At 42.6% G+C, this 58068-nt stretch overlaps 1 protein-coding gene across 1 annotated transcript; it reads right to left on the bottom strand.

The window, feature by feature from the left end:
* Positions 1-22558: 22558 nt before the first annotated feature.
* LOC143962333 (extracellular calcium-sensing receptor-like) lies at positions 22559-56285 on the bottom strand. The gene is made up of 8 exons (XM_077471632.1): positions 56220-56285; positions 53383-53473; positions 40856-41018; positions 38161-38452; positions 34653-35471; positions 26940-27167; positions 24224-24347; positions 22559-23466 (listed from the first exon to the last, which is right to left on the bottom strand). The coding sequence occupies exons 1-8, from the start codon at positions 56283-56285 to the stop codon at positions 22559-22561; spliced, it is 2691 nt and encodes an 896-aa protein (XP_077327758.1).
* Positions 56286-58068: the final 1783 nt, after the last annotated feature.

Here is a 58068-nt window from a genome sequence, read left to right as displayed (position 1 = left end):
TTAAGTGATCACATTCCCTCTGTTCTCAGCTGCATAAGAGCTGGGGGATGGAAATGGCGTCAATCAGCGATTTTTATCGTGACTGCGAATTATAGCCAACACATTGGACAATTTTGACACATTTTTGGGACCACTGTCATTTTTATAGCGATCAGAGCTATATAAATTGCACTGATTACTGTAAAAATGACACTGGCAGTGAAGGGGTTAACCACTAGGGGGCTAGGGAGGGGTTAAGTGTGTCCTGGGAACTGTTTCTAACTGTTAGGGGGATGGGCTATGAATGACACTTCACTGATCATAGCTCCCAATCACAGGGAGCGCTGATCAGTGACAGTGTCACTAGGTAGAATGGGGAGATGCTTGTTTACAAGGATCTGTGCCTTCCACTAGTACAAGCACCTCCCCCACAGTAGTAAACCACCAGCTAGGCACACAGTTAAACCCTTTGCCAGCAAGTGTCATTAGTACAGTGACAGTACTTATTTTTTTAGCACTGATCACTGTATTAGTGTTACTGGTCCCCAAAAAAGTGTCAAAAGTGTCAGTTAGTGTCCAATTTGTCTGCTGCAATATCACAGTCCCGCTGATTGCCGCGATTACTAGCAAATAATAGAAGAAATGGCTGCACTCCGTACTGGATCAAATTTCTTTTTTATTCAGAACATCCCAAATGTTGACAAAAGAGCACTTGGCGTGTGTGAAATGCATCTACCAGCTTTCTGTCTTTTGTCAACACTTGGGATGTTCTGATTAAAAAGAATTTTGCTCCAGTACGGAGTGCGGCCATTTCTTCCATTAATGACTGCATGCGGAGGCGAGCCGAGACGGGCACCTGTCTAGATCATTAGGCATCTAATCTTTTTCTTGTTGGACGCCATTACTCGTAGAAAAAGAAAAAATCCATAAATATATCCCATAGTTTGTAGACATTATAACTTTTGCACAAACAAATCAATATATGCTTATTAGGATTTTTTACATATTGGCCTAAATTGATAATGAAATTGGACATTTTTGGTTTGGATACGTTTTATAGCAGAAAGTAAAAAATATTGTTTTTTTTTCAAAATTTTAGTTTTTTATGCTTATAGCACAGTAAATCAGTTAAAGTAACGCAGTGCCGTATCGCATAAAATGGCATGGTCGGGAGGGTTGGGGGGGGTAAATCTTCCGGGGCTGAAGTGGTTAAGGCATCCCACCAGTATTTTATTTAAAGGATTTGTGTTTTTCCCTCAAAATCACATGGCCGTCTCATTGCTATATGGTATTTATCGGCGTATAACACACACCTTCATTTTAGGAGGGAAGTTTCAGGAAAAAAATATAATTTTGAATTAAAGAACTTTGAAGCAAAATAAGGGTCAGTGCCCATCAATGAAGCCACGCCATTGCCCATCTGCAGCCTGATCCATGCTATCTGCAGCCTCTCAATTGCCCATCAATGCAGCTTGATCAATGCCCACCTGTAGATTGATCAATGACCATATGTAGCCTCTCCATTGCCATGAATGCAGCCTGATCAATGCCCATCTGCAGCCTCACCATTGCCCATCTGCAGCCTGGTCAATGCCATCTGCAGCCTCACAATAGCCCATCAATACAGTTTGATCAATGCCCATCTGCAGCCTCACAATTGCCCATCAATGCAGCTTGATCAATGCCCACTTGCAGCCTGGTCAATGCCCATATGCAGCCTCACCATTGCCATGAATGCAGCCTGATCAATGCCCATCTGCAGCCTCACCTCAGATTACTGGTGACTTGGAGGGGACAAGGAGGGGGGGGCGGGATGACTTTAAACCTGGGCACTCATTGCTTGTTTGGCTTACCGGTGGTGCGGTTTGTAGTGTCAAGCCTGATCGACGCCCATGTATTCATTCACCTAGCTTCTCCTATTATGCTAAAGAGACAGGTCACACAATGTCCAGTCTATCAATGTCCAATCTTTTCCTTTGCCATTTCCTTTGTGTTGTATCACAAATTGCTCTGCCTGCTTGTGTCTTTATCAGATCTAATTACTGTGCAGCTTTTACATGTAGAATAGGAGACTGAAAGACCCAGGGATTGTGGGATACTTGGTTTTTCAAAGGGAATGTCAGTTCTACAGACAGAGGTCATGCATTAACCTGTGCAGCGCCATGCCACATATCTCATGTTTGAATACAAACAGAATCGTCTGATGAAGGAATGTGAAGATGTATTCTACTATAGGCTGTGGGTACTGCCAACAAATGACACCATCAAACTACATGATCAATACACTTCTTATGCAGGTGAAAAACACAAGGTGCAGTTTGGAAGGTTTATAATGATTTTAAGTGAAAAGCTCTCATTTCCAGAGCCGCTTTCCTAACTGTTTCACTTAACCCTGTCCCTGCCTGAAAACCCAGTTAGCCACTGGATTAACCCAGTTAACTGCAAAAATCACATACAGTATCCGTTTATCATTTTGCTTAAGTGGTTGTACCGGAGTGATGTTTGCAGCTGTAGGTTTTTAGAGCAGATGGTCAGATTTCTTGTAATGACAACCGATGCAGCTAAGCAGCCACTCAGCTGTTACTACAAGCACCAAGAAGGGATGCCCCCCTCCTGCCACTCTGCCCGGGTCTTTAATCCCACCAAGAGACCCGAGCCACCAGCTGACACATCCTCTGGCTGGCCGGAGACCAAAACAAAGCCAGGTCTCTGATGTAGAAACCTGGAAGCGATGTCACAGCGTCACTTCCGGTTTACTTGGAAGCCAATTTTTTTACAAATTTCAATATTGAAAAATGCAGATCTTGGCATTTTGAACAAATATCCCTCTATAAAGAGTACCCGTCACTGTCTATTACTATCACAAGGGATGTTTACATTCCTTGTGACAGCAATAAAAGTGATCAGATATTTTTTTTAAAGGGACAGCGTAAAAAAAAAAAAAAAAATGTAAGTAAGAAAAAAAAACATTTTTAAAGCACCCCATCCCTTCATGCTCGCACGCCAAAGAAAGCATATACGTAAGTCGCGTTCGTAAATGTAAACAGTATTCAAATCACACATATGAGGTAGCACCATGATTATTAGAGTAAGAACAATAATTATAGCACAAAAGAGCATAATTCTAGCACAAGACCACCTCTGTAATGCCTTGTACACACGGTCGGACATTCCGACCACAAAATCCATCTGATTTTTTCAGAGGGATTTTGTCCTAAACTTGTGTTGCATACACACAGTCAGAAAATCCGATCGTTCGGAACGTGATGACGTTCGTTTTTTCGATGGGACTACGTTAGCCAATAGCTTTGGTCTCGTAATTTGATCTGAGCATGCGTGGCACTTTGTCCAATCGGAATTATCTACAAACGATCGGAAAAAGTCAGATCAGATTTTTTTGTTGGAAAATTTGAGCTCCTGCTCTCAAATTTTTTTCCGTCGGAATTTCCAATGGAAAAATATGACAATGTAATCCGATCGCACCTTTTCCGTCTGAATTTCTGACCGTGTGTACAGGGCATAACTCTAAACAGGTAACTGTTAACATTTTTTTAAAAAGTCACCTATGGAGATTTTTAAGTACCGTAGTTTGCCACCATTCCACGAGTGTGCGAAATTTGAAAGCATGACATCTTAAGTATCTATTTACTCTATTTACTCGTAACAAAATCTTTCATCATCTTTTAACTTTACTGTTTCTTTTTTTTTTTTTTTTTTATTCATTGAACTGTTTTTCCCAAAAAATTGAAAGTTTGAAAGACCGTTGTGCAAATACAGTGTGACATTAAATAATGCAACAACTGACATTTTCTCTAGGGTCTCTGTTAAAAAATTATATATATATATATATATATATATATATATATATATATATATATATATATATATATATATATATATAATGTTTGTGGGTTCTAAGTAATTTTTTAGCAAAAAATGCTTATACTAACTTGTAAACAACAAATGTCAGAAATAGACCTGGTCTTGAAGTGGTTAAAAAACGTAAAAGAAAAAATTATGTTAAAATTAATACAAATAACTAAAAACTAAATAGCAACCCTCACTCTGCACCTACCCACAAATGCAATAGCTCACATGTATATAAATGGAGATTGCACTACATGTGTTATATATCACAGCAAACATTGTAATGAAAGCCATAATTATAGGTCCCTCATTTATGGTTTACTCCTAAAGTAGAAGTCCGTTAAGACCTAACTAAGTTTAAACCTGCCCCTTCCCCCATTCCTAACCCTATACTATCTACCCTGTAAAGGAAAGATGTCTATACTTACCTAAACTAATACTGCGTACACACAACCGGACTTTCCGGCAAAAAATGTCCGACGGTCTTCCCGACAGACTTTCTGCGGAGTTCCGACCGACTTTCCGAACTAACGGACTTGGCCACACACGAACGGACTAAGTCCATTCGAAAGTCTGTTCGTTTTGAACTTGATGACGTACGACGGCACTAAAAAAGGAAGTTCAATAGCCAGTAGCCAATAGCTTCCCTTGCGTCGTATTTGGTCTGTCAGACCAGCACACACTTTTTCCCTGATTTTAGTCCGTCGGATAGATTTTAAACATGTTCCATTTCTAGATTCGTTGGATTTATTTTTCGAAAAACAATTGGACTAGCCCACATACGATCGGATTGCCTGACGGACTGATTCCATTGGACCTAGTCTGCCGGAAAGTCCGGTGGTGTGTACGCGGCATAAGGGTTCTCCAATCCCGTCACGTGATCTCCCCAGCAGTTCAGGCTAGTAGCCAATAGCTTTGGTCTCATAATTTGATCTGAGAGTGCATGGCACTTTGTCCGATCGGAATTCTCTACAAACGGTTGGACAAAGTCCGATCGGATCATGTTGTCGGAAAATTTTATATCCAGCTCTTAAACTTTGTTGGTCGGACATTCCAACAGAAAAAGTCAGATGGAGCCCACACACGGTCGGATTATCCGACAACACGGTCCGATCAGACATTTTCCGTCGGAATGTCCGACCGTGTATACAAGGGCTTAGAACTCCTTCTCCTCCTGCACAAACTTGTTTCCTCCTGCACAAACTTATGAATACTGAGGTAAATTAATGTCACCTCTTCTTCTTTTGAGCAATAAGGACCCATTCTGAATAAGCCTCTAAACAGGCTCTGGTTGCTACTAGGCCTGAGGCCTGCTTGCAGCATAGGCCTACCTAAATTTGCCCGTGCTGACAGTCCCTAGTTAAAAAAACTATTACTAGCATCTACCTGTTGGTAGAGGGTGCTACATGTGAAAGACGATGTTACTCAGAATAAATAGATAACTAACATGTCACCCTTTGAAATTTCGTGTGCCTGTGGAATGGCAGCAAACTATGGTGCATACAATTCTCCATAGGCTATGCTTTAAACGCCTTTACAGGTTACCAGTTTAGAGTTAGACAGTAGGTCTGGTGCTAGAATTATTGCTCTCACTCTGATATTCATGACAATACCTCACATGTGTGGTACAATCAAAGTTAACAGGAGTAACGTATGAGTTTGCATTTGCACGTAAGCATGGTGGGCTGGGGGTGTTTTAAAATTACATTTTTTACCAATATTATTTATTTTATACAAAATATTTATTTTTGTACACTTTTTTGGGGGTATTAATTTCTTTGCTATCACAAGGGATGAACAACATGCCTTGTGATGGAATGGGCAGTGGCAGGTCCTCTTAAAGGGGTGGAGCCGGAAAAAGAGGAACAATGTCAGTTCCTCTCTCTGTTCATTGCAGCCGATGCTGCCAGTCGCATTGCTCCCGGGCTCCGCGATTGGACAGACGGTAGAGCCTGGGAAAGGTGGCGGCGGGAGAGAGGTGGGACCTCCTTCTGCCCCCTGCAGAAGTGATCAAGTGGCTATTTAGCCGCTTAAATAATTTCTACTAGAAAAGGGAATCACCAGCTGAAAAAAATCCATACTGAGATGATGCCTGTAGGCATCATCCCGGTATAATTACTGCAACCTAAGGATCTCCATGGATGCCCTATGGGTGGAAAGTACAGTGCCTTGAAAAAGTATTCATACCCCTTGAAATTTTCCACATTTTGTCACGTTACAACCAAAAACGTAATCCTATGCTATCCATAGAATGGAAGATCCTGCTTTTCTGAACCATGGGAGAAATACACTCCTCTATATGGAGAGAACTAAAGGACTACACCTATAACACAGGTGGTGCCAGCCCAAAGGGATTTGGTCAGAATCCATACACATATGGTGTAACTAAATCACCATATTTTCTGAATATGCTCAGGTGTTTTTAAATAGCCTTGCGGGAGTTTAATGTCATTTTTCTATGTGTGTGCTGTAATAATTTTCTCTAACTATTAGTTGTGCACTCCACGTGAGACTGGGGCGGAGGGTCACCTTCCATCAGGACAACGACCCTAAATATATAGCCAGAGCTACAATGGAATAGTGTAGAGCATATACATGTGTTAGAATGGCCCAGTCAAAGTCCAGACCTAAATCCAATTTTTTTTTTTTTTTACTTAATTCGTCTTTATTAAACATTTTCATTTGTTACAATTAATATCCATATTCCATTTCTATGCCGGAAAATACAATAAGTAAGAAATAGGAGTTTATGAAAAGCAATCATAACTTATACAAACCTACCGACAATAAGGGGTGGCTTACCCCACCCAACACCACTCTAAACCTTGTTAGACCTAAATCCAATTGAGAATCTGTGGCAAGACTTGAAAACTGCTGTTCACAGATTCTCTCCATCCAATGTGACAGAGCTTGAGATATTTTGCAAAGAAGAATGGGCAGAAATGTCACTCTCTAGATGTGCAAAGCTGGTAGAGACATCCCCAAAATGACTTGTAGCTGTAATTGCAGTGAAAGGGGGTTCTACAAAGTATTGACTCAGGGGGGCGCCATACAAATGTACCCCACACTTATCACATATTTATTTGTAAAACATATTGGAAACCATTTTTCATTTTCCTTCCACTTCACAATTATGTGCCACTTTTTCTTGGTCTATCACATAAAATCTACAATCTACAATCTAAAACTACATTGACATTTTTTGGTTGTCACATGTGGAACATTTCAAGGGGTATGAATACTTTTTCAAGGCACTGTAGTTAACTGATGAGCTGCAAAGACATTTGAAGTGTCACCCATTGAAACTTTTGGCTACCAGAATTTTTTGCCATTTTGCTGGCACATTCAGTTTTAAAGCTTGACGCATTGGGCATCTGTTTACTCTACACTACCTCATTTTTTTTTATATAGAAAAAAAACATGGTGATCAGATTCTGTTTGTGTATGACAGGGATCCTCAAACTACGGCCCTCCAGCTGTTGCGGAACTAAACATCCCATGAGGCATTGTAAAACTCTGACATTCACAGACATGACTAGGCACGATGGGAATTGTAGTTCTGGAACAACTGGAGGGCCATAGTTTGACGACCCCTGGTGTATGATAAAATTCATTTTATTGTATTTTTATCTGGAAATCTAAGTATGATAAGCAATATTGTGCGACATAAAAAACTTAAATATTTTTATTCTGCAGAACCTCTGGTTAAAAAAAAAATAAAAAAAATATCTATATATATATATATATATATATATATATATATATATATATATATATATATATAATGTTTTAATTAATTTTATTGCCAAAGATGACGAATTTAACATATGTGCAAAAAATAAAAATGTAAAAAATGCTTTAGAGGGGATAAACAAAGTGGAAGTAAGGGCAAAACCTAACTATCTCTAATGCCCCATACACACTATCAGTTTTTTCTGCTGAGTTTTTCCTTCAGATTTATCAATACCATATAATATGAGGTCAAACCTTAGGAGTTTCAATTTGTATGCAATCAGGCAGGCCCTTGCACTACATGGTTTTGGTAAACCTGAAGGAAACACTCAGCAGAAAAACTGATAGTGTGTATGGCAGGGGTGTCCAAACTACGGCCCTCCAGTTGTTCAGGAACTACAATCCCCATCATGCCTAGTCATGTCTTTGAATGTCAGAGTTTTACAATGCCTCATGGGATGTGTAGTTCTGCAACAGCTGGAGGGCCGTAGTTTGGACACCCCTGGTGTATGGGGCTTCAGCCTACTCTCAGCCAAATTCTAAGCCTAATTTGTCTAACCCTGTAAAGAAAAAAAATCACTATAGTTACCTGTTCTGAAGCCACTCTGGTCTCCAGCGCCGTCCTCTGTGTGCAGGAGAAAAGCCTGGGAGGTAACGTCACCCGTTGACTTACTATGGGGCTTTAGTTGTCAGCTGCCTCTCCTACACAGTAAAGCCGCCTCTGAAAGTTCAGCCTGGGACCGGAGTGGAGGGCTGCAGAATAGGTATGTATAGTGATTTGTTCTTTACAGGGCTAAATACATTAGGCTTAAAAAGTGGCTGAGAGTAGGTTTAGAGTTATGCCGCATACACACGACCAGACTTTTCGAGGGACTAGGTCCGACAGTCTTTCCGACGGACTTTCGGCGGAGTTCCGACGGACTTTCCGAATGGACGGACTTGGCCACACACAATCACACCAAAGTCCGACAGATTCGAACGTGATGACGTACGACCGGACTAGAATAAGGAAGTTCATAACCAGTAGCCAATAGCTGCCCTAGCATCGGGTTTTGTCCATCCGTCGGACTAGCAAACACAAAAACAGATTTCTCGGGCTGGCGGAGTTCCGGTGGAAAAATGTAAAACATGTTCTATTTCTAAAGTCCGCCGGATTTTTGGCAAGCAAAGGTCCATTGGAGCCCACACAAGATGGAATTGTCCGGTCGCGTGTACGCGGCATTAGTTAGGTTTGGCTTCTACTTCAACTTTAGGTCTCTTCTACTGCTCTACTCATCTCAGCTGGCTCTGTACTTTACAAATGAGTAAATGCATAATTACTACACCAGTGGCTTGATGGCTAGCACATCCGCCTTGAAGCGCTGGTGTGAATCCTGGTCAGGACATTGCTAGAATGGAGTTTGCAGGTTCTCCCTGTGTTTGCATGGGCTTCCTCTCAAGACGTGCTGGTAGGTTAGTTGGCTCCAGTCTAATTCAGCTCTACTATGTGTATACAGTATGCATGAGGTAGGGACATTCGTTTGTAAGCTTCTTAAAGGACAAGCACTGTTATGAATGTACAGTATGTAAAGAGCTGAGTAAATGTTTGGTGCTATATAAATACCTGTAATAAATGGATGATGTGCTCCTTGGATGTGACGCAACATAGAAAGCATCAATGTCCTATACTTACTACGTAACAAGATTTCTCGTTTGTTGTTCAGTGCCGGTTCTCACTATTTATAGAGACTGACACTAAATCTTCAAGGGAAAATTAACTCTGTAATTACTGTCACCACGCCTAGCAAAATCACATATAGAGCAAGTCTCTCAACTGTGTTTTTCAAGGGTAAAACAAACGTGTCTCTGCAGGCATTTCTCATGGGCCATCAATTTTTCCAGCGGGAATTTGACATCTACCAGATGGAATCTCTGGTCTTGTAGCCTTGATAACTGACAATAAATTGATAATTGACATCTGCTTGTATATTTATCGCAGCCAGAGGCTTTAGTCCAACTGTTAAACTGCTTTTATTATTAAAAATGCAGACTTTTTAGTGTGTATATATATATATATATATATATATATATATATATATATATATATAAATACACACAGTATATATATATATATATATATATATATATATATATATATATATATATATATATATATATATATATATATATATATACACACACAGTTGTGGGGATAAGTTTGTCCGATGTGTCCGCCATAATGTCGCAGTCACAATAAAAATCGCTGATCTCCGCCATCACTAGTAAAAAAAATTTTTTATAAAAATGCTATAAAACTATCCCCTATTTTGTAAACGCTATAACTTTTATGCAAACCAATCAATAATCGCTAATTGTGATTTTTTTTTATCAAAAATATGTAGAATATGTATCGGCCTAAACTGAGGAAAACATTTTTTTTTTATATATTTTTTAGGGATATTTATTATAGCAAAATGTAAAAAATATTGCATTTTTTTCAAAATTGTCGCTCTATTTTTGTTTATAGCGCAAAAAACTAAAAACGCAGGGGTGATCAAATGCCACAAAAAGAAAGCTTTATTTGTGGGAAAAAAAGGACGCCAATTTTGTTTGGGAGCCATGTCGCACGACCGCGCAATTGTCAGTTAAAGCGACGCAGTGCCGAATCGCAAAAAGGGGCTTGGTCCTTTGGCTACAAATTGGTCCGGGGCTTAAGTGGTTAAATACAGCTTACCAGCAAAATCCTTTTCTTGGGAATACATCACGGAACACAGAGGCTTGGTAATTACTTATGCCTCGTACACACGTTCCGATTATCGTACGACCGTTCACATTTTGTTGCATACAACTAAGATCGAATACAACAGTGCAAAATGTGTGTAAGATTTTTGTCGTACGATTCTGGAACAATCTTCCGTCGTGCGTAGCTACGTATTTTAAATGATGTCAAATACGTGTGACCTGTGTGTCCTTCTGGTTTATTTTCGTGTTTCCGATCATGCGTGGTGTTTGTCGAATGACATTTATCGGACGCATACTGTACTGGCTATACGCTTGTCGTACGACGGGCTGTCATCCGACCAAAGTTTTCCTGTTTGTCCCTTCGGATTTGGTTGGATGGACTGTCGCGATCGGCTGTCGAAAGCTGCGTACTAACGGTCAGATTATCGCACGATCTGTCCGAAAGCGACTTTTGTGGTCCGATAATCGGAACGTGTGTACGGGGTATTAGTGGGTTAGATAGTACCTTCAGGTGATTGGACACTTGTAACCCTAATTACAAAGTGAGTTCCCTCCCTATATAACCCCTCCCATATGGAGAGTAGCTCAGTTTTGTAGCAAAGCAATAAGTACCCCAAAGTATAATCCCGAAGAGGGGCGGGAGCTCTGTGTCCTGTCATGTATTCCCAAGAAAAGGATTTTACAGGTAAGCTGTATTTAAAAGTCCTATTTTCTTGGGAATACAGTTGAAAAAAAAAGTATGTGAACCCTTTTTGAATGATATGGATTTCTGCACAAATTGGTCATAAAATGTGATCGATCTTCATCTAAGTCACAACAATACACAATCACAGGCTACTTAACCACTTCAGCCCGGAAGGATTAACCCCCTTCCTGACGAGAGCACTTTTTTGCGATTCGGCACTGCGTCGCTTTAACTGACAATTGCGCGGTTGTGCGACGTGGCTCCCGTACAAAATTGGCATCCTTTTTTCAAACAAATAGAGATTTCTTTTGGGGGTATTTGATCACCTCTGTGGTTTTTATTTTTTGCGCTATAAACAAAAAAATAGTGGCAATTTTGAAAAAACTGCAATATTTCTTATTTTTTGCTATAATAAATATCCCCCAAAAATATATAAAAATTATTTTTTTTCCTCAGTTTAGGCTGATACGTATTCTTTTACATATTTTTGGTAAAAAAAAGTCGCAATAAGTGTTTATTTATGGGTTTATAGCGTCTACAAAATAGGGGATAGTTTTATGGCATTTTTCTTAATCATTTTATTTTTTTACTAGTAATGGCAGCGATCAGCGATTTTTATCATGACTGTGACATTATGGCGGACACATCGGACAATTTTGACACATTTTTGGAACCATTGGCATTAATACAACGATCAATGCTTTAAAATTACATCGATTACTGTAAAAATGTCACTGGTAGTGAAGGGGTTAACCACTAGGGGGAAGGGAGGGGTTAAGTGTGTCCTGGGGGAATGTTTCTAACTGACTGGGGGGATGGGCTTGTGCAACGTGGACACTGATCGCTGCTGCCGATGACAGGGAGCAGACAATCAGTGTCCTGTCACTAGGCAGAATGTAGAGATGCTGTTTACATCGGCATCTCCCCGTTCTTGAGCTCCGTGACACGATCGCGGGTATCCCCGTGGCGATCGAGTCTGCGGGTCCCGTGGTCATGGAGCTTGCAGCAGGCATGCGCACAGCAGGAATTTCAAAGTAACGTACGGGTACATTACTTTGCCCAGCCGTATATATATGCCGACAGCGGACGGCAAATGGTTAAACTAATAACACACAAAGAATTAAATGTTACCATGTTTTTATTTAACACACCATGTGAACATTCACAGTGCAGGTGGAAACGTATATGAACCCTTGGATTTAATAACTGGCTGAACCTCCTTTGGCAGCAATAACTTCAACCAAACGTTTTCTGTAGTTGCAGATCAGATGTGCACAACGGTCAGGAGTAATTCTTGACCATTCCTCTTTACAGAACTGTTTCAGTTCAGCAATATTCTTGGGATGTCTGGTGTGAATCACTTTCTTGAGGTCATGCCACAGCATCTCAATTTTGATATTTTCTTCTGTTTAAGCCATTCTGTTGTTGATTTACTTCTATGCTTTTGGTTGTTGTCCTGTTGCAACTAGGGATGAGCTTCGTGTTCGAGTCGAACCCATGTTCGACTTGAACATTGGCTGTTTGACGTTTGCAAATTGCGAACGTTATGGGCTGTTCGCACCAAATTCGAGTGGCGCGTCATGGACCATAATTCACTGCATTACTGGTTGATGATTGGCCAAGCATGCACTATGACCTGCATGCTTGGCCAATCACAGCACTGTCTGTCTAGCAGGGTGGCTTTGGCCAATTATGACTCAGGGGGTTTAGTACACGCCCCACAATATATAAGGCAGCCTGGAAGTCGGCCTTGTGTAGTGTGTACCGGCGTGGTGATAGAGAGAGAGAGAGAGATAGACAGTGTGATTTCATTTGAGTTAAATAGAGCAGGTAGGAGGCTAGTCAGTTAGCTGCAGTCAGTATATTGTGTATATATAGGCACCCTAGGTGTTGTATGTATATATATATATGTTTCCTTTGCACAGTGTGCACCTAAAGCTAAATTGCTGGTGATCTGCTGATCCTATCCGCAGGCAGCTGTAGTAATTACAGTTCGTGTATTGTGTCATCTGCATAGTGTGCACCTAAAGCTACCCCAAATGCTGGTGTTCTTCTGATCCTATACCACAGGCAGCTGCAGTAATTACAGTTGGTGTATTGTGTCATCTGCACAGTGTGCACCTAAAGCTACCCCAATTGCTGGTGTTCTTCTGATCCTATACTACAGGCAGTTGCAGTAATTACAGTTGGTGTATTGTGCCATCTGCACAGTGTGCACCTAAAGCTACCCAAGTTGCTGGTGTTCTTCTGATCCTATCCGCAGGCAGCTGCAGTAATTACAGTTGAAGTATTGTGCCATCTGCACAGTGTGCACCTAAAGCTACCCCAATTGCTTGTGTTCTTCTGATCCTATACTACAGGCAGCTGCAGTAATTACAGTTGGTGTATTGTGTCATCTGCACAGTGTGCACCTAAAGCTACCCCAATTGCTGGTGTTCTTCTGATCCTATACCACAGGCAGCTGCAGTAATTACAGTTTGTGTATTGTGCCATCTGCACAGTGTGCACCTAAAGCTACCCAAATTGTTGGTGTTCTTCTGATCCCATCCTGCAGGCAGCTGCAGTAATTACAGTTGAAGTATTGTGCCATCTGCACAGTGTGCACCTAAAGCTACCCCAATTGCTTGTGTTCTCCTGATCCTATACCACAGGCAGCTGCAGTAATTACAGTTGGTGTATTGTGTCATCTGCACAGTGTGCACCTAAAGCTACCCCAATTGCTGGTGTTATTCTGATCCTATACTACAGGCTGCTGCAGTAATTACAGTTGGTGTATTGTGTCATCTGCACAGTGTGCACCTAAAGCTACCCAAATTGCTGGTGTTCTACTGATCCTATACTACAGGCAGCTGCAGTAATTACAGTTGAAGTATTGTGTCATCTGCACAGCGTGCACCTAAAGCTACCCCAATTGCTTGTGTTCTTCTGATCCTATACCACAGGCAGCTGCAGTAATTACAGTTGGTGTATTGTGTCATCTGCACAGTGTGCACCTAAAGCTACCCCAATTGCTGGTGATCTGCTGATCCTATCCGCAGGCAGCTGTAGTAACTTCAGTTGGTGTATTGTGTCATCTGCACAGTGTGCACCTAAAGCTACCCCAATTGCTGTTGATCTGCTGATCCTATACCACAGGCAGCTGCAGTAATTACAGTTGGTGTATTGTGTCATCTGCACAGTGTGCACCTAAAGCTAACCCAATTGCTGGTGTTCTTCTGATACTATACTACAGGCAGCTGCAGTAATTACAGTTGGTGTATTGTGTCATCTGCACAGTGTGCACCTAAAGCTACCCCAATTGCTTGTGTTCTTCTGATCCTATACTACAGGCAGCTGCAGTAATTACAGTTGGTGTATTGTGTCATCTGCACAGTGTGCACCTAAAGCTACCCCAATTGCTGGTGTTCTTCTGATCCTATACTACAGGCAGCTGCAGTAATTACAGTTGCTGTATTGTGTCATCTGCACAGTGTGCACCTAAAGCTACCCCAATTGCTGGTGTTCTTCTGATCCTATACTACAGGCAGCTGCAGTAATTACAGTTGGTGTATTGTGTCATCTGCACAGTGTGCACCTAAAGCTACCCCAATTGCTGGTGATCTGCTGATCCTATACGCAGGCAGCTGTAGTAGTTACAGTTGGTGTATTGTGTCATCTGCACAGTGTGCACCTAAATCTACCCCAATTGCTGGTGATCTGCTGATCCTATACGCAGGCAGCTGTAGTAGTTACAGTTGGTGTATTGTGTCATCTGCACAGTGTGCACCTAAATCTACCACAATTGCTGGTGATCTGCTGATCCTATCCGCAGGCAGCTGCAGTAATTACAGTTGAAGTATTGTGTCATCTGCACAGTGTGCACCTAAAGCTACCCCAATTGCTGGTGTTCTTCTGATCCTATACTACAGGCAGCTGCAGTAATTACAGTTGGTGTATTGTGTCATCTGCACAGTGTGCACCTAAAGCTACCCCAATTGCTGGTGATCTGCTGATCCTATACGCAGGCAGCTGTAGTAGTTACAGTTGGTGTATTGTGTCATCTGCACAGTGTGCACCTAAATCTACCACAATTGCTGGTGATCTGCTGATCCTGTCCGCAGGTAGCTGTAGTAATTACAGTTGGTGCATTGTGTCATCTGCACAGTGTGCACCTAAAGCTACCCCAATTGCTGGTTTTCTTCTGATCCTATACTACAGGCAGCTGCAGTAATTACAGTTGGTGTATTGTGTCATCTGCGCCGTGTGCACCTAAAGCTATCCCAATTGCTGGTGTTCTTCTGATCCTATACTACAGGCAGCTGCAGTAATTACAGTTGGTGTATTGTGTCATCTGCGCCGTGTGCACCTAAAGCTACCCCAATTGCTGGTGTTCTGCTGATCCTATCCGCAGGCAGCTGCAGTAATTACAGTTGGTGTATTGTGTCATCTACACAGTGTGCACCTAAAGCTACTCCAATTGCTGGTGTTGTTCTGATCCTATCCTGCAGGCAGCTGCAGTAATTAGAGTTGGTGTACTGTGTACTCTGCGCAGTGTGCAGCTAAAGCTACCCCAATTGCTGGTGTTCTTCTGATCCTATACCGTAGGCAGCTGCAGTAATTGCAGTTTGTGTACTGAGTACTCTGTGTCAGGGCCGTCTTTAAGGCAGGGCAAAAGGGGTAGATGCCCTGGGCCCTGTCAATGTTGTGGGGCCCAAAACAGCTGCCTCATACTTGCCAACTATCATGGTTTAAATTCCCTCTTCCCTTGAAGTCCTGTGCTGTGTCCTGATATCTCAGTGTGAAGTGCTGCTACTAATGCTGCCCAGCTCTGCCCTTTTGTTGTGTACAGATGACTCACTTGCAGACCTGTGTTTACATGTAAATAAACTACATTTATATGTAAATAGCGGCAACAATAGTAAGTAAATAGCTGCGGTCGGCTGCATTGATATGTAAATAAAGGCGGCATTCATATGTATATCATGCTCCCCTGCTGTGAGGAGATGATGTGCTGTAACCTCTAGCAACTAGTCAGTGAACCGTAATGTGTGCTGTAACCTTTAGCAACCAGTCAGTAAGCAGTAATGATACGCTGTAACTGCTGGCAACCAATCGCAATTGCTGCCTGATCTGATACAGTAAACTGATTTTAAGTCTAGCTGCTTTTTATTTTATGTCTCAGAGGAGGTGGAGAGGGAAATTGCATGGGGGGGCCCAAGAAAAATTTTGCCCAGGGTCCAATCAATATTCAAGACAGCCCTGCTCTGTGCAGTGTGCACCTAAAGGAGTTCCTTAGCAAAATCCATCCCTCCTTACCTTGAGGAGGAAAGTGGGTGAAGATCTTCCGGGAAAAAACTTTTACCTGTGCATTGCCAGATCAGACCAATGTTCCAAGTGTCAGTTAAATATTGCACAGGCAATAAAAGTCATGAAACCATTTAGAACAGCTCCACTGATATCTCCAATTTGCGTGTCACTTTCATTTACAGCCATACATGTGGCTGCCAAAGCTTTGGAAGATCTAATAAATTGTTACAATATCAATAATCTATATGTTAACAAAATATGTTGCAGTATTTTCGACCTTTTGAGGTACTATTTATTTTATATTTATAAAGAAAAGAAAGAAAAAAAATTGTGTTGTGTAAGAGCCCGTTCACACTGAGGCAGCACAACTTGCAGCGCGACTGCCTCAGGCGACCGGGATCCGACTTTAGCGGCGGCTTGTGAAATGACTTCTGTATAGAAGTCAATGCAAGTCGCCCCAAAAGTCGTACAGGAACCTTTTTCTAAGTCGGAGCGACTTGAGTCGCTCCAATTAGAACGGTCCCTTTGCATAGAGCAGGACGTGACTTGTCAGGCGGCTAAGTCGCCTGACGGGTCGCCCCTGTGTGAACCGAGCCTTACTTATTGATGACAGCAGAAAGATACAAGCTGTTTATTGACTCAATCAATAAGATAATACAGACAACCATTAGAGCAGCTTAAAACTAGCTTGTCAGTGGAAGAGATAGTTCACTAAGGGGTCTGTTTTTCAAAGATTCACTGGAGAAAGTCACCTGGTGAAAAATTATGTAAGTTTGCCCAATAATTTTTCATGGAGATTCGCCAAGCATTTTGTGCCAGGGCTTTTTCTATGCCAGCACTCAGAATTTCCACTTGCCTGCTCGCATTAGGTGAGAGGAAAAAAGCTGAGGACAAGTGTGGAGCCACATCGGAGGGGGGGGGGGGGGACTGCCAGAAGGCGGGGTAAAAATGGGAGCTGATTCTCCTCTCAGCCTCCACCCCTGTCATTCTCTTAGCAGGGCCGGGCATACAGCAGGATTTGGCAAAGAGCTAGATGAGGTGGGGGCAGAGCGAGAGCAGGGCAAGAGTTGTCAAAGTTTACTTTTCCTATTAACAAGCTGATTTGGACCGCCTAGCAATCAATGCTCCATTGGATATTTGTTGTTGGACTTTCCTCCAACAAATGTTGGCTAGCAGGTTATTAAATTTTCCGCCAACAAAACATTGTCCACATTCCACAAGTCTGACGCACAAAATTTCACGCATGCTCGGAAATCAAGCAGAAGGAGCCGCACTGGCTATTGAATTTCCTTTTTCTCGGCTCGTCGTACATCTTGTACATCACCACGTTCCCACACTCGTAATTGTTGGCCAACATTTGTGTGACCGTGTGTATGCAAGACAAGTTGGAGCCAACAACCTTAGAACAAAAATCCACAGTTTTGTTGTCGGAAAGTCCGATCGTGTGTACAGGGCATAAATCTCTCTGAACGCTAAATCAGTGGAAGTGTTATTAATTGGCTTCAATTTTTTAATGCTATATTTAACCAGTTCCCCGCACAATGATGCTGGCCAGAACCTCTCATTGATCCAGGCGTCCAGCCAGATCACAACCATGTGAAGAATTGAAAAGGGTAGATCCGGATAAGCTTGCATTAAATATATTCATCCCTCTATATTTCCCATCACTGGTGCTTGCACAAACTCGGGTGGGACCACTGTCTAATGTTATCCCACTGGACCTGAGATGTAGCATCAGCATATCTGCATATACCTTCTGCAGCTCCTTCAGTTATGCCTGCCTACCATTATAAGAGACAATTTCCAACTCTTTTGGATCGTTTCAGATCTAGTTGCTCTCTCCCATTGAAACTGTGCTTGTCCAAATGTGGTTAGTACAGTATATTTGTCTGAAAGTTAGCAAGATTGGAAGTTCGTGAAAAAAAAAAATCAATCAACTAGACCAAATGCATTGCACAGTAGTGTTAGAACCCTTTCACACTGCCAGCGTTTTTTAGGCGCTACAGTGCTACAAATAGCGCCTGAAAAAAGCGGCTCAATGGAAGTTGGGGAAAACTGTCTCCCAACCATGAGATTTCTGGGATTCGCCAATCACAGTGATCACTACTGTGAAAACCAGCTCCAGTACTGTTTATCCTCTATGAGGAGGAAACAATACATTGTATTTTTTTCATCTCTTTATATTAGGTCTGTCTACATCAGGCATGTCCAAAGTCCGACCCGCGGGCCAATTGTGGCCCGTGGTCCTGTTTTGAACGGCACGCCTGGTCTTTCTCAATTTAGTGTGCCGCGGGATCAGGGTTGTCAGATGAGCCGATCCCCGAACCTGTGAGAAGCTCCGTGAGTTTCAAAAGTGAAAGTAAAGTGCAGGGGAGTGTGCGGTGCTCTCTGCTTCCCCCTACAGTGCAGTACCCAGCTGAATGAGGAAGCTGCAAAGGTACTGTACTATGCTACAAGCTAAATTAGTGTTAAAAAGGGCTTTATTCATGTGTGAGTTGTGTGTGTGTGTGTGTGTGTGTGTGTGTGTGTGTGTGTGTGTATGTATGTGTCTGTATGTGTGTGCATGTATGTCTCTGTATGTGTGTGTGTGCACATGTGTCTGTATGTGTGTGCACATGTGTCTGTGTGAGTGTGTGTGCACATGTGTCTGTGTGTGTGCACGTGTCTGTATGTGTGTGTGTGCACATGTGTCTGTATGTGTGTGTGCACATGTGTCTGTGTGTGTGCACATGTCTGTATGTGTGTGTGTGCATGTGTCTGTATGTGTGTGTGCACATGTGTCTGTATGTATGCATGTATGTGTGTGCATTTATGTCTGCATGTATGTGTGTGTGCACATGTGTCTGTGTGTGTGCATGTATGTGTATGCGTGTGTCTGTATGTACATCTGTATGTGTGTGCATGTATGTCTGTATGTGTGTGTGTGCACATGTGTCTGTATGTATGTGTGTGTGTGTGCGCATGTGTCTGTGTGTATGTATGTCTGTATGTGTCTGTAAGTATGTGTATGTGTATGCATGTGTCTCTATCTATGTGTATGTGTCTGTATGTATGTGTACGCATGTGTATGCATGTGTCTGTATGTATGTCTGTATGTGTGTGTATGTATGTGTATGTATGTGTGTGTGCACATGTGTCTGTATGTATGTCTGTATGTGTGTGCATGTATGTCTGTATGTATGTGTATGCATGTGTCTGTATGTGTGTGTGGCGTGCATTTGTATGTGTGTCTGCATGTGTGTGCATGTGTCTGTGTGTATGTTACGGCAAGTGGTTAATTAGTAAGTTTACAGAACGTAAGTGTTAGCCTACATTTACACTTCGCTGAGCATTTTCAAGCGTTTTTTCAAGCGTTTTTTTCAGGCATTTAATAACTTTTTTTTTAGAAGATTTGCAAATATTATAGGCATTTTTTGGACTTTTTTCAACTAAAAGGTGTGAAGTGCTGCTGGAAAAGTGGCGCAGAGCTGCTGTTTGAGCAGAAAATCACACAACAAAATGCTTTATGACCTGTTTTTCGAGGTGTTTCCATTCAAGTCTATGGGGACGAAAACGCTCAAATCTGCCTGAAAAATAGCTCATGTACTTTTTGAGCAACAGGCGTTTTGCTACAAGCAACAAAATGCTCTAATGTAATTAAGGGCCATTTAACCACTTCAATACCGAGCACTTAAACACCTTCCTGCCCAGACCAATTTTGAGCTTTCAGCGCTGTCGCACTTTGAATGACAATTGCGCGGTCATGCTACACTGTACCCAAATAACATTTTTATCATTTTTTTCCCCACAAATAGAGCTTTCTTTTGGTGGTATTTGATCACCTCTACGGTTTTTATTTTTTGCGCTACAAATAAAAAAAAATACCGAAAATTTTGAAAAAAAAAATGTTTTTTTTGTTTCAGTTTCAAAACTTTGTAAATAAGTACGTTTTATCCTTCACTGATGGGCACTGATGGGGCTACACTGATGGGCACTGATAGGGCGGCACTGATGGGCACCAATGATGTGGCACTGATGAGGTGGCATTGATGGACACTGATATGTGGCACTGATAGGCGGTACTGATAGGCGGCACGGATGGGCGACATGGATGGGTGACACGGATGGGCACTGATAGGTGGCACAAATTGGCACTGATAGCTGGCACGGATTGGCATGGATGGGCGGCACAGATGGGCATGGATAGGCGGCACATATGGGCATGGATAGGCGGCACAGATGGGCATGGGTGGGCACTGATAGGTGGCACGGATGGGCACTGATAGGCGGCACAGGTGGGCACTGATAGGCGGCACAGGTGGGCACTGATAGGCGGCATTGGTGTTATACTGTACTAATGGATGCCAATCAGTGCCAAACAATAATGCATGCCAATCAGTGATGCCCATTGTGGGCACTGATTGGCATCCATTATGGGCACTGATTGGCATCCATTGTGGCACCGACTGGCATCCCTGGTGGTCTAGGGAGGAGTACCTTTTGCTGGGCATCCCTGGTGGTCTGGTGGCGTCCCTGGTGGTCCAGTGTGGGCATCCTCAGGGGGGCTGTGCTGATAATCGATCAGCACAGACCCCCCCTGTCAGAGGAGCAGCCGATCGGCTCTCCTCTACTCGCGTCTGACAGACGCGAGTGAGGAAAAGCCGATCACCGGCTCTTCCTATTTACATTGTGATCAGCCATGATTGGACACGGCTGATCACGTGGTAAAGAGTCTCAGTCGGAGACTCTTTACCGAGATCGTAGTTGCCGGGTGTCAAACAGACACCCTGCAACAACGATCGCCGCGATGCGCACCCCTGGGGGAGCGCAGCGGCTCATAATCCTGATCACGTCATATGACGTCCGATCAGGATTATGCAACCTGCTTTGCCACCGTCAATTGCCTATAGGGCGGGCGGCAAGTGGTTAAAATGAATGGGATTTTACTTGTGCGAACGGATTCTTATGCCCTGTACACACGGTCGGACTTTCCAACGGAAAATGTGCGATCGGATCTTGTTGTTGGAAAATCCAATCGTATGTGGGCTCCATTGGACTTTTTCCATCGGAATTTCCGACACAAAGTTTGAGAGCAGGATCTAAAATTTTCTGACAACAAAATCCGATCGTTTAGATCCCGATCGTGTGTAGACAATTCCGACGGACAAAGTGCCACGCATGCTCAGAATAAATTACAAGACAAAAGCTATTGGCTACTGGCCCGTTTTATAGTCCCGTCGTACATGTTCTACGTCACCGCGTTCTGAACGATTGGATTTTCCGACAACTTTGTGCGACCGTGTGTATGCAAGACAAGTTTGGGTCAAAATTCGTCAGAAAAAATCCGACGGATTTTGTTGTCGGAATGTCTGACCGTGTGTACAGGGCATTACTGTCATTGTGTTAAGGTAGAATAAAACAAAATAAAAACATGTATTTTTGTTTCTGGGCACTACTACAGGTACAATACATGAATAATGCACAATCACCAACATTGTCAAGAGTAGGAAAATAATTTTTTAGGTTCACCCCCTCCTCCCCCCCCCCCCCCCCAGTCCCGCTGACCTGAATCACAGCGATCTCCCATTCTGAGCCCCGGTATAGCCACGTCAGGAGTCCGAGGCTTAGAAATTCCCGCAGGTGAATCTCCAAAAGGTAACCCATCAGGAGGGACATTTTTGAGCATTCTAATACTGTTCTGACCAATCAGAACCCACATAGCCCATCTTGTCAGTGGGGAAGACATGTGAATGCCAAGAGGATTTCTAAGCCCCGGACCCGTGAAGCGGCTATAGCAGGGCTCAGAACGGGAGATCCCCATGCTCCATGTCAGCGGGACGGGGGGGAGGCAGGGGCTGTAAGGCGGGGGTCCTGTGTAAGTTCACCTTTCAGATTTTTCTGTACATTTTTTTTAGCGGTGGTTCATGGTAATGGCGTAAAAATTTACAGAAATATAAAAAATTATTATATCCATTGAGAGTCAAACAAAATCGAGAGATGTCCATTAACATTTACCATCAAACAAAAGCCTAATCTATCTAGGCTGATATCTTATTGGATGTGAAGGGTTAGTGCATGTTGTACGATCATATTGTTCTGTAAACATCTTTATTGAATGTTGATAAAGCAAAGTTATACAGATGTACAGTGAGGACATCAGAGAGTATAAAGTGGCTGGAGCGGGAGCAAGATGCTCTCAATTTGATACATTTGCCAATGTACTTTTACAGTCTAAGAAAATGGATAACAGTGACCTAAGGAAGCTTGACTTGTTAAAATAAAGAGATAAGGCAAGATTCCATAATAGTTCTATTGTCTTCTGTCTTTTCTCATAAGATATTCTCTAGAGTTAATGTCAGGTCTGAACAAAATTATGAAGCATTTAGGAAGAAACATGCAGATGATAAGAGCCCAACTAGAGGTCAAGATGGCAAAGATCTCCATGGCCACCGTGTATTTTCCTTGGGCACTATAGGATGCTGGGATATAAGATATCCATACACTGAGAAAGGCCAACATGCTGAAGGTAATAAACTGGGCTTCATTGAAGCTGTCAGGGAGTCTCCGAACCAGGAAGGCAACAACGAAACTAATGGTGGCCAGTAGAAATAGGTAACCTAGCATGGTCCAGAAGGCAATAGAAGAGCCCTCATTACACTCAATGATGATAAACATAGTTTTGCTTTGAGTGTCGTATTGTGGAAAAGGTGGAGCCATAAATAACCATGTCATGCAAAGTAGGAACTGTATTAAGAAGCCTACTAAAATAATCATATAAGATACACGAGGATTGGTCCATTTTTTTAGAGAGCTCCCTGGTCTTGTTGCCATGAAAGCAAATACCACCATAATGGTTTTGGCCAAAATACAAGAAATGCACAGAGTAAAAACTAAGCCAAATGCAGCTTGACGTATAAGACATTTCTCTGGATGAGGGTACCCAATAAAAGCCAAAGAACAAAGAAAACAAAGAGAAAGAGACACCAGGAGAAGACAACTTAGGGAGAAGTTGTTGGCTTTTACTATGGGAGTGGATTTGTTACGTGTAAAAAGTCTCAAAATGAATTTAGGAGCTGTGGATGACACAACAGATATGGCTGCCAAAGTTGACCCTAATGGGTCATCGAAAGAGAGGAACTCAAGTTGTTTTTTAAGGCACTTGGATTTCTCCAGATTTGGCCACTCACTCCATGGACACTTGAGGCAATCAAGAGAATCTGCAACATATATGAAATAACTTACTGCATGCCTATTTAGTTCCAAAACCTAAACTGTTACACATGGAATCTGAACTTGTATGAGAAGAGATGTTATATAAGGTGTTAACTGGGGAACCAAAAAAGGATATGTACAGTATATTATATACAGGTATACAGGTGCATCTCATAAACAAAATTCAGTATCTCAAAAAATGTGAATATTGCATAAGACCAATAATAAAAAAAAAATGTTAATAAAGAAATGTTGGCTTACTAAAAAGTATGTCCATATACAGTATAGTATGCATTAAATACATGGTAAGGGCTCCTTTTGCATGAACTACTGCATCACTGCAGTTTAGGTCAGGCGAGTTTGCTGGCCAATCAAGCACAGTGATACCATGATCATTAAACCAGGTATTGGTACTTTTGGCAGTGTGGGCAGGTGCCAAGTCCTGCTGGAAAATTAAATCAGCATTTCCATAAAGCTGGTCAGCAGAGGGAAGCACGAAGTGCTCTAGAATTCTGACCTAAACACCATAGAGAATCTGTGGGGTATTGTCAAGCGTCTTTACTCAGCCATGGTGAACCAGAGAGGGCCTTCACCAAACTGTTACCACAAGGCTGGAAGGACACGCTTGTCTAAAATATCTTTGTATGCTGTAGTTATTAACAGAACCCTCCACTTGGAAACACTGGAACTCACTTCCATACTTTCATCTTTTGGAAAATGCACTGGAGACCTGCTGCAGCTTTAGTTCCACTTTTAGCTTACCAGTTTGGTTGGAGATTTCTCCTTGTGGGCAGGGGACACACTGGAAGCAACATGCAGATTGTCCACTTATAACAGCTTTTCTGTATCCTGGTTGACAACTCTCACTGCATACTGACACAGGAACCTAGAAAATTAATGGAAATAAAATGCAGGTTTCTGGAATAACTCATATCCCAAAACAGAAATAAGTAGAGAAAAAAGCACAGGTTTAATTTTTATCCACTCTGAAGGTTATACGTTATTTTGGTAGATGCACATCTCAAATAGCTGAATGCATACATGAAACATATACAGTGCATACTTTTTTTTACTTACCAAAGGGTAAGTCCTTCTTTACAGTCAGGCTTGTGATTTACACACATTTTCAACACTGCGCAGACAGACAGTTGACACATGTAGTACCTGACTAATGAATTCACCTTCCATGTATAGTAATGTGGTAATCTAGGAGCTGACCTAGGAAGATGCAGTGTTCAACCACCAGGTAGCAGAGTGACTGCACTAACTATAAGCCCTTGTACACAGGGTCGGATATTCCGATGGAAAATGTCCGATCGGACCGTGTTGTCGGATAATCCGACAGTGTGTGAGCTCCATCGGACTGTTTGCGTCGGAATATCTGACGGACCAAGTTTAATGCCGCGTACACACGAGCGGACTGTATGGCGTACTTAGTCCGTCATACAATCCGACGGACAGTCCGTCATACTTTTGACTGAACGGACTTGACCACACACGGATGCACAAACAGTCCGTCGAAAGCTTGCGCGATGACGTGTACAGCACGTACGACGGGACTAGAAATAGGAAGTCGAATACACAGCAAAGCACCCTTCTGCCGTATAAATCCTTTCTGGGCATGCGCCATTCTTAGTCCATCGAACTAGCCTACTGACGAGCGGATTGTCCGCTGAAACCAAAGTACGACGGACAGAATTTCGAAAAATCCGAAATACTTAGTACGCCAGACTGCACGCTGAAAAAGTCCGCTGAAGCCCACACACGAGCGGACTGTCCGCTGAAATGTGTTTTGACGGACTAAGTACGCCATACAGTCCGCCCGTGTGTACGCGGCATTAGAGCTGGGCTATAAAACTTTCCGACAACATGGTCTGATCGGACTCTGTCCGATCGTTTGTAGGGAATTCCGATCGGACAAAGTGCCACGCATGCTCAGATCAAATTCCTAGACCAAAGCTATTGGCTACTAGCCTGAATGTAGTCCCGTCGTAATGAAATAACGTCATCACGTTACAAACTATCGGATTTTCCGACAACTGTGTCCGACCGTGTGTATGCAACACAAGTTTCGGACAAAATCCGTCGGACAAAATTGTCGGAATGTCCGACGGTGTGTACAAGGGCTAAGAGGTGTGTGTATCCTAGGAAAGGTTTGCGCCATTACAAATCCATTGGGAAATAAAACAGAAAACATATGTTTTGTATGTGTATGTAGCTTGTTTGCTTCTATTTGCACATTGTCCTGCAGCCATTTGTTGCTTGTGTGTAGCAGCGACACTTTGGACAAGGTGTCTGCTATATACAAATTTAGTTTTTTACCTCAGAACAGTAAAGGGGTTCTGAGGGCTGATTGTGTAGGTACAGTATATGTACAGTATTGAATGTGCTGTTGTGAAAACGCTAAATGTTTAAATGTGTTTCCTTTCTTACCCTTTCCCAATCCCCATTTAAAAAAAAAATACTCAGGCACCGCATAGGTTTTTTCTCTTTTTTTTTTGAAAATAGGATAGTATTTTTGCCCTGGTTGTTGCCTAGACGATGGGGACATTGTCTAAATGACTGGGGGGGGATGTGTAGCGGCGACACTTTGGACAATGTGTCTGCTATGTACAAATTAAATTTTTTACCTCAGAACAGTAAAGGGGTTCTGAGGGCTGATTGTGTAGGTTTAACTTTGACATCAGTTTGGCTGGGCTGTGTTAGCCCTTGTACACACAGTCGGACATTCTGACAACCAAATCCGTTGGATTTTGTCTGACGGATTTTGTCCGAAACTGTTGCATACACACGGTCGGACAAAGTTGTCAGAAAATCTGATCGTTCAGAACGTGGTGATGTTATTTTGTTACAACGGGACTACAATAAGGCTAGTAGCCAATAGCTTTGGTCTAGGAATTTGATCTGAGCATGCGTGGCACTTTGTCCGATCGGAATTCACTACACACAAGTCCGATCAGATTATATTGTCGGAAAATTTTATAGCCCTGCTCTAAAACTTTGTTGGTTGGATATTCTGATGGAAACAGTCCAATGGAGCCCACACACGGTCGGATTATCCGACAACACGGTCCGATCGGACATTTTCCGTCGGAATGTCCGACCGTGTGTACAAGGGCTTAGAGTTCTGCCTGGTCATGTGTACAGTTAGGTGCACATGACAGGCCCAGAACCAGGCCTGGTTGTTAGGTATCAGTGTTCCCCGGAGCCAATCGGTGGGTGCGTCTGGCCCCGCTGAGGAGTCTGGGGAAGGGTACTTAAGATGTTGAAGTCACGTGTTCAGGGTTCGTTCGTGAGGCCATAGCTCAGTCAGTAAATTTCAATCTGGTAGGTTGGCAACACTGTTCCTATCCTGCTCAACATTTTACCTGTCAGGAAGTGAAGGCAACTCAGACAGAAATTAAAACATCTGTTCTCTCCAAAATGAAGAATTAAAGTTTTTGGCTTAGTAAGTGCCTGGTATTCACTTTGACCTTACCTCTTGGTCTTCTGTGGCCCACAACAAAAGGCTGGAGTTGATGATGAAGACCTGACTAAAAGCAGCTGTGGTGTCATAACTTCCAACCTTGACCTGTCTTATAGTTCCTTCTGGGGTCATCTGCCAGTTTACAATGTCATAGATGGCTGGTGGGTCTCCATTCTCATCAAAGTAAAGCTCTCTCCCATTGCTCAAAGTGACCCTCACCCTCTTCATATAATACAGCAGCTGTACAATGAAGAAAAAAGGAGAATGTTGTTTGTATGCTTACAATGGAGTAGCTTTTAAAACACAATTATTTTATTCATACCATGCCATACATATACCAATGTACCAGCAGCATTATTTCCCTTATTATAACTAGGTAAAACTAAGCAGCAAGAGTACTGCTATAACATATTGTTTTGCCCCTTGGCCTTTAAAGTGTAAATCCAGTTCAAACCCCACTAGCTAAACTATATACTGTACTTTCTCTGCTATGAAGAATTGACTGATTGTTTCACAATGTCCTTTCTCAATATAGTTTGGCTATTCTCAACTAGGATTCTGTGGGACCCCGGGGTTCCTCCAGAGGTTGTTTGGGGTTTATTGGGCTGCGGCTGATTGACCTCCTATCTGATGGTGCCTGCATAGTTCCATATCCAATGCCACTTGGCTGACCCAGCTACATGACACCAATGATCTTTTTAACTGTCTACAAGGCTGGCATTCTGGCCACCACTGACGTTCTTTCCACTGATCAACAATCTAAAGGACGTTATTCCTGCTGGTGCTGACCTCCAATAAATACATTTTTGCAGGAGTTCCCTGAGACCTGAATATTATTTAAGGGGTTCTTCTGACCTAGTCCCAACTCAATAGGAGGATCATCCTTCATTATATTAATTTGTCAGGAAGGTCATGTCGTCTCCATGAATCATCTTGAAATCTCTCAGGTACATGGCATTACCTGGGCTATCTCATTGTAATAGAGGGCAAAGCTGAAGTTTACATAGTTACATAGTTGGTGAGGCTGAAAAAAGACACCAGTCCATCCAGTTCAACCTATGATGTGTATGTTTGTGTTTGTTTGTGTGTGTATGTGCTTATGTCAATCATACATTGTATACCCATGTTGTGGTCATTAAGTTGCCTATCTAATCGTTTTTTTAAACTATCGGTGCTCCCTGCTGATACCACTGCTTGTGGAAGAGAACTCCACATCCTTACCGCTCTGACAGTAAAGGACCCTCTATGCAGTTTAACCACTTAAGGACCAATCCTCTTTTTGAGATGTGTTGTTTAGAAGTTTAAAACATTTTTTTTTGCTAGAAAATTACTTAGAACCCCCAAACATTATACATTTCTTTTTCTAACACCCTAGAGAATAAAATGGCGCTCGTTGCAATACTTTCTGTCACAATGTATTTGCGCAGCGGTCTTACAAGAGCACTTTTTTTGGAAAAAATACACTTTTTTGAATTAAAAAATAAGACAACAGTAAAGTGAGCCCATTTTTTTTTATTTTGTGAAAGATAATGTTACATCAAGTAAACTGATACCCAACATGTCCCGCTTCAAAATTGCACCCGCTGGTGGAATGGTGACAAACGTTTACCATTAAAAAGCTCCATAGGCGACATTTAAAGACTTCTACAGGTTGCATGTTTTAAGTTACAGAGGAGGTCTAGAACTATTGCTCTCGCTCTACCGATCAACCTCAGTTCTCATATTTACACTTAAATGCAATTATAAAAAATAAAAAAATGTCCCTTTAAGAGCTATGGGCAGAAGTGACGTTTTGATGTCGCTTCTGCCCTGCCTTGTTATGGAGATGGGTGGGGGCCATCTTCCCCTCACTTGTCTCCATGCCCAACAAGGGTGAAATCTGATTGCCTCTGCCGCTGTAGACGGATCCGGTAAGTGGAGGAGGGCATCAGAGCACTGCAGGTGGGGTGCCCCTCTCCCGCCACCGATAAAAGTGATCTTGCAGCGAATCCGCCACAGAGAACACTCTTATCAGGAACCGGACTGACGGCTGAAGAAGATACCGGAGTTATGGCAGATAGCTGCTGCCATAACAATGATACCCCCCTTCAAAGAAAGGACGTATATCGTTGTTCGACGGTCATGAAATGGTTAAGGTTAAACCACTTCGCTTCCAATTTTAGTGAATGGCCGCATGTCTTTTTAAATTCCCTTTCACTGAAAAGTATTTTTCCTATGCTAGGGTGGGTCACCAGTATGGTATTTGTATCATATCCCCTCTTAAGCATCTCTTCTCCAGAGAGAATAAGTTCAATGCTTGTAGTCTTTCCACATAGCTGAGGTCCTCCAGTCCCTTAATTATCTTTTTTGCCCTTCTCTGGACTCTTTCCAACTCCAGCCCATCCTTGATGAAAACTGGTGCCCAGAACTGGACTGCATACTCAAGATGTGGCCAGACCAGAGTCTTGTAGAGTGGGAGAATTATTGTTTTATCTCTTGAATGAATTCCCTTTTTAATGCATGCCAATATTCTGTTACCTTTGCTTGCAGCCACCTGGCATTGTATGCCATTGCTGAGCCTCTCATCTACTAGGACCCCCCCCCCCCCCCGGGTCTATTTCCATCGCAAATTCGCTCAGAGGTTCTCCCCCTAGCGAGTAACTTGTGTTCGTACTTTTGGCACCCAAATGCATTACCTTACATTTTTAAACATTAAACTTAATTTGCCAAGTAGTTGCCCATCCCATTATTTTGTTTAGGTCTTCGTGTAAGGTTTCCACTTTGTGCATAGAAGTTATTGCCCTGCTTAGCTTCGTATCATTGGCAAATACTGAGATTGATCTGTTTATCCCATCTTCTAGATAATTTATGAATAAATTAAAGAGGATTGGTCCCAGAACAGTTCCTTGGGGGGACCCCACTTTCCACACCAGACTATTCCAAGTATTCACCATTTATCACCACCCTTTGGACTCGCCCCTGTAGCCAGTTTTCAATTCAGGTGCTCACCCTATGTTCCATGCCAACTGACCTTAATTTGTACAGTAAACGTTTGTGGGGAACTGTATCGAATACCTTTGCAAAATCCAGATACACTACGTCTACAGGCCTTCCTTTATCTAGGTGGCAGCTAACTTCTTCATAGAAGGTCAATAGATTGGTCTGGCTAGAACAATTCTTCATGAATCCATGCTTATTAATACTAATGATACTGTTTTCATTACTAAAATCTTGTATATAGTCCCTTATCATCCCCTCCAATAGCTTGCATAATATTGATGTTAGGCTAACTGGCCTGTAATTCCCGAGGATATATCTCAGCCCTTTTTTAAAATTGGTGTCACGTTGGCTTTACTCCAATCAGCTGGTACCATTCCAGTCAGTAAACTGTTCATAAAAATTAGTAACAATGGTCTAGTTAACACCTGCCTGAGTTCCTTAACCACTTCAGCCCCAGACGCAGGGCAGGACTTACCATTGGGCTTGACTGGGCTCAAGCCCATGGACCCCGCCCAATAGGGGGCCCCGCCGGGATACATAGCCGAGTGTACTCTGCTCAGCTCCGCTCAGTCACACCCAGTCCCGACCTATGATGGACATTTTTTTATATATTCTTTATTTTTCATTTTCCTCTTTATACATATCAAATTTATAAAAGCTTTAATACAATTTATTTAGAGGTCTTCTTTCACCGCCTCTTCCTACACATTACGATCCAATTCAATAACCCTCTCCTTCCCCTCTTACCCCCCTCCCTCGGCCCAGGGGCAAACCAAAACAAAAAAAAAAGAAAGAAAAAGGGAAGGGGGAGGTATGCCCCTCTATCTCCCACTTCTTATTCGCCTCCCTCTCTGTTCCCTTATCCCTCGAGTTTTGCACGACAATCCCCCCTCTCCAAGAATGTCAGCCATTGTTGCCATGTCCCATGATATTTCCCTTCTATATCTTGTAATTTGTGTATCGACTCTTCCATTAACCTAATTTGCTCCACCCTTTTCACCCACTCCAATATTTTTGGAACCTGTGTAGTTTTCCAATAGCATGGGATCAGCTATGTTATGATGGACATAACACAGGGACTGAGCGTGACTGTGAGCCGAGCTGAGTACACTACTCTCGGCTCCGCTCGGGACTGCGAGAGGACCTGAGAGCCGCCGGGAGGACCTGAGAGCCAACAAGAGGACCCGAGAGCTGCCGAGAGGATCCGAGAGCCGCCGAGAGGACCCGAGAGCCACCGAGAGGATCCGAGAGCCGCCGAGAGGATCCGAGAGCCGCCGAGATACACAGGACTCTGTATCTCGGCGGCTCCATTTTTAAACTTCAAGACTGCAATGACAAGGCTGGAAATGACACTGGGGCAAGGCTATAAATGACAAGGCTACACTGACAAGACTGCAAATGACACTGTCAGGCTGCATTGATTGGCATTTAAATGTAAGCTTTTTTTCCTTAAAATTCCCTCCAAAACTTGGGGTGCGTGTTATACGCCGGCGCGAGTTGTACGCCGATAAATACGATAATGTATAGAAGGTAGGGCCCGAAAGTGACTCAAGCCCAGGGGCCCCCACCACCCTAAGTCCTGCCCTGCCCAGAAGCTTTAACTGACAATCGCACAGTCATTCATGCTGTATCCAAACAAAAGTAACATCCTTTTTTCCCAAAAATAGAGTTTTCTTTTTGTGGTATTTGATCATCTCTGCGGTTTTTATTTTTTGCGCTATAAACAAAAAAAGAGCAACAATTTTGAAAAAAAAACACAATATTTTGTACTTTCAGCTATAATAAATATCCCCAATTTTTTTTTTAAAAAGACAATTTTTTTCTCAGTTTAGGCTGATATGTATTCTTCTACATATTTTTGGTAATATATATTGATTGGTTTGCACAAAAGTTATATTGTCTACTTTGCCTTCTATCTGTTTTTTGTAGCCAAATTCTCTTCACCATCCTTTAAGGGGCCAATATTTTCTGGCTTCCCTTTTTAACGTTCTTACCCCAAGAATTTTTATTTTTTTTAAACTCCTCTACTATGGGCCTTTCGTGTTCTATCTTAGCTGCCCTGATTTCACTCTTACATTTCTTATTACATTCTTTGTAATGTTGGAATGCTGACAATGCCCTTTTAGCCTTATATTTTTTAAATGCCTTTCTTTTCTTTTGCTTTTATATGCATTTTTACATTGGAGTTTATCCACCCAGGATTTATTTTGGCTTTTTTAAACTTATTTCCTGTGCACTGACCAATACCTTTGTTTATTATGCTCTTAAAGCACTGCCATTTTCCTCTGTTTTTTTGCTCTTAGAATATTATCCCGTTTAATATTGTCCAGCAAAGTGTTCAGTTTAGGTAAGTTGTTTTTTTATTTTTTATTCATTGTACATGTATTACACTTGGGTTTCCTATTTCTGTCATTTATGCTGAAACAAATTGATCTGTTTTTGCCGTTTCCAAAGTTGCCCCATATTTCTACATCTGCACTTAGGTCTGTGTTGTTAGTAATCAGTAGCTCTAGTAATGTATTGTTTCTTGTTGGTGCATTTACTATCTGACATCTGCCCAGTCTATATCTGAATAATTAAAATCCCCCATTATAGTAACATTTCTTCATCCCTTGACAAGTGGGTGTGTCTTAGAGAACATCTCACCAGCAATTAATACACTATTGTAGCAATGAATTCCCATACATGAAATGTGAGCCAGTTACATAGGGAAGATGGTTGGGGAGGGGACAGTGGTGGCTGTTTCTCTATTTTTTTTTGAGCGGGGGCTAGCGAACAAATCACCTGACCCGTTCATTCAGACGGTCAATCGGTCAGTCAGTCAAAGCCCACCGCTGCTCAGCAAGTCGATCGGTCAGTCGGACATCAAAAACCCCACCCTTGTCACTCACCCATCCATAAGCCCCATCCAGGCCGTGGGCTTTGCCTGCTTCCCCCTGCGTCTCCTATTCTATGCCTCCCCCTGCTCCCAGCCAATATGATCGCTTCTGCTCTTGGCAAATCGGGTCCAAAGACCCGCTTCCTGATTGGTTGGGAGGAGTAGCAGGAGACAATAGTGAATATGTACTTACTTTTTTAAGCAAATTAGAGACTCAGGCTCTAATAACGTGCTTCAAAAAAAAATTGTGTGCAGATTAGGGGCCAGGCACATGGACTAGGGGGGTGGCTCCCCTGGACCACTTACAGAGTGGCTGCTACTAGGAGGGGAGGTAGGGTGCATTCTGTAAACCAACAGGGTATGCAATACATTCTATTCACCTTCCCACTGATAGTTTTCAAAATCGACAGTGGCTCTGTATTGAAACGGAAAGATCATTATTAACAGTAAATGACAAATAAAGCTTTGTGCAGTAACTACAAGAACATCATTCAGTATACTTCCTATACATCCAGAATATCCAACTGTACCAAATTAGAAAAATCTATGTATATCTATCTGCACTAAATGGCCATTCATCTACACTATATGGCCAAAAGTATGTGAACACCCCTCACAAGGATTCAGTTTAGGTGTTTCCAGCTAAGGGTACTATTCTTACAGCATTTAGGGCAATTTTGTTCTTTAACCTTGTGGTAACATGTCTTGGGAAGGTTCTATTCCGTTCCACAAATACCGCGTACACACAGACTATCCGGCGGAAGAAGACCCCCAGAGCTGTCTAAACTACTTTAAAAACCTGTGTTGTGTGTTTTTTTATTACTACTTTTTCCCCCAGGTGAATGGGTAGGGGTACGATGTACCCCATACTCATTCACATAGGCTGGGATCTGGGGGCCCCCCTTATTAAAGTGGGCTCCCAGATTCCGATAAGCCCCCGCCCACAGACCCCGACAACCAATGGCCAGGGTTGTCGGGAAGAGGCCATTGTCCTCATCAACATGGGGACAAGGTGCTTTGGGGCGCCCCCCTTCTCCAAAGCACCCACCCCCCTATGTTGAGGGCATGCGGCCTGGTACGGTTCAGGGGGGCGCTCGCTCATCCCCACCCCCTTTCCTGACCGGCCAGGCTGCGTGCTCGGATAAGGGTCTGGTATGGACTTTTTTCGGCGTAGGGGTTCCCCTTAAAATCCATACCAGGTGACGGGGCTAGCAAGGTGTCAATCTCGCTGATGGAGGCGGTGACATTGACTTCCTTCACTAGTTTCGTTGTACCTCAAGTCGCGTTAAAAATGAACGGACTTTACCCCTTGTGTGGGCAAGTCCGTTCATTTGAAAAGTCAGACGGACTAGCACACAGACGAGCAGATTGTCTGCTGGAAAGCAGAGTCCGGCGGACAATTTTGAGTCAATACTTCTTTCAAAGTCCGCTGGACTTTTGGGAAGAAAAAGTCAGTCGGAGTCCATACATGGTCAAATTGTCTGGCGGACTCTGGTCTGCCAGACTAAGTCCGCCAGATAGTCCGATCGTATGTACGCGGGATAAGTGGTCTGCACAGAGGGCCCTGACCTCAACCCTCTTAAACACCTTTGGGGTGAATTGGAATGCCAATTGTGAGACAGTTATTTGTGCCTCACATCAGTACCTGACCTCACAAATACTCTTGTGGCTGAATTGACCCAGACACACTACACAATTTTGTAGAAAGTCCTATCAAATGAGGGAAGGCTGTTATAGCTGAAAATGGGGAAGTTAATGCTGTAATAATGTCCATGGTTTTAGATCAGCAATCTCATATAAGGTCATGGTCAGGTGTCCACAAGTTTTTGACCATTAGTGTATATATTAAAGTACTAATATGAGATTACCTGCCAGGAGGTAAAACTGTGCATATTTGCACAACTCCCATAAGAGAATGGACCTCCAGCTTTGTGGCAGTTTTGGAGATCCTGCAAAGCTTTGGCCACAACATGAACTGCGGTGTAGATATTGTAGGCCACCCGTAAATTGGAGACATCATTGTAGCTGTTCTTGACACTGTCTAGACTTTCTTCTCCAGTACAAACTTTTTCTTGGATTAGCAAATTCTTACTATTCGGAAACTTGCAGCTGAATGCTTCCTCCCAAAATGACTTCACCAGGTTTCCTCCCAAAGTCATATTAGGATGGATCTTGTAAAGATATTGACGAAACCCTGGAATGCCCTCGCTGTAAAAAGCAAAACCAACTGTTCCAACAAGGAGATGAGCAAAGGCTCCCATATTCTGTAAAGTAGTTGTGGACCACCCTTCGCTGGCAACAAATGCTTTTCCAGTGATGTTTTGCTTTGTCGTTTCATCAAGAATTGGCAGCAAATCAAGACCAGGAGCAAACACAAGAATAATTCTGGCCACTGACTGCTTTATAACTTTGACAATGTGTGGAGCATTGCGATCTTGCTTACTGGTCAAAATATTCTCAGTGAAGGCCACACAGGCTCCAGCCTTGGTAATCTCCTGTTTGACCAGCTGAATTCCTTGCTGTCCGTAGTCATTGTCCACAGCCAGAAGACCAATCCATATCCAATGAAAATGCAAAACTAGCTTAGCCAGGCCCTTGGATTGAAATGCATCACTTGGAACAGTTCGAAAGAAGGAAGGAAATTTTTTACGGTCACTCAAGAGGGAGCTTGTGGCATAATGACTGACCTATTCAAGAAAATTTAGGAAAAGTGAATTCCTTCTTCGTGTGCTTTAGTTTGCATTAATATTTCCATTAAGTAAAATCAAGTATGCCATTTCCCGAGACATTGAGATCTTCGGTTGGCAACAAAAATTGGCTTATTTTACTAACTTACATAACTCTGGGGAGCCCTTGGTTAAAAAGTAAATTGAACCCTTTGTGCTGGAATCTTGGCAGAATACCTTCATGTACACTGAGCTGAAAGCTCAAACAATGTTATCTGCCTTCCCAGCTATCTTCTGTGAATTACAATATCTACAAAATCCCCATACCCAGTTTATGGAGATGCACAGAGTGGAAAGTTTTTGTAGTCCAAATTAGGAGCGCTGACTTGAGTGACAACACTGCTTTCCCATAGAGACTGTACAAAACAGATAGTAAGTGTTGTCCACCCCAGGACAGGTAGTGTTTTACTGGCATACTGCCTGGGTCAACCAGTAATATTGAATACATATTGCAGCACTATTAGAGCATTAATGGCTGGGCTGTCTGTGGTAATTGGAGCTGTCATAACTTTTAAGTGTGTGAGGAGTGGAGAGTAAAAACCTAAACCATTTCCCCACCCACTGTCCCTATTTTTCTTTATTAGCCGGGTTTACCTCAAAAATGGTTAAATGGTACCTGTCCCACATTCTCTGGGGGTTTTGGTTAGTCAGATGCCCTTCTTGACCTTTTGACTAAGATAGGTTTTAAAATGTGCTAATAAAAATTTGGCGTTTAGGTGATACCCTTTTACTGACTAACCTGAGTTACTAAAGATGCAAGCTTTTGGGTTGCCTTTGATACCTTCCAAAGGCTTTAGAAAACTCTACTACTACCAACAAGGAATGAGCTTAACGTTTGGTCCAAATCCCCCTCAGCTCTGAGGGATTCATACAGAGACTTGTTTGCACTTTAGTTCCTGGAGGCCATGGTGGTACAAGTCCCCCAGGGGCTCTGGAGGGCCACATTGTCCTCCCTGCCCTTACCCCACCTTTGTAATAATGTAAAACCTTAGATTGTTTTCCTTGATCCATCACTTTGCCACCACTGGCTCTATGGGCCACTTGACTGGACTTGCCCCCCAGGCCTAAATCTGCCAGCCCTCCCCTTGGGACACATGTTTAAACTGTCCAAAAGGGTACTTTCTCTTATTTTATAGATTTCCCCCACTCTCTTATATAGGAAGTGAAGAGAAATCTCCACAAAGGGTTACAGAGAGCAAAAAATAAGCTGACAGGTTTAAACCTTCTCAATTCTATTCAAAACTCTATGCAAAAAAAAAAAAAATGGCTATACATTAGGGATGAGCCGAACACCCCCCTGTTCGGTTCGCATCCAGAACATGCGAACGGGCAAAAAATTTGTTCGAACACGCGAACACCGTTAAAATCTATGGGACACGAACATGAATAATCAAAAGTGCTAATTTTAAAGGCTTATATGCATGGTATTGTCATAAAAAGTGTTTACAACTGTCTGACAGCAAAATTACATTTCTAAAGGAAAAAAATTCTTTTAAAACTACTCGCGGCTGGCAGGCTGCAGGAAAAGAGGGGGGGCGATAGACCGCCCCCTCCTGAATCGTACCAGGCCACATGCCCTCAACATTGGGAGGGTGCTTTGGGGTAGAGGCCCACCCCAACCACCTTGTCCCCATGTTGATGGGAAGAAGGGCCTCATCCCCACAACCCTTGCCCAGTGGTTGTGGGGGTCTGCAGGCGGGGGGCTTATTGGAATCTGGAAGCCCCCTTTAACATGGGGACCCCCAGATCCCGTTCCCCCGATTCACTTCCCTATGGCTTTCCCCGTGTGTCAGAGGGGGCAGGGTCACCGGGTGGCCCCAACCTCCATTATATAAGAAGTGTCAGAAGAACAGAAGCGTCACACGGCCGAAGACTCGCACTGAGGTGGATCGTGTGGACGGAGCGGAGAAAAAGCAGGAGCAAGATGCGGGCCGAGAAGAGCGGAGCAAGAAGAAGATGAAGAAGAGGATGGAGATCAAAAACCGTCTCTTGTGTTTTTTAACCCTTTTGACACTTTTTTTGTGAAATGGTAGGGGTACATTTGTACCCCATTAAAAATTCACACAGGGAGGGTGGGATCTGGGGGCCTGGAGGGACTGGTATGGAATTTAGGGGGGCCCCATGCATTTTTTTTTAAATTTTGGTTCGGGGTTCCCCTGTGGGGAAATTCCATGCCGTTTTTATCAATGAGCTGTTATGTGTATTGTCGGACGGGCAATTCATTATAGCCGCGAAATACGGAGAGACTACGAAAAGCTAATTTTATCATAAAACATCTAAAGAGGAAGACAACATGTTTCAGAGCTTCTAAAGGGCTCCCTTTGTCAAGGCATAAGGAACACAAATAAGTATAATACATATTAATTTAGTAATTAAAAATATTGATTCAATATAGTAAATATATTTATTATACTTATTTGTGTTCATTTAGTCCTGATGAAGGGTCCCCTTAGGGTCCCCTTAGAACCTCCAAAACTTTTTTGGGGTCTCAGCATTTTGACTGATTCTAGCTCTGGGACTCAAGAAATAGTGAAGCCAAAAGATCAGCATGATAACCAGACAACTAGGTCAACAAAGCTGTAGATTTGTATTCTCTTTGTATAGCTTCCCTTTACACTATTCAATCTTTTTACAGATGACAGTGTGTTACCTGAGGGTAGCGATAGAGCCCCAGAATATTGGCAACAGCTATAGAGTGGGTGGAGGAAGCAGAGCCAATAAAAGCACTGAGAGGAGCATTGTGTAGACATTGATAATTGGGGATGGCCACATGGAGTCCGGTTAGTATTTGTAAAGTTGCGGCTGTGTTCACAGGAATCACCGCACAAGTGTCATACCACTGGAGCCCCAAGGTTATATTGGGAAGAAGGTCCTCATTTCTGTTTATCTCTTCTGCAGCAAATAACAGGGCTTGAAGCTGCTGGAAATAGCCAAAGTGAAGCCTTGCGGAAAGAAAGAAAAATGTTAACATATGTAGAAACATTTATGAAGGGTTAATGCCTGTGTTAGAGATATGTGCCTATCTTTAGCAAGGAGTTGGTCATGGCATCAACTTCAGGAGGGGATATACAGTTGTGCCCATAAGTTTACATACCCTGGCAGAATGATTTCTTGGCCATTTGTCTGGCAGAATGATTTCTTGGTCAATTTTCAGAGAATATGAATGATAACACAAAAACATTTCTTTCACTCATGGTTAGTGTTTGACTGAAGCCATTTATTATCAATCAACTGTGTTTACTTTTTTTTAAATCATAATGGCTACAGAAACTACCCAAATGACCATGATAAAAAGTTTACATACCCTAGTGATTTTGGCCTGATAACATGCACACAAGTTGACACAAAGGGGTTTGAATGGCTATTAAAGGTAACCATCCTCACCTGTGATCTGTTTGCTTGTAATTAGTGTGTGTGTATAAAAGGTCAATGAGTTTCTAGACTGACAGACCCTTGTATCTTTCATCCAGTGCTTCACTGAGGTTTCTGGATTCTGATGCATGGGGAAAGCAAAATAATTGTTAAAGGATCTGTGGGAAAAGGTAGTTGAATTGTATAAAAGAGGAAAGGGATATAAAAAGATATCCAATGAATTGAGAATGCCAATCAGCAGTGTTCAAACTCTAATCAAGAACTGGAAAATGAAGGGTTCTGTTCAGTCAGGTAGACCAACTAAAATTTCAGCCACAACTGCCAGGACATTTTTTGGAATGCAAATAAAAATCCATAAATAACTTCGGGTGAAATACAGGACTCTCTGAAAACATGTGGTGTGTCTGTTTCAAGATGCACAATAAGGAAACACTTGAAAAAAGATGGCCTGCATGGTCGAGTCGCCAGAAGAAAGCCATTACTACAAAAATGCCACAAAGTATCCCGCTTACAATATGCCAAACAGCACAGATTCAAGCCTCAAAACTTCTGGTCCAAAGTCATTTGGAGTGTTTAGACCAAAATTTAGCTTTTTGACCACAACCATAAATGCTACATTTGGAGAGGAGCCAACAAGGCCTATGATGAAAGGTACACCATTCCTACTGTGAAACACGGAGATGGATCGCTGGTGTTTTGGGGATGTGTGAACTACAAAGGCACAGGAAATGTGGTCAAAAGGAAGCGAGGAAGCTGCGCATGGGACGTACTTGGACATTCCAACATGTCAATAAACCAAAACACAAGGCCAAGTCGACCTGTCATTGGCTACAGCAGAATAAAGTAAAGGTTCTGGAGTGGCATCTGTCTCCTGACCTCAATATCATTGAGCCACTCTGGGGAGATCTCAGACATGCAGTTCATGCAAGACATCCCAACAATTTACAGGAACTGGAGGCTTTTTGCCAAGAGGAATGGGCAGATCTACCATCTGAGAAGATAAAGAGCCTCATCCACAAATACCACAAAAGACATAAAGCTGTCAATGATGTTAAAGGTGGCAATGCACAGTATTAAAAACTGGGGTATGTAAACTTTTAATTAGGGTCATTTGGGTAGTTTCTGTTGTCATTATGATTTTAAAAGAGTAAACACAGTTGATTGATGGTAAATGGCTTCAGCCAAACACTAACCATGAGTGAAAGAAAAGTTTTTGTGTTTATCATTCATATTCTCTGAAAAATGGCCAAGAAATCATAAATTCTGCCAGGGTATGTAAACTTATGAGCACAACTATATATATATATATATATATATATATATATATATATATATATATATATATATATATATTTATAAATATCTATCTATCTATCTATCTATATATATATATATCGATAGATAGATAGATAGATAGATAGATAGATAGATAGATAGATAGATAGATAGATAGATAGATAGATAGATGCCTTATATGCTGCATATACAATGTTCTTTGTTACATTGTTGTAAGAAGCAGATTAATATAACCCTTTCGAGCAAAAATCTGAGATTAAAATTTGTATATAGTAGGTGGATGTTTTGTAGGTAGAATTGACAGAAAGGACCAAAATTCAGTTCTGACAGTATTACGTAAAATCTATTATTAGGATACTGCTTGCCAGGAATAAATAGCCAACTTTTTTGTTTTAAATTTGATTTAAAAAAATCTATAAAGATGCCAACCTGGAAAGCTAAGCAAAATAGCTAGTATCTCTACAGCAAAAAGGTGATTGAGCTTGGAGCACCTATATTACTGATAGCAGACCTTATACCCAACTATCATCCAGAGGGTGTTTACAGAGGAAAGGACCCAAGTAAAACAGCATGGACCCATATCTCAAAATATTACCAATTTGCTAAAGTTCCTCAGCTGAGAGTTCCTCAGCTCCTCCATATCTTTGATGCCCCATAAAGGAACTGGAAATACTTACCGTGTACAGGTTGGAGCAGGAGGTCTTGAAGTGAATGAAAGATACTGGTAGACATCAGCAACACGAACTGGTAACATGGCCCCCAATATTACATCTCCTGGAAGTACAATGCCACTAAGCCCCATGATATCCATTTGACAATGGGAGTCTTCACTGTAAAAACCTGGAATAAAAGGGGTAAGGAAAAAGGCCCAGAGACTAAAGTGTAACCTGACCATAATTTAGGGACTACCTGTCAACAAAATGAATAAAATGGTAATATTCCATACAAACAGGAATCATGATTTATTTACATAGTCTTATTTTAACAAGGTAGGTCATTTTTGTTTTCTTTGGCTGCCAATTCTTTTGCACCTAGGTAAGCTAGGACTCTGAGCCTCTCCACCATTCTATGGCAGTGTCACTGCTCAGTTGGGCCTTGTGTAGTGCAGGTGGTAACCCCAACTGGGATAAATTGTCCCCAGATGGTTACACTCATATATATTCTTCATGCAAGAGATTTCCAGTGCTCAAATGTCTTTTCAAAATGTTATTGTAGAACATGAGGCGGGAGAAGGTAAAAAAGTAGAGAACATGAGGTGAGAAGATGGAATGCCCAAGGCTGAGAGCCCTTAGATAGGGCTTAGACTTTGCCATGCACAGAGCAGGCTAAATTAGCTTTCCTATAGGACAGAGGTACTTATACACTATATTGTCAAAAGTATTGAGACACCTGCCTTTATACATCCATGAACTTTAATGGCATCCCAGTCTTAGTCTGTAGGGTTCACTATTGAGTTGGCCCACCCTTTGCAGCTATAACAGCTTCAACTCTTCTGGGAAGGTTGTCCACAAGGTTTAGGAGTGTGTCTATGGGAATGTTTGACCATTCTTCCAGAAGAGCATTTGTGAGGTCAGGCACCGATGTTGGATGAAAAGGCCTGGCTCGCAGTCTCTGCTGTAATTCATCCCAAAAGTGTTCTATTGGGTTGAGGCCAGGACTGCCAAGTTCCTCCACCCCAAACTCACTCATCCCTGCCTCTATGGACCTTGCTTTGTGCACTGGTGTGCAGTCATGTTGGAACAGGAAGGGGTCATCCCCAAACTGTTCCCACAAGTTGGGAGCATGAAATTGTCCAAAATGTCTTGATATTCTGATGTCTTAAGATTTCCCTTCATCAACCGCTTAAAAAAAAAAAAAAAAAAAAAACACACACCATAATCCCCCCTCCACCAAATGATTTGGACCAACTTTAAGGCATTCCACAAGCATGTTATTTAAAGGATTTATGTATCTTTCAATGTTGCTCTCAAAACCACATGAAAAGACCCTCCTACTGATATATGGTATTTATTTTTTTATTTTTTTATACCAGTACATGTTCCAAATGGCAGATACCAGCTTCCCATGCTTTTTTTGTTTTTTTTTTACAGTAGTTTTTCTATCAGCTCTAAAAATATCCAGAAGTTAACAAGATTTACCTTCAAAGACTACAGTGGGACTCCCTATTAGGTTTGCTGAACTTTGAATCTACTAAATCCTTGGTGAATCAAACCTGGGCAGATTCATTAATCACACATAGCATTATAACAGACATCGGGGTTGATTTGCTAAAGGTGAATAAACTGTGCTACTTCCCACGGTTTAGAAAATGAGGTAAAGCTTCACTTTGCAAAGAATACCCCATTTTGTGACAGGAAAAATAAAAATAAGGCCGCGTACACACGGGCGGCTTGTCTGCCCAACTAAGTTCGTCAGACAATCAGACAGACAGTCCGTTCAACTTTTGAATGAACGGACTTGACCACACGCGATGAACAGACAGTCCGCTGAAAGCGTGCGCGATGACGTGTACAGCACGTACGACGGGACTAGAAATACGACGTCCAATACACTGCAATGCAACCTTCGGCGTGTAAATCCTTTCTGAGAATGCGCCATACTTAGTCCGTCCAACTTGCCTACACACGAGCGGACTGTCCGCTGAAACCAAGTTTGGACGGACAAAATTACGGAAATTCCGAAAGACTTAGTCCGCCAGACTGTCCGCTGAAAAAGTCTGCTGAAGCCCACACACGAGCGGATTGTCCGCTGAAACACGGTTCAGCGGACTAAGTTGGACAGACAATCCGCCCGTGTGTACGCGGCCTTACAGCATTTTTGCTTCCACTTGATTGGATGATGGAAGTCAGCAGGGCTCCCCTCATTTACTAAGCTGTGGAGCAACTGCTCTTGCAGAGTGGAATTGTGCCCTATCATTGATGTCATTGTGAGGAATTGTGCCCCATCATTGGGCGCCATTGTTGGTGTCATTAGAAGGAACTGTGCCCCATTGTTGGTGTCATTGGTAGGACTTGTGCCCCTTCATTGGTGTCAGTGAAAGAAAAAGTGCCCCAAGGGCTGTATAAAAGCAAGCAAAGGGCCGCATCAGGGCCCCTGGCTGCAATGTGGTCTCTGGTCTAATTATTTGATTTTGTTAGCATATTTGCTATGTCCCTATTTTTTTAGGAGATACATTTCATTGTCAGTTATATTTATATATTCTTCTTCTTACTTAATACCTTGGGTATAGTATACCTTATATGATTACTATATTTGTTAAGTGTACTATGTAAAGAAAAGCCAATACAAATTTATAAATGTAAAAAACTAAAAAAAAAAAAAAAAAACAGGCTCAGGCTTATAATTATTAGATCTTATGTTATATTATATTATATTATATTATATTATATTATATTATATTATAACTCATGGTACATTAGTGGGGTGGACAAGGGGAAAAATAATCCTTCTATTTGTGGTTAGTGGGAAGAATCCCGTCTTACAGATAGATAAAAAGATCATTAGTGTCAGTGGGAACTTGTCTGTGAGGCAGAAATGGCTTCTTATTCAAGGAACGCCTAGCAACATCTCGAGGAACCCTGGTGGAGAAAGGCTGACCTAGCTTGTTAGGGATGGGAGAACTTTGATTGCTCGGACGTTCGGCAAAAACCGAACATTATGCGGTGTTCACAGCAAAATCGAAATCCGCGTAACCCCGTTAAAGTCTACACTAACATGAAAAACCAAAAGTGCTTATTTTAAAGGCTTATATGCAAGTTATTGTCATAAAAAGAAACACACAGTTCCCAGGACACAGCGGGGGACCAGAAGAGATGCGCAGCGTGACTCGCGCATGCGCAGTAGGGAACCGGGCAGTGAAGCTGCAATGCTTCACTTCCCGATTCCCTGACAGAGGATGGCGGCGGGGGCAGCAGCGAGACGAGCGATCGCTCGTCATCTGCCGCCAACATCGCTGGACCCTGGGACAGGTAAGTGTGATTTTATTAAAAGTCAGCAGTTGCAATATTAGTAGCTGCTGGCTTTTAATATTTTTTTTTTAGGTGCAGAACCACTTTAAATGATTTTTTTTCCTTTAGAAATTTCATTTTGCTGTGGTACTGTTCTAAACACGGAAAAACTGCGCCACTTTACAGGCATACTATAGACACCCCCCAGGCACGATATTGAAAAAAATCTTTCATTTTTATTGTTTCACTTTAAGCATTATTAAAATCACAGCTCCAAAAAAACAGCCCTTTTAAAACTTGTTTTTTGCATTGATACATGTCCCCTGGGGCAGGACCCGGGTCCCCAAACACTGTTTATGACAATAACTTGCATATAAGCCTTTAAAATTAGCACTTTTGGTTTCCCATGTTTGTGTCCCCTAGACTTTAATGGTGTTCATCTGTATTTTTTTTTTGGGGTGTTCGCAAGTTCTGGTGCAAACCGAACTGGAGGAGGGGGGGGGGGTGTTCAGCTCATCATTAGCCCCTATTCGCAAAAGGGACAGGCAGCTTCTAGCCCTTGGTTGAAATATATTCATCTCCTGAGCATTTTCAACTTTTATGTAAACAGGAAACATTTTGGATCTGTACCTTAGATACTTTGGCGCTCAAAGGCCTTAATGAGGAAATTGAAATAAATAAAGTTATTTAAATGCTTTGATATAGATATAGTAGGGCTGTTACTTATTAAAATTTCCTTGTTTGATTAATTGATTTTTTTTTATCGATTAATGAACTAATTTCGATTAATTATAACGCACATACAGATCCAACTACTTTTAGCTGATCTCCATGCATTGCAACTCTGCATTAGTCAGTTTACAAATGTGGTATACACAATCACCCGACACTAGTTCGTTTCCACAATCCATGACTTAACTTCACAGTTCACACAAATACGTTTTAAATGCAAACTGTAGCACTGACGTAAGTCTTTTTTTTTTCCACAGTAGCGTGACAATCCCTCCACCTCCGGTCTAACTAATCACTCTCACCTTATGGCATGGACCCCTGTGCAAACGATTGTACATAACGTGATGACGTTATTTCGTTACGACGGGACTACGTTCAGGCTAGTAGCCAATAGCTTTGGTCTAGGAATTTGATCTGAGCATGCGTGGCACTTTGTCCGTCGGAGTAGGCTACACATGATAGGAGCATTTTGTCGGAAAATTTTACCAGCAAGTTGGAAAACTTGGTCCGTCGGATATTCCGATGGAAACAGTCCGATGCAGACCACACACAGTCGGAATAGCCGACAAAACGGTCCGATAGGACACATTCTGTCGGAATCTTCGACCGTGTGTACAAGGGCTAAGATTTAATTTTTGTGTTCAAACACAAACTACTCAAAATTCATAATTGTTACGAAAAGTTAACAAACCTAAAAGTTAAAACCTCAGGAAGTCAGCACAGAACAGGGATGGTGGGATCCCCTCATAATGATAAATTCATCATAACCAAAATTCATAATTGTTACGAAAGGTTAACAAACCTAAAAGTTAAAACCCCAGGAAGTCAGCACAGGGATGGTGGGAACCCCTCTTAATGGACACACAGCGGGTGTACAGACCTGGTAACTCAGCACAGGGATGGTGGGAACCCTTCATAATGGACACAGCAGGTTTACAGACCTGGGAGCTTAGCACAGGGATGGTGGAAACCCTATGGGAATTTCTATGCTTAGGAATTTTATACGAAATACGAAATTTGGTTTACGAATTTTGGATGCATATTCCGTTACAACAGAAACGTGACTGGTGTTTTGTTCACCAATCAGAGGAAGTCAGCACAGCACAGGGATGGTTGAAACCCCTCATAATGATAAATTCATCATAATGAACATTCATTATTTTTACGAAAAGTTAATGAACCTAAAGGTTAAAAACTCAGGAAGTCAGCACAGCACAGGGATGGTGGGAGCCCCTCATAATGATAAATTCATCATAACGAACTTTGTTCTTTTACGAAAATTTTACGAATCTAACGGAAATTCATATTTCATACAAATCCGAATTGAATTTCGGACACGAATTACGAAATACGCTTTCGTACGAAACGGAACAAAACAAATTTATAGACGGCGCACATGTCTAATGTTTATAATGCTCTTAAATGAAGAGCTGTCATTTCTAAAACAGCTTCCCTAACTGTTCCACTTAACCCTGTTCCTGCCTAAAACCCTGTTAAAAAAGGTAAAAAAAGTAATAAAAGTAATACAAATAACAAAAAATAAAGGCAACCCTGTGGCCCTACACTCACCTGAAAATGCAATTTCTGTGCATAGAGGATGCACATGTATATAATTGGAAATCGCCCTAGACATGTTATGCATCACAGCGAACATCGGAGTGAGAGCAATAATTCTAGGTCCCTTCATTTATGCTGTACTTTTAACTGATGAGCTGTAAAGGCATTTCAAGCCTATTGAAAATTTTGTCTACCATAATTTTTTCCATTTTGTGGACACATTCAGTTTTGAGGCTTGACATTTTGGCATCTGTTTACTCTATACTACCTAATCATTTTTATGTAAAAAACATGGGGACCAAATTGTGTTTGTGTGCAATATAATTCATTTTATTGTATTTTTTTTCTGAAATTATATATTTGATAAGCAATATTGTATGATGTTAAAAATTGCTTTTTCTTTTTTGTTCTTGCTTTCAGAAAAAGACATAATTTTCTGGGAGCTATTGGAAAAAGTAATTTTATAGCCAAAGATACGGGCTTAACATGTGGACAAAAAAAATAGAAAAATGCTCCAGAGGTTATAAACTAAACACCAACTCACCTCATCTGGCTCTGCACTATACAAATTACTCAACTCATCTTGCTCTATACAAATGAGTAAATGCATAATTACTACACCAGGTATAGGCAGCACAGTGGTTTGATGGCTATCACAATTACCTTGAAGCGCTGGGGTAATTGGTTTGAACCCTGGTCAGAACTACCTGCATGGAGTTTGCATGCTCGCCTTGTGTTTGCACGGATTTCCTCCCAAGACATTCTGGTCAGTTAATTGGCTCCTGTCTAAATTGACCCTAGTATGTGTATATGCATGGGAGGTAGGGGCCTTAGATGGTAAGTTCCTTAAAGGACAGGGACTGTTATGTATGTAAATTGTTGGCACTATAAAATAAGCAATATATACCTGCAATAAACTGATGATGTGCTCCCTGGATGTAACGCAACATAGAAAGTGTCCTACACTTACCAGGTAACAATATTTCCAGTTTGTTGTTGCGTGCCGATTCTTGCTATTTATAGAGAATGACACTAAAATTTGCAGGGGGGAATTAACTGTATATTCACTGTCCCTTCACCTAGAAAAATCACATATAGAGGAAGTCCATCAAAGGAGTTTCTGCAAGGGTTAAAACAAAGGAGTCTCTGCAGGCATTTCTCATGGGCCATCCATTAGTATTTCCAGCGGGACTTTAGCATCTGTCAGATGGAATCTCTGGTCTTAAAGCCTCGGAAATTGACAATAAATAGATAATTGGCATCTGCTTGTATATTTATCGCAGCCAGAGGCTTTAGGTCAACTGTTAAACTGCTTTTTTTATAAAAAAATTCAGACTGTATATATATATATATATATATATATATATATGCAGCATCTAACAAAAGTGAGTACACCACTCACATTTTTGTAAATATTTTATTATATCTTTCCATGTGACAACACTGAAGAAATTACACTTTGCTACAATGTAAAGAGTGTACAGCTTGTATAACAGTGTAAATTTTCTGTCCCCTCAAAATAACTCAACACACAGCCATTAATGTCTAAACTGCTGGCAACAAAAGTGAGTACACCCCTAAGTGAAAATGTCCAAATTGAGCCCAAAGGGTCAATATTTTGTGTGGCCACCATTATTTTCCAGCACTGCATTAACCCTCTTGGGCATGGAGTTCACCAGAGCTTCACAGGTTGCCACTGGAGTCCTCTTCCACTCCTCCATGACAACATCACAGAGCTGGTGGATGTTAGAGACCTTGCGCTCCTCCACCTTCCATTTGAGTATACCCCACAGATGATATGTAGGGTTTAGATCTGGAGACATGATTGGCCAGTCCATCACCTTTACCCTCAGCAAGGCAGTGGTCGTCTTGGATGTGTGTTTGGGGTCGTTATCATGTTGGAATACTGCCCTGCAGCCCAGTCTCTGAAGGGAGGGGATGATGCTCTGCTTCAGTATGTCACAGTACATGTTGGCATTCATGGTTCCCTCAATGATCTGTAGCTCCCCAGTGCCAGCAGAACTCATGCCGCCCCAGACTATGACACCCCCACCACCATGCTTGACTGTAGGCAAGACACACTTGTCTTTGTACTCCTCACCTAGTTGCTGCCACACACGCTTGACACCATCTGAACCAAATAAGTTTATCTTGGTCTCATTAGACCACAGGACATGGTTCCAGCAATCCATGTCCTTAGTCTGCTTGTCTTCAGCAAACTGTTTGCGGGCTTTTTTGTGCATCATCCTTAGAAGAGGCTTCCTTCTGGAACGACAGCCATGCAGACCAATTTGATGCAGTGTGCGGCATATGGTCTGAGCACTGACAAGCTGACCCCCCCACCCCTTCAACCTCTGCAGCAATGCTGGCAGCACTCATATGTCTATTTCTCAAAGACAACCTCTGGATATGACGCTGAGCACGTGCACTCAATTTCTTTGGTTGACCATGACAATGCCTGTTCTGAGTGGAACCTGTCCTGTTAAACTGCTGTATGGTCTTGGCCACCGTGCTGCATCTCAGTTTCAGGGTCTTGGCAATCTTCCTTTAGCCTAGGCCATCTTTATGTAGAGCAACAATTCTTTTTTTCAGATCCTCAGAGAGTTCTTTGTCACGACGTGCCATGTTGAACTTCCAGTAACCAGTATGAGAGAGTGAGAGGGATAACCCCAAATTTAACACACCTGCTCCCCATTCAGACCTGAGACCTGTTGTAACACTAATGAGTCATGTGACACCGGGGAGGGAAAATGGCTAATTGGGCCCAATTTGAACATTTTCACTTAGGGGTGTACTCACTTTTGTTGCCAGTGGTTTAGACATGAATGGCTGTGTGTTGTGTTATTTTGACGGGACAGCAAATTTACACTGTTATACAAGCTGCACACTCACTACTTTACATTGTAGCAAAGTGTTTTTTCCTCAGTGTTGTCACATGAAAAGATGTAATAAAATATTTACAGAAATGTGAGGGGTGTACTCACTTTTGTGAGATACTGTGTATATATACATATATATATATATATATATATATATATATATATATATATATATATATATATATATATATATATATATATTTGTAATAAAGAAAAAAGTTTGTGAAAATCCCAGCAAGCTAAATACACAGTTCATATGCATATGCAGCATGTGCACTATTTTACCTTTCAAGATATTTTAATACTATTCAGCCAGTTTTTTTGAATGTCACGTCCTTGTTCAGTTCTGCAGCTTTTTTGTGTCACCTTCCCTCTCATAGGACAACGAATGTATCATTGCACCAAGCAGGTCCTTGATGTGCTTTATTCTTGCTTAAATCTGCTCACGCACATCCATCTGCAGTTAGCAGTGCCTGAAAAATCTTATGCCGTGTACACACAGTCGGACTTTCCGGCAGAAAAAGTCAGACGGAATCATTTCATCAGATATTCTGATTGTGTGTGGGCCTCATCTGACTTTTTTTTTTGAAAATTCTGACGGACCTAGAAATAGAACATGCTTTAAATCTTTCCATTCGTCTGTATGCTGTTCCGACAGACCAAAAACAACGCATGGGCAGCTATTGGTTACTGGCTATTGGACTTCCTTTTTCTAGTCCCGTTGTATGTGTTGTACGTCACCGCGTTCTAGACGAGCGGACTTTGGTGTGATTGTATATGTAGGCAAGACCGTTTCAGCGGAACACTGTTGGGAAAAACCAACAGTCGTGTGTATGCGGCATTAGACGCAAATCCTGATTAGCCTGAAGGTTCAGCTACTCAACTCTCCAAACAGTCAACTTTCCCCAGCAGAACAGTGAAAGTGGTTGTAAACCTCTGAAATTAAAAGTGAACAAAGCATGTCCATCTATAGTATGTACTTGCCTCAATCCAAAGTGTAGGGTGTGATTTCTGTCTGCTCGATCACTCTTCTTTCATCTGATACAGTCACTTCTGAATGATACACCACAGAATCTGCCCTCCCCCCCCCCCCCATGGTGATTTGGTGATTGACAGTCTCAGCTGTGAATGTTTCCCTATGAGACTGTGTAGAGGGAGAGTGTCAATTTCCTCCACTCAGGTCTCAGATCTCACTTAGCTCTATGCTCTATGCTGTGTACTGTGTGGCATCAGATCCCACCCCTTGCCTTATGGTGCAAAGACATACTGTGTAAATTCTGTTCTTTGAATGGTTGTGGAGAAGAGCTGGCTGCAGATAAACAGGTACACGGTAGGAGGATTTGAGATTTCCTCTCTGTGTATCACCTGAGGCCAGTCACTTCACTGGGTATATGCAAGCCTTTACAACCACCTTAACATATGAAGAGGAGCCCAGAGTTAGGCACAAAAAAATTAGTGTAGCTCCTGAAGGGCATGCGCTATGTGCTTTTGAAATTGAATGTTAAATCTAAACCGCAGTTTGGTTGGGTTTGATTGCTCCAAATTTTGACCTCAGCATCAGTCTGACTAGACTACAAGGTGTTCTGCCTGGCCATGGGGGGGGGGGGCGCTGTCACTTCTGGCATGCATGGTAACACAGTCTGGTTGGGTGCTTTAAGGTTACTTTCTCTCTGAGCCAGCCCAGTGGGAGTGTCACTCTTGCTGTGCTTTCTGGGAGAGAGTACTTAAGATGCGGATGTCACGTGTTTTTGGGGGTTCCGGTCCAGAAGTATGTTCTGACTGCATGGTCCTGGTCCTCCTGAACAGCCCCCAGGATGCCTATGGCCTGGGGTGCGGGTCCACCCGACTTTACTTCTCGGGGCTGCCTAGCCCTAGGCGAAAAAACCAAAGGAAGGATTCAGAGGTGGTCCGGTGCCGTCTCAGGTTATGGAGAGGCCCAGCAACTTCAAAGTTATCCAGGCGAGGATTCTTCGGGAGAAGGCCATGCAAGGGTTGGCTTCTCAACAAGAGCCTGGTAAAGCTGAAGGACCTAAACTAATCCAATCTTGTGCGGGATCACCGGACCGTCTGCAAGATACTGGTACCACACGAGCATTCTACAAGTTTTCAAGTTTCCCTACACGTGTTCTATAATAAAGTCTGTGGCAGAGACTTGTTCCTGACTCAAGCACCCTGTTGGCTGCTAGGCCTGGTGAGAGAAGGACTATCCAATTAGGGTGAAGATCCAGCTGTGAATGTCTATTCTCTGGATTTATTCAAAGTAAGAGAGTTCTCCTATACTGTCTTTGACAATAAGAGTACCTGGACTTTTCACCTAAACCCACTGATCCTATACTGAGAGACTGTTTGTTAACTATGTTTCTAAATAAAAACTACGTCAAATAAAAATCCCTTTAAGCGAATCTGTCGTCAGTCTTCATAGTTCTTGGGCCATCTACCACGGGAAACCCCTAGAAAATCGAGGTGAAGAAGGTAACGATAAGCCAAATAAAATCAGGGGGAGTCAGCGGGAGTCAGTGCTACATTAAAAACATATTGCGGTTTGATAAAAGCCAAGGAACAGATGAAATATATGGTTAATGACAGCTTAAAGAGTATTTTTTTGCCTTAATGATTACATTTGACTTATGCTGGGCAAAAGGCCTCAGTAAGGAAACTGGCAGTAGAAACATATATAAAGGCAAAATTTGCACCCATCGCTGTCCCTTGTCAGTCATGACAAAGGATTTATCCAAGTCAAAAACTATACCAAGCCAACGGCAGGCAATTTACTATTTTATAATTTATGCACTAGATGGCATCCGACTTGTACTACATCTCACCCCCTTTTTTTCATTATTGCTTAAATTTTCTGCCATCCTCTATTATTTCCACTAGATGGTGGACTATATAAGGCATGCTTGCCCCTGCAATCCCTTAAAAAAGGAGCACGCCTGTTCTTTCCATCTACAGTGCACGCACTCAGAAACGCGTCACATCACCGGTGACGTCAGATGACGCTGCATTCCACAAGCCCTCCTGCCCTCCTCCCTGCTTCTTACCATCACGGACAGAGCCGGTGGATGGCTCCCACAGGGTAGACGAGCTGTTCAGCCAGTGGGACCAGCACAACAGAAGACGTGCTGCTGCAGGACTTCTCCTTCCTCATCCCTGCCTATGCTGATCTTTCCATTACCTCCACTTCCTTGAAGAGGCTTGTCCTGAACTGTGTACTGTTTTAACCATATCATTGGATCCTTCATCCATCATATCCGGTTTGTGAACCATTCTCCTGTCCCATGTCTATATACTGTTCACCAGCCTATGGTTTTCTGGCACCATAGACTACAGTTTGCACCAGATTCAACCCCTCCTCTAACTCCCATTGGATCATTATATGACATATACTTTACAGGTTTTGGAAGACATTTGGATTCCTGAAGGTTTGGCCATTGATTCTATGGGCACTTGAAGCAGTTCAAAGAATCTAAAAGGCAAAAATGAATTATTGACTATCTTTAATGCCGCATACACACGACCGGCTGGAGGGGACGATGTAGCCACCACTTGTACAGATGTTTTGGACTGGCTATCCCTAACCTCAGGGTATGGAACGCCGAGTGCGGAAAACCCCATCACGGTAAGTGTGACTCTCCCTGAACCCATGAATTTGTCCACACATAAAAGGGACTCTGCCACATTGGTACAAAGGTCCCCAAACTCCTGTATACCGCCTGGGGAAGTGCCCGTACACTGCCGAGACTTGCAAGGTCACAGTGACTACTTCATAAGAGAGTAGCTAATGAGTATGGGTTGAAATTCCCCTATGTTCCAAGGGAAATTATGACCATTGTTGAGGAGACCCGCGAGGCATGGTACGAGGACGATGTTTGGAGCTATTTAAAAGCACCAAAGCCGCTTAGCAAAAAGGCGTTTTCACCGGAGTTGTATGAATGGTTTGTCGGATGTCTACAGCACTAGAGTTACGGTCGGCACATTTATGAGTACAAAGCTGTGATTTGCAGACCGGATAAAGACAGTGCTGTTTATTTTATTACTACTGTGGATGCACAGGGGAAAGATTTAACTTTGCCTGATCCCCGTTTCTACTGGTGAACTGTTCCTGAGTCAAATCTTTAAATTTGCCAGTAGAGTTTCTCTTGGTCTTTATCTCTTTGCATTTTCCTTTAGAACTACTGAACTGTGGGGTAGTTAGACAGAGCCAGTTACACAGAGAAAGAAACATCCACCGTGTCAAGATTGCTTTACCGGATAAATAACCTGTTTTAGTAAGAGACTGCACCTTAGCGACGCATACAACTAGGTGGCATGGGGGAGGAGGAGAGGGATCCATTGAGATTGGATGGAATCCTGCCTTCTAATAGTCTATGTACATTGTATTGTTTGCATGTTTTCTTCTCTTTCAGGATTCACAAAGGAGCATCTATCAAGCTGACGGAGAATGGGTGGTTTAGTTAGACAGGCTTGGGTGGTAAACTTTATTGTATGATCATTTTTGTGTTTAACAATGTCTTCACAATACTGGAAAGTTTATTGTTTCCCTTTTCCTATTCCTACCCCAACATTCAGGTACTCTAAGGTTTTTTTTTGATAGAACTAGTTTATTATCTCTGGGTTTCTTTTTTTCCTGTCTTTCCCAGACGATGAGGACATCGTCTAAATAAGCAGGAGGAGTGTGTAGTGGCGCTTCTGAAGAGCACGTGCTATGCATTTTTTCAAAGTTAAAGTTTTGACTAAACTGCAGTTTGGTTTGGGTACAATTGTCTAAATTAGACTTCAGCATCAGTCTGACTGAACTGTGAGATGTTCAGCCTGGCTACAGGGGGCACTGTCTCTTCTGGCAGGCATGGAACTATGGTCTGTTTAGGTGCTTAAGTTACTCTCTCTCGGAGCCCATCCAGTGGGAGTGACACTCTCGCTGTGCTTTCTGGGAGATGGTACTTAAGATGCGGACGTCTCGTGGCTTGGGGTTCCGGTCCAGAATGATGTACTGACTTCATGGTCCTGATCCTCCTGACCAGCCCCCAGGAAGGCTATGGCCTGGGGTGCCGATCCACCTGATTTTGATGTCTCAGGGCTGGCTAGCCCGAGGCAAGGAAACTAGAGAAGGATTCTGAGGTGGTTGGGTGCCGTCTCCGGTTTGGGAGAGACTCAGTGACTTCAAGCATTCCAGGGGAGGACTCTTCAGAAGAAGACCACGTACGGGTTGGTTTCTTAGTAAGAGCCTGGAAGGGCTGAAGTACCCAAGAGAATCTGGTCTTGTGGATATCGCCAAGCTGTCTGAAAGATCCAGGTATCCTACAAGTGTTTTCAAGCTTAGTTTCCCTACGTGTTCTACAACAACGTCTGTGGCAGAGACATTATCTTGTACGTTCTACAACAACGTCTGTGGCAGAGACTTGTTCCTGAGTAAGCACCTTGTTGGCTGCTAGGCCTTGTGAGAGAGGAACTGTCCAACCTGAGTTATCATCCAGTTGCGAATGGCTATTCTCTGGATGCAGTCAAAGTAAGCAAGTTCTTCAACATTTTGACTTTGACACTAAGAGTACCTGAACTTCCTTTCCAACCCTCTGATTCCAATTTAAGAGACTGTTCATTGTTTACGTTTTGAAAATAAAATACATTCAAATGGATCTGTTGTTGGTCTCACAAGTTACTGGGCCATTTACCACGGGACACCCCTAGATGTGCAACGAGGAACAGAGAAGGTAACGGTAAGCCCAAATCTAACCAGCAGCTCCTTTGGGGGTTAGTGCTACAGATACATGTCCCCTGGGGGAGGGCCCAGGTCCCCAAACACTTTTTATGACAATAACTTGCATATAAGCCTTTAAAATTAGCACTTTAGATTTCCCCATAGACTTTTACAGAGTGTTCCACGCCTTTTCAAATTTGCCACGAACACCCCAAATTGTTCGCTGTTCGGCGAACAGGCAATGTTCAAGTCGAACATGAGTTTGACTCGAACTCGAAGCTCATCCCTACTCAGGAGTGCACTACATAAAGAGTGTATTGCTCAGGAGTGAGCTACATCAAGAATGCATGGCTCAGGAGTGCGCTACATCAAGAATGCAAAGCTCAGGAGTGCGCTACATCAAGAATGCATGGCTCAGGAGTGCACTGCATCCAGAATGCGTGGCTCAGGGGTGCGCTACATAAAGAATGCATGGCTCAGGAGTGCGCTACATAAAGAATGCATGGCTCAGGAGTGTGCTACATACAGAATGCATGGCTCAGGAGTGCGCTACATAAAGAATGCATGGCTCAGGAGCATGCTATATAAAGAAAGCATGGCCCAGGAGTGTGCTACATAAAGAATGCAGGTTTCAGGAGTGCGCTACATAAATAATGCAGGGCTAAGCTGTGCCCATCTGTGCAGCCTGACCAGTTCCCAGCAATGCAGCCTGACCAGTGCCCAGCAATGCACCCTCACCAGTGTAGGGAATCAGAGAGGAGAGCTGGCCAGGTCATCACACAGGCTGGTGTTGTCTGCTGTGACAGCTTTAATTTAAATCTCCGCCATCCTGCTGTCATACTAGTCCCGCCTCCTGGATTGGCTCCTATCTATGATAAACAGCACATGTCCCGGCATTGGACAAGTGTGCTGTCTATCAAAGGAGCCAAAACTTGTTTGACGGTGGGCACCCAGTGATTCAAATATAAGCTGTCAAAGTGGGCGATGCCGGCCTGACACCCCCCAGTGTGGTACTTGGGCGCCCCCCCCCCCCCTGTCTCAGCACCCGCCCAGGATCGGCCTTGCACAGGGCAGCCATCAAAAATTTTGGGGCCTCTCACACAGCTTTTGGCCTGTTAAGAAAAGTTCCCTTTCATATACAAGGGTCTCCTTTGTATACGGTTACTAGGGTGGGACAATGCCTGTTCTGCTGTTGTTGCCCTGCTGTATTTCCCCGGATGGCACTGCTTACCATGCATGCATGGCTCATGGGTTTTGCACAGTTGCAGTCCAGGATCCACATCATGGCAATGCCCATGATGTTGCCATGATGTGGACACTGCCACTGACATAGTGGACATACTTTTAGTTGTTTGCAGGTAAGGCATACTATTGGAAAGATTGGGATTCCCTACAAATGATCTGTGAAAAATATGCCCATGTTTGGTCACACTGTATGTGTGAACTGTGCCTGTAAGTAAACGCAAAAAAATAATACTCCACAAACAGAAATTATTCCGTAAATTAATAAGTGTTCATACAATAGTGTTAGCATGCAGATAGCTGTGAACACTACGCTCTGTTGTTTACTGAGAATTATTATTAGTTAGTGTGGTTAGTTTATAATTTTCACTGTATAAAGTTTGGATAACACAGGGTTAAATGAGAGATCGGAGTGCAGGAGAGTGAGTGTGCACAAGCTTGTCTGGGAAATAGAAAGGATACTCATAAATGTTGTATAACAGATGTGATCACACTAATTACCTATTCCAGTGATGGCGAACCTTAGTACCCCAGATGTTTTGGAACTACATTGATGATGCTCTTGTACTTTGCAGTGTAGTTGAGCATCATGGGAAATGTAGTTACAAAACATCTGGGGTGCCAAGGTTCGCCATCACTGACCTATATCCAACCCCTTTTCCTTATTCCCATTAAATTGAGACCACACCAAGGTTGGAGTAACCAAAGGCCGTAGCAGCCTACTTTATTTTAAGAAATATATATTCAAATAAATAATATCAAATATCAAATATAACATCTGTTAATCAACTTTTAACATGGCGTTGGTCTGTGCAGGCAATTTGTATCCATCTGTATAAATAACCAAATTACACTGCGGTCCCTCTCCAAATCTATTAATAGGCCTCAAGCCAACAAGCTGGCTCAAAGACAACCAATGACCACAGTGCCCCATTAACAATTTCCGGCTAACCTCCGTTGTCCGGAACCACCATCAGGAGCCATACCAGTGATAGTTACTGAAATCTTTCTTCTGACACATATCTCCTTCCCCTGCACAGACCAAACACCCGCCACTGCCATGACATATCCTCTTCCAAGAACCTGCCAGAAAAGAAAGAAAAAACAACAACCTACAAAAAACACAAGTCTAAATTATTTTATAAGGGAGGGTGGGCGGGAATTTCTCCCCATGTTCTGCTGACTCACAGTGTGCAGAGGAGAACAAAAACACCTCCCTTTCTCCTCCCCCTCGGCACCATAGAAACCACTCCGTTCTCTCTCTGCTCTCTCCTGTTAACCCCGTCATGTCCGCCCTCCACACATTCCTTTTATACATTGCTGCGGGCTTTCTGATCTTCTGTACACCGTCTGGCAATGTATGTGTTTAGAAGCAGTGATGCTGCTGTCCCCACAGCCCACATTCCAGACTGAGCCGTAGCGGGACTTGGTAGGCGGAGAATTCCTCCACTCCTCCCACCACCACCAGCATATGCGGAACATCAGCGGCCGGCCATGCATGTCGGAATCCATGGCTAACCCTGCATGTCACAGCCAGACATGCGGCCCGGTGGCCCTCGGCCCACCGGGTAAACACCCGGTGTGCCCTATGGCCAGTCCGGGCCTGCTGCCACTCATTTCTGCACTTGAGGTTGCCTTGCTACTGTTTATGCTGATTTAGACGCCATCCTGTGTCTAATCCTTACTGTTAATCACGTTGTATGCTAAATTGTGTTATTACTATTTTTAATCTACTTTAAGCTTGCCTAGTTACCAACCATATTTGGTTACACTATATTAAGTTTGTCTTTACTACCTGGTTTGGTGCCAGGTTCTTTGATATAACACTACTATTGGAT

Source organism: Lithobates pipiens, unplaced genomic scaffold (assembly GCF_037356315.1).
Source record: "Lithobates pipiens isolate NorthernLeopardFrog02 unplaced genomic scaffold, aLitPip1_a1.2 Scaffold_8, whole genome shotgun sequence".
NCBI lineage: Eukaryota > Metazoa > Chordata > Amphibia > Anura > Ranidae > Lithobates > Lithobates pipiens.
This window is presented reverse-complemented; position numbering and strand designations above follow the sequence as displayed.

Bases quoted from the DNA above. Each gene is read 5' to 3' on its own strand.
- LOC143962333 (XM_077471632.1), bottom strand. From the start codon at position 56,285: ATGGGCATTGCCATGATGTGGATCCTGGACTGCAACTGTGCAAAACCC. The intron at 53,474-56,219 runs GTAAGCAGTGCC...ACTACCCCACAG, and splicing joins CCATGAGCCATGCATGCATG to TTCAGTAGTTCTAAAGGAAA. The intron at 41,019-53,382 runs GTAGAAACGGGG...CTTTTATTCCAG, and splicing joins GACTCAGGAACAGTTCACCA to GTTTTTACAGTGAAGACTCC.